The following is a 72089-nucleotide window of genomic DNA, read 5'->3' on the forward strand; positions in this document are numbered from 1 at the left end:
TCATGTGTTAAGGGGCCTTCTATGTTCCAGCCAGATCCCTTCCTCCAGCCCTGTGAATACACAGCAAGGGCGATGATGACACTGACTCATTTGGAATGTGAGGCGTAGGGGAGGCCCGTCAGGGGCCGAGGGCCAGCGACGGATGAGGAGGAGACACCTGCCCCAGCTGTTGCTCGTTCTCTTTGCTTCCCACCACTCCTGCCCTGGAGCTGGTCTGTCCCAACCTTCATCTTGCCCTCTCTGGCCAAGACCGATGGTCCCTTTCACCTTTCCTTTCACCTCTGCAAGGCTCGGGTGAGAGTCACTTTTCGCCTCTTTTCCATGCAGCCAAGTCCCTGAGGCCTTAGTCAGCCTGCGTGGGTGTTGTTTATCCCCTCATCCATCTCCCGATTCAGGACACAGTCTATTAAGTGAAACACAGTGGCGTAGAGACGGCGCTGCGGATGGTGTGTTTTCTTTCCTTCACACCTCTCTCCTCTTAACCTCTGGTCTCTTTGGCCTTTTCCTCCAGATTTCTTGCCACAGACCTCTCATCATGTGTCTTTCTTTCCCTGGACGCTCCTGGAGAGTTCCGAGCTGGGAATATGTCTCCAGGGCAATGACCGTGCATCCCGTCCTTTTGTTATGACTGACCGCTGAGGGGCATGACCCTCTTTCTCCTCCTGAGCTATGTGTCCCCAGAGATTCCTAAACATTTCTGAGCCTCGGCGTACTAATTCATAAAATGGGATCACAAGGCTGTCTTTAGAGCAGGCTGGCTGTGAGTGTAGAGAAACACAGTGTAGAGAAAGTAGACTGAAAGGTCTTAGTAACTGTACTTCAGGCTGAGAAGAAAGAGCAGATATTTTCACTATTTGCAGGTCCTGGAGAGAAGAGGCAAGCTTGTTTTCTTCCACTCACCACTATAGATGCTACTTTCATCTCTTCTTCCTTCTCTCCTTCTGTTCCCTTTCCATTTCTAGCCATCCTCCAGGTGGTCTTTGAGGTTGACCACTGCACGCTCTGCAGAGGGTGCTTTGTGCTCTCCTCCTCTCTTCTGCAAGCCAGGCTACCAGCAGTGATGGGTGAGATCCAGAGACCAGGAGTAGCCACCCACTCCACCCCAACTCCCACACACCGCAGTGACCCTGAGGGCTAATGTCCCTCCAGGGAAGTCCCTGGAGGCTTCCCTCTAGAGAAGCCAATGAGAGGCAGCGGAGCAAACTGCTGGCCTCAAAGTTCTTCTAGCTGCAATGATTTAATCACTGCATCTGTTTTCCTAAACAATTCTCTGATCCTTCCTTTTCTCCCTTCCTTGGGTGCTTGACAGGGCAGAGTCCTGACCTATATGCCCAACAGGACAGGACCCTGTTTCCCACCCAGTAGTGCCCCCTGGGCTCCTGGGCTTTGTCCAACACAGGACAAAGTGGACTTCCGGGCTCCAGGACAGAGTGGACTTAGAAAACTCGTCTGAATGGCAGACTCTGTGACCCACGGACCATCAGGGGAAAGTGATATGCATGGATGACAGAGTTGGGGGTAAGTGGAAGGGCGACACATCTCTACTCTGAGCCAAGCTTGCTGTTGGTCATGCTGTTTCTCTTTCCCAGCGTGGCTCTTGCTTTCTGGAGCACCAGGACTCCATGTTACCCAGAGAGGCCACGTCCTTGGGAACCTCATCCAGCATTGTGCTGCAAGGGCATTCCAAGGAGAACAAAGCTTTGCCTACATCATCCCTGTCCTGACTTTCCCACCAGTAAAACGGTGACCTACAAATGAAAATATATCCAGAATTTTCCGAAGCCAAGTACCAGAGCATACGTTTTCTGTGGTCCCTAAAATCCAAGCCCTCAGCCATCTCAGGCTGAAAGACGGTGGGGGTGGGGAAGAAGCACTTGTGGGCAGGGAAGTCTCTGGCTCGTAGCCCCTAAAATTCCAACAGTATGCCTTCATGATGGACTCTTTTTTCCTGTTTGGCACATTGCCAATTCCTCCAGGTATTTTCTTTAAATAAATTATGAGAAAAATTCACTGAGCAAATTTTAACAACTAGATATTGAATCCTTAGTGTGTTTGAAAGCAAGTGTTTTAAATCAAGGCTTTGAGTGGATAATGGTTTATAGACTCACCTTTTCCCCACTTGCCTTTCGATTTCCTATGAAAAGCTGGGAAAGTAAACATCAGCATATTCATTTAATTTCCCTTTGGCTCACCAAGCCTTGTTTCTAGAAATATCTTAGATTTCCTCTGACAACTCTGCTATCTTTCTATTTCGCTAACCTGACATCATCCCTGATTGTCCCCGCTTAGCCATCTCGGTTTACATAATTACATTTTCAATTTGTCTCTACCAGTATCTGAACTCCTCTTGGGGTAGTTTTTTTGATTGTTTGTATAAGATGAGGATGATGATGGTGATAGTGTGGGGGATGAAGAAGCGGGGGAATTTTGTCCTTTTTAAATTCTGCTTTCAACCCAGGAGCACCTGTGGACCTGTTCATTTGCTTGGCATGCTCACTCACTACTACATAAATTTACATGACTTATAAGTAAATCTATGAGTTGCTGTATGTTGGGTATTCACGCAGCCTCCAGATTCTTCCTCAGGATCCTCCTTCTCCACCTCCGTTTATCTTTTCAGAAAGTAGAAGTCTCTCGCATTCCTGGTTCAAGCAGTTCTGTCTTCTAGAAGAAGTGCCACTTCTGGGAGCCAAGTTTTCCCTCACACATCCTCATCTGTAGTCAAACGGTGGGATAGGATGGTATCTGAGGCCCTTGTATAAACCAGTGAAAGATTAATTGAGATTGTAACACCCGGACTGAGCTGATGTCAGGGAGGGCCAAGAAACAACCAAGATCTAACAGACTCTGCTCTAGAGTCACAAGTGGCTTGGGTGGAAAACCACTAGAGAACAGAGAAAGAGGATTAGAATTTAAGCGAAGCATTAAAATACCGCCTCAAGACTTCATCTCTCTGTTTCTCAATGCTCTAGATTGTGTCCTTGGAATCTAGAGTGGTGTGGCCTGTGTTCACTGATGTAAATTGTACAGTGTGAATGACTATAGCACCATATTGGGGGGGCATCACATATCCTGACAACAGCCCTTGTTGCTGTTCATGTGATATTTCTATAGAATTTTGTGTCCATGGCTTTTGAGGATCTGGCCTTTCAGTGAAAGGTAGAGAATTAATCAATAAATGGCAGGGTACCCATTTTGCAATGTGGGCAAATGTCCACCTGGAGGTAGGGAAAACACACACACACACACACACACACACACACACATACACACAGACACACTCCCTTCTGCTAATAGGAAAAAACACGTTCTCCTCTACTTTCCAGGTGGCACAGTGGTAAAGAATCTGTTTGTCAATGCAGGAGATGCAGGAGACGCAGTTTCAGTCCCTGGTTGGGAAGATCCCCTGGAGTAGGAAATGACACTCCCACTCCAGTATCTTGCCTGGAAAATTCCATGGACAGAGGATCCTGGTGGGCTACAATCTATGGGGTTGCAAAGAGTCAGACATGACTGAGCCGCTGAGCGCGTGCACACACACACACTGCTAACAACATCCTGCCTTCACTCAAGCAATGTTTGCATTGAAGAGCTGCAAAGCTAGTCTCTAGACACCCTAAGCCCGTCGTCAGCCTTACCCATTGGTCTGGAATCCTCCTTGTTCATGTTTCATCTGCTGTAGATGTGTGGAGAAAGAGGAAAACACTGATCTTTTGTATACCAGGTCATAGCCGAGGGTGGCCTATGGACGGAATAGCTACTTCAGCCTGTGGTGTTTGGTACATTTGTACCCTAGACATCAGCCAACCAAAATCTTCTATCATCTCTGAGTCTGAAAATTGAAAATATTTGTTTAGAGTATGGCAAATACAGGACCATACTTAAATCATTTCTGTACCCTGACAGTGACCAGCACAGAACTCTGCAGGAAATCATGTTAGTTTTGATGATCATGGTAAAGCTAAACAATGCAAAATAGTAAAATGTTTTTCAAAACGGATTCTATAAATAGGAAGTCTTATGAAGCTAACTATTTTGCTTTATTTGTATCTTACAATCACGTTAGAGGAATAAAGAATTTCAATGCTATAGTATGGAAAGCGGAGACTATGTTTTATTCGTCTCTGCATTTCCAGGCTTTATCATAGGCCCTGGCAAGAAATATACAATTTCTGTGATGATTGTACATTCACTTTGTGCACAGAAAGATTTATTAAGCATTGATTGCAAAGCAGCAAGGCTGACACTTGTAGAACCAAAAAGACTGCACTGTATTAATACAGGATAAGGAGCTGCTTTTAACATTTAATACAATGTGAGCAGCATCCCCTGAGTGGGTGTTTAACTATATCTTGCTGTCCTTGAGAAGCAGTAAGAAGTCAAGTTTCTACTCTCTTGCAACTTGCAGTTTTAAAAAGAAAGACAAAAGATAAACTCATTAACAAATAAGTGAATTCTATAAATTCGTGTAATGAAAAGTTTTCCGAAAATAGGATGTTAGCATTAATAGCAATGGATGCTGAGGGAGAGGCTATTTAGCTACTAGAGTCTGAAAAGGTCTTTCTTGAGGAGGAGAATTTAGAGTTGAGACTCAGATGATTAGAAAGAGGTAAGCATACATTCCCTGGAGGAGGAAATGGCAAACCACTCCAGTATTCTTGCCTGGGAAATCCCATGGAGAGAGAAGCCTGGCAGTCTATAGTCCATGGCGTCTCAAAGAATTGGAAATGACTGAGTGACTGAGCACACTAGGCTACATTGGCTTGTTTCATCTCACATCAACCCTATTAAGTAATATTAACCCCATTTGGGGGGAGAGTGAAATAAATTGGGATATTGGGATTGACATATATACACTAAAGATATCATGTGAACAAGAGACAACTAATGAGAATCTACCTGTATAGCACAGAAAATTCATTTCAATGTTCATGCATGCTTATGTGAGTATTCAGTCACATCTGACTCTTTGCGACCCCATAGGGGTCATCTGTTCATAGGATTTTCCAGGCAAGAATCCTGGAGTGAGTTGTCATGCTCTTCTCCAAGGGATCTTCATGACCCAGGGATTGAACCCACATCTCCTGCATTCTAGGCAGATTCTTTACCTCTGAGCAACCAAGGAAGCCCTTTCAATGTTCTCTAGAGACCTAAATGAGAAGGAAATCCAAAAAAGAGGGGAGATGTGTAAGCACGGCATCACTGACTCAATGGACATGAGTTTGAGCAAGCTTTGGGAGTTGGTGATGGACAGCAAAGCCTGATGTGCTGCAGTCCATGGGGTTGCAAAGAGTCAGACATGACAGAGCAACTGAACTGAACTGATAGAAACATAGAGCTGATTCACTTTGTTGTACAGCAGAAACTAACACTACATTGCAAAGCATCTATACACCAATAAAATTAATCCAAAAGATACTAGCCCCATTTTACACAAGAAGAGATCAAGATCCAGAGAGAAGTTCATTTAAGGTCACACAGCTAGTCAGTGACCCAACAAGAATTTGTTCCAACTTCAAAATCTTTATATGGACACATATGACACCATCTCTTTCAGAGAAGAAAGTGAATGGGGCAAGAATCTTATGCATCCGTAGTCAGTTTCATAAACATATGTCTGGATGTGGTTACCAGCTACATACAGGCTAGTTGGATACCATTTTGTGAGATGTCTAGGATGAAATTCTTAACAGTTTTGACACATGTCACAAAATCATCTTAGGCAATTAAGCCCAAATAAGATGACCATTTGAAGCATAATGCACAGATTGATTTGAAGAGGACTCAGAAAAGCTGGTCCCAGAGTGGACTCTGCCAACAGGTATCTACAGGACCTGGGACAAATCACTTTTCCCATCTGAACTTCAGTTTCTGTATATGAAGATAAATATGATAATTACCCAGCTTATTTCTGGATTCTAAAGTAATAACAAATGTGATATTTTGGAAAAAATGTAAATATAAGTAATTTTGAGTGTCTTATTTTGGCAATTATTAAGGAAATACAGAATATCAGACTTCATATTCATTTTCTTGCCAAAGTCAACACTTTTATGGAGTAAAAGTTGAAAAATATCAGACACATATCAGTCTATTTTCCAAAACCATGCAAAGTAACTTTTCAATTTAATTATTATTCATGCCCAAGAAACACTTGCCTTAATTATCCAAGTTGTGATCTGGCTGTAATCAGCGGAATTTTTCTCCATAGAGTTGCCATTTATTGGCCTAGGATAGGTCTGTTATGGGTCTCGACTTGGAGATAAATATGTTACCTCCATCAAGATATTTACCCTAGAAGAGAGTTTTGCTTCTCTATTCTTCTTCTCAGCAAGGGTCTATTGCTGAGACCTTGGCACTTTCTTTTTGTTCACTTCTCCTGCATAGCTTCTTGCTGCAAGAGTCACTCCATTTCTTCATGTTCTTTGGCAAATTTTATTAACAGGGCAAATCACAGAAATTCTACTTTGCCAAAGTAATTTTTCAGTATAAGAACTGCCTTTCCACAGCTCTTTTTTTTTTATTTTCACCACAAATCAATGGTTTTCGATCTGATCCTTTCTAAAGATAACAAAAAGCTGCTCAGAGAGGTTAAGAAGTGGTTATAGTGGCACAGCTAGGCTGGGTGGGGCATGGCCTCAGACCCAAGACTCTCCTCTTCTCCAAGTCCTGCATCTTACCCCGGCAGCACATGCTGATGTTGAAAGAGCTTGGCCCTCGCTGGATTTTAAACAGGCATTATTACATTAATATCTTTAAGTACCTTAATTAGGTCTTACAGGAAGGAAAAGAATTATTTGGTCACCAAAACAGCCTGAGGATTCCAACTTGAAAGAGTGAGTCTGTTTCAGATCACTAGATAGGGTGGTGGCTCTGTTTGGCCAGAAAACTTCAATATAAACGATGAGCCATGTGGAGCAGGGGATGTTCGCCCAAAGCCCCTGGCCCGGGAGGAAATGGGACCGTATGTGGTATGTGGACCCAACACCTACTGCAAACACTCCCACGGCCACCAGTGTTGGATTCAATTAAACATTAAATTCATCATCTTTAGCAAGGAAAGAGAACAGCAAACAGTTGCTCTCTCATGGCTAAACACCCCTTGGATTTGCTGGCCTTTGATTTATTGGAAGAAACCTGCTGGGAAGAACATACTGTGTAGCTGATTAATGTCAGCTTCTGTCATCAGTTTCCACTTAGATTCTTGGCCAGCCCTGACATCTCCTCCCTGAAGGATCCAGAAGAATTTGAGGGCTGATCCAAGAGCTTTACTGGCATGGGATTTGCAGAATGTGGTGTTTGCAAAATAAGGAAGATGAATGGAAGTGGAATCCCATGTTCTCCACTGGACTTGTTGCTTTAATTCATTTCTCCAGAGGCCCCGCTCCATGCCAGGACCACACCAGCAAGGGGACCGGGGAAAGTGTGTTCCCAGGCTCCAGTACAGATGTCTTGCATTTCCTGTACCGCTTTATGTGCTGCTTCCTCGGAGCTTGTCAAACTGGGAAGTGGTCCGAGGAGGAATGCGGTTCACATTTACCGTCGGAACCTCCCTGGGAACCCTGGGACAAAGCCTGTGGGAGAGTGGGCACGTGAGAAGGAGGTGTCTCCAGCTGCCCAGCCGAGTCCAGGACCTGCACATACATGACAGGTTTCGCAGGGTCCTACAGCATCGTTTTTGTTTTTTTTTTTCTTTTCTCTTTTTTCTCAATGATAAGCCATGATTCAATGACATTATACTTAGAGCAAGCAGCATTTTCTGTTTTTCTTCTGTTGGGGTAAAAACCCACTCTTTGAATTCTTACAGGTAAGAATCAGTGTGCCAACGCTCTAGAAAGAGGTGGTAGTTTTAATAAGACTCTAAGCCTTCTCCTTTCTGAACTCATTCCTGTGTACAGAAAAAAAAGAGAGAGTAAAGAAAGATTCCGATTGAGAAATAAAAATCTGTTCTGGTTATCTCTTCGTGTTTAACAAATCATCACGAAACCTAGTAGCATAAAATAACAACACCCATTTTATTATATCTCACAGTTTTCAAAGGTCAGGAATTTGGGGAGAGATGGGTTAGACAGTCCTGGCAAGGGGAAGTTAGAGGCAGGAGCTGGGAAAGCAGGAGCTGGTCCAAAGCCAGTGGGGGCTTACTAGAGCATCTCTGTCGCTCTGTCTCTGTCTCTCTCTCTCACTTTCTCTCTCCATCCCTCACTCCCTCCTTTCTTCCCGCCTCCTCCTCTCTCCATATAGTCTCAGGGCCTTTCAGTATGGCCTTTCCACCTGTATAGGCTCTGTAAAGTCAAAGTGCTTACATGGTGACCCAAGGCTTCAAGAGGAAGTATATTATTGGGTCCAATTGTGCTCTTTTTCATAAGCTGATATTTGAAGAGGTACAAAGGATTTTAAGATATTTTGAAAAACTTAATCTTGCTTTGTTATCTTTTTACCAGTCAGTCATGAAGTTCAGGTGAAAGATGGGATCAAATTACTTCCAAGTTCTTTCATCTATTCATCTATTTCATCTATTCATCTATAATTCTGTGAGAAATTACTTCGAGGTGTCTCAACCCTAAAAGTAAGAATAATAATAACTTTGTTGATGTTTACTGAAGTGTCAGGGGCTGTTCTATATACTTGTCATGTGTTAAATAATTCAATTATTGCAAATATGGTTACAGGTAGGTACTACTTTTTCCCCTTTAGAGATGAGAAAGCAAAGATACAAGAAGGCTGAGCAACTTGCCAAAAAGTAGACAGCTGGTAGGTGATGAAGCCAGGATTTTGACCAGGCAGTCTGATTCAAGAGGTCACCCTCTTAAGCATTGTACTAACCTATGTATATATGCTCAATTGCTCAGTTGTGCCTGACTCTTTTTGACCCCATGACCTAGAGCCTGCCAGGCTTCTCTGTTCATGGGATTATCCTGGCAAGAATACTAGAGTGGGTTGCCATTTCCTTCTCCAGAGGATCTTCCTGACCCCGGGTTTGAAACCGTATCTCCTGCGTTGCAAGCAGTCTCCTGAATTGTAAGTGGATTCTTTACCAACTGAGCCACCAGGGTAGTACTGTACTAACCTGCCTCCCCCTAAAGAAAGTACAGTCTAGTGGCTTCCCACTGAAGTCACAGAGAATTTTCTGCATATTTGTTCTTTTCATGTGTTGTAAAGGTTTCCCTAGTGGCTCAGTGATAAAGAATCCGCCTGCCAATGCAGGAGACACGGGTTCAATCCCTGGATCAGGAAGATCCCCTGGAGAAGGAAATGGCAGCCCACTCCAGTTTTCTTGCCTGGAAAATCCCATGGACAGAGGAGCCTGATGGGCTACAGTCCAGGGGAGTCATAAAAGAGTCGGACACAACTTAGCGACTAAACAGCAATAACGTTTTGTAAGGGACAAGACCTGAGAGAAGCATCTGGCAGTGTTACTGCAAAAAGAAGCAGAATGCGGCAGATCTCAGTGAAGGCTGCAAGTAAAAGCTAGGAGTGAGCTTGGTGTTAGGAAAAACCTCCTGTTGGAGGCAGGAGCATAAACAGACTCTTAGAACAGAAGTTAGACCATCAGAGAGACAAAGTTGACATTCTGGTTGGTAGGAGGAACTTGCTTTGCCCCATGGCTAATAGCATTGCCAGTTCCAGCCCTTAAAGAAGAGGTTCCTCTTAGAATGACTGCATTGGCTTTTTCTGGGTCCTGACCATTTGAGCATCAGCTTGGATGAGAACAGAAGACAGATCTTCTCCTTAAGGAGCCACATGGCTTACAGATGAGTCAGGGAGGAGGGGGTCTCTGGTAACATGGGGAAAACAGATTTTTCTCATTCCAAATTCCCCTGATGCCACATAGAACGCCCTAGAACTTGCCAGATCCAGCTTTCCAAGGAAGAGAGGTCACAGCAGCAGTGCCTCAGAGGAAAAAATTAAAGGCAATTAGCCACCATGCTACTCATCTCGTGTGCTCATCCACACTTGCAGGGACAGAAGAGCCTATTAGCCCAGTTCAGAGCCCAGTCCTGGTTTGGAGACCAGAGCAGAGCCACAGATTAAGTATAAAAACAAAGAATGCAAAAGGATCCCCACTGCCCTCGGATCCACAGCATCCTCTAGCTCCTGCCTGGTGCGCCCTAAAGTCCAGGAGGTGGGAGAGTAAGCCTGCCTTATTCACTAATGTGTCCCCAGCAAGTGACATGCAATCCCTGCTCAGTAAATCTTTGTTAAACAAGTGAATAAGTTGAATTTGTACTGGTGATTTTGGAGACCAACCACGGGATCCTAGAACGCTGAGGATGGAATGAGGTGGTCCTTCCCGCCTACTTGAAAGGCAGAGAGTCTGAGTTAGAAAGTGTTCTGTGTCCAGAGAACCTGGCTTTTTTCTGGGTGGTAAAATCCATACTCCCTTGCAGAGGCATTGAATAAGTTGTGTTGGGCCATTTAAAAGACCAACCCAGGTAAAACTGAATACACTTTATTTTTCAACTTCTTTTCCCAGCTACTCAGAACTCATGTGAATCTATTTTGTGGTAAACCGAACTTGAGAATTATAATAGCCATACAGCCACCAATGCTTATATTTGAAGCATTCTTATGTCAACTGAATGTAGATGTTATCTTTGCCAGCAGCTGGCTTAATTTGAATGACCCAGTAAGTAGAAAACCCATTTCCTTGTGATAAATTGCTCCTTTGTTGTATCATAGTGTTTACTGGAAGAAAAGATTTTCCCTAAAGGAGGCAAGCTACGATCTCCTGTTAAAAAAGTAGGAACAAACTTTAGCCACCACCTTGAAATAACTTTTCAAAGTACATTAAGATCCAGGATAAGAAATGAGGGGTTTCCCTAATGATCCAGTGCCTAAGACTTTGCACTTCCAATGCAGGGCGTACCAGTTCGATCCCTAATCAGGTAACTAAGATCCCACAAGCCATGGGGCATGGCCAAAAAAATGTTGAGAAGAAAAATAAAAAGGAATGAGTTTGCCCCAACCATCCGTAAATGTTATATATTTTGGTGAGTTAAGGAAAGTAGAAAGTGTGGATGTTAGGTTTATTGAAAGTTTAGTGAAACAAAAAAAAAGTAATTGCCAGAAAAATGAACAAGCAAAAAAAAAAAAAAAAAAAAAACAGAATATATAATACATACAGCAGGATCTTGTTTTTATAAATAATATAGTTAACATAATATTAAAGACTAATTAGAAGTAAATATACCTGATAATATGTTGCATATATATAATAGAATACATAATATCAGGGTATCTATATATATGAGTGAAGTCACTCAGTCCTGTCCGACTCTTTGCAACCCCATGGACAGTAGCCCACCAGGCTCCTCCATCTATGGAATTTTCTAGGCAAGAGTACTGGAGTGGGTTGCCATTTCCTTCTCCAGGGGATCTTTCTGACCAGGGGATCGAACCCGGGTCTCCCACATTGCAGGCAGATGCTTTACCGTCTGAGCCACCAGGGAATCCCATATCTATCTATATCTATTATAAAATATTAATATATTATGTTATATACATATTAAAAACATTATTGTTGATGATGCATTCAAATCCCCATCTGTCACCTACTGACAGTGAGCTAACTGGAATTTCATAACCTCTCTGATCTCAGTTTCCTCGTCTACAGAATAGCTATGGTGGTAAAAATATAATGACTCTATTTGTTTGTTTTACCTGCTTACTGAATGGGGAGCCTGTCCATCTGTACACAATTTCATGCCCCCAGGATGCAGTAAAGTCTCCTTAAGCTTTTACTGTGCCAGCAATTGCTGCAATCCACTCTATACCTCCAGGCAGAAAACACCTTATTTGTTTTTTTCTGGAATTTCCTGAAATTCTCCAGGCCAGAATACTGGAGTGGGTAGCCTTTCCCTTCTCTAGGGTAGCTTCCCAACCAAGGAATCGGAACCCACAAGGCTCCGAGACCTGCAAGGTCTCCCACATTGCAGGCTAAGTCCTTATCAGCTGAGCCACAAGAGAAGCCCAAGAATACTTGGGTAGGAGTGGGTAGCCTATCCATTCTCCAGGGAATCTCCCAGACCCAGAAATTGAACCTGGGTCTCCTGCATTGCAGGCGGATTCTTTAACAACTGTGTTATCAGGGAAGCCCTTTCAATCAAGGCCCATGAAGCCTTCCTAAATCCTCTTGGTTAGCCCCTGCACTGTTCCTGTGATTCTTTGTCAAGGTTCTTCCTGCCCATTTTTCACTCTGGTGGCGCTACTGGTATAGGATCTGTTTGCCAGTGCAGGAGATGTAAGAGATATGAGTTCAGTCCCTGGGTTGGGAAGATCCCCCTGGAGAAGGAAATGACAATCCAGGCCAGTGTTCTTGCCTTGGGAATCCCATAGAGGAGCCTGGATGGCCACAGTGCATGGGACTGCAAAGAGTCAGACTGAGTGACTGAACACACAGTAGGTTGCTTTCAGAATTGTGGTGTGGCCAGGAGAAAGCAGTGAGAATCAGGATAGCCAGGTTGAAAGCCCAAACTGTGCTTCTGCTTCACTGTGGGATTCTAGGGAAGTTATACAGTCTCCACACCCTTTAAATATTCCAGATCATGAATAATAATAATACCGTTTGACCCAGTTTATGAAGTTGTTGCAATCACAAAATGTTTTCATATGGTAATGTATCACGTATGAGAAATGATCATTGCAAACTGTTGAGTGACATCTGAAACTGTATTCACAGACTTAATTGGGTGACCTTGAACCAGTCACCCTCCTTCTTCACCTCTGTTTCTGACTTAGAACCCAGGTTTTAAGCCTGGGATCCTCACATATGCTTAAGAGCCCAGATGCCCCTGATGTTGTAAGCAGAATGGTGCCTGTTGGTGCATTTTTCTGGGTTGAGCCTTCACAGTTTTCATCAGATTCTCAAACAAATCTGAGTCCCAAAGGGAAGCTGCGAAACCTGGGCCAAATGCTAATGAAGATTTTTTTTTCTGGGCTTAACAGCTTGTGTCTCTAAGAACTTTAGTCCAACATGTTCTTGTAAAAGGTACAGAAGTACATTTTGCAAGACCAGAAAGGGACTATCACAGATGAGGAAACTGCATCCTAGAAGGGTGAGGTCAGGTGCCAGATGTGAGAAGCTGGCAGGTGACTGACTCTGGAAGGCTACCAGGGACCCAGTGAGATGGGTAATCACAGAGTCACAGATCATTTCCTCCTAAGATTATAAAATCAGGGTGGAGTGGTCAATAGCAAACCCTGAGAAATGGTCTGCCTTGTAAATAGAAGGCATTTCGTTTTTTAAAAAATAATCTTCATTTGGATCATGATTTTGTAATTTTCTATTGTGCTAGAAGCCAAGGACTCGGAGATACATATGTCTTTGAAGAGTCTCCGCACTAATGGAGAGACAACCTTGCCATCAACTGACTACAAAATCAGTGAGAATTTAAGAGGACCCAGAGTCAGCTTTGGCTTTGGCTGGATATTCCTTGATTATTAAGTGTTGGACTGAATGGGTTGAATGAAGGCCATCGATGACTTTGGACTATCATCAAATGTAGTGTCCATGAGAACAGGCTCCCTGCTGAATAGTTTGCATACATGATCTGATTTAATTCTTACAATGTTCTTACAAAGTAGGTTATAATCCCTACTTCAAGTTGAGGAATTGGTGGCTCGGAGGAGTAGAGAATCTGTTTTTGGTTACATAGAGAGAAACATTTCCACATGGCTTCACTTCTACAGCTCTGGCACTCCAGGTCCTCTTTGTCTGCCCTCACAGCATTCAGAACTTGCCCCACCGGGGATCAAACCCACGCATGCTGTGTTGGAAGCTCAGAGTCTTGACAACTGGACTATCAGGAAATCCCACGTCCTCTTCTCTTGTCCTTCCCAGTTCACTGCCTATTTCCTAACAAGACTTCCCAGTAATTCTTTCCAGGTCAGTCAACACCTCCTACAATATGATTTCAACCCAAGTTTGCACTCCCTCACCTATTCCTCCTGTCTGCATACCCAGGGCTGTACCTGCCCGAACTGCCAGTGTTTTCACCCAACGGAGCTCCATCGCCACTCTTTGCTGCCTCTATTTTGTCAAATACTACTTAGCATCCAACTGAAAGCATGCCTTTTAGAAAGAATGCCAGAGCCCCACAGAGAGCCTCATTGGGCAGTCCTCCTACCCCAGGCCCTCCTGAGATGACTGGGCCACACATCTGTGTGCCTGTGCTGCCCTCAGAACAAACTGGGTGTGCAAGTTAAGGGAGATCAGGGGCCTCCAACAGAAGCTCTTTGAACCATGAGGCAATCATCAGCTGCTGCAAAGGTGTCCAAGTCCGTGGCAGAGGTGGGAATGGAGCCCAGAGGTCCCAGGGTGCTGACTCCCAGTGTGGGTCTCTGTACCCTCCCTTGGAAACCTCTGACCACCCCAGGGGAAGTGAGAATGAACCATGTGCTTCTTACCTGGGGCATTCTCTGGGATATGATCAGTTTTTGTTGTTAAGCACTGATCTTGCCCACTGGCACTGGGAGAAGATCTATCCAGGTTTACTCCACTTGCTGTTAAAAGCATGTGGAATGCCTTAAATGTTCTTTGCGTCCTCGGGTAGAAGTGATGACGGGCTTCTAAGGGGGCTCAGTGGTAAAGAATCTGCCTGTCATTGCAGGAGACAAGGGTTTGATCCCTGGGTGGGAAAGATGCCCTAGAGGAGGAAATGGCAACCCATTCCAGTGTTCTTGCCTGGAGAATTCCATGGACAGAAGAGACAGGTGGTTGCAACCATGGGGTTGCAAAGAGTTGGACACAACTGACTGAGCACACACACGCAGTAGTGATGCTAGGCACACCCAAAACTGGAGCAGTGCCTCCCTAGCTCTCTGTTGAGCTTGTCTCGAAGCAGCAGACCAGGGAGTAGGGAGACTCTCAAAGGGCCCAGTTGAGAAGGGTTCCCGGCTCTCTAGTGACCCTACAAGCTAACCCTTTGTTCTGCTGTTTGTGAATAAGTAACTTCAGTTTCCGTAAATCTCCAAACTGGGGTACAGAATTCAATTAGACGTATTGTAAATCCCACAACATTCTTCTAACATGGGATGAAGGCTCTGAGAAATAATGAGTTGGTTCTTCTGGCATCAGCCTCCAAACGGCCAGTTTTCTCATTAAAACCAGATGATGGACAATTTTAAAGAGATTATTTTCCCTACATATAGTAATCTTCAATTTTATATTATAATATCATTCCTTGAAGCCAGTGGTTAACACAGCTGCTCACAGAAGTTAATTTCCTTCAGTGAGCTGTGATCAGGAACTCACTGGCCAGAATGTTATTATTTTTTAAGACATACATTATGCGTAGAGGTATTGCCTAGAAACTCAAGTACCTTGTAAGTGGTAGTGTTTAACCGTGGACCATGTTGAAGAGGAATGATTTAGTGTAGTTGGATTTCTATTGTGTTGCAGAAACACATGGAAATTGATCAGAGGTGAGGCTAAGACACAGTAAAATGCATATTGCATTTTAGGTCAAATATTAGTGTGGTCACTTCTTCAGCCTACTCTGTTTTATTAATTCCAGAAAGTAATAGACATGAGCATTAGAGTCCCTTCGAGAGTCTACAGACTAATAATTACTCCAAGAGAAGCTTCCTGTTGTTAATTTCAATGAGGCAAAGTATCTCAGTCTTGGTACTTTTTTTTTCCTTCATGAATCAAAGTTTTGATTCTTCTTGATTGACATCAAAAGACATAAATTGTTATGTTAGAATAAATGCAACTAATACAAAAGGGGCAAGCTTTATTTTAAACATATATTTATTTTTCTAATTTAATTTTTTATTGAAGTATACTTCATTGATTTACAATGTTTTGTGCAGCAAAATGAATGGGTATGTACATATATATATACGCACACATACATACTAGGCTTCCCTGGTGGCTCAGATGGTAAATAATCTGCCCGCAATGTGGAAGACCTGGGTTCAGTCCCAGGTTGGGTTGGGATTATCTCCTGGAGAAGGGAATGGTGACCCACTCCACTAGTCTTGTCTGGAAAATCCCATGGACAGAGGTGCCTGGCAGGCTACAGTCCATAGGGTTGCAAAAAGCTGAACATGACTGAACAAATAATGCTTTCACTTCTCATATATATATATACATTCTTTTTCAGCTTCTTTCCATTATAAGTTATTGCAAGATATTGAATATAATTCCCTGTGCTATACAATAGGTCCTTGTTGTTTATTTTGTATATAGTGATATATATGTTAATCTCAATTCTCCCCTCTTTGCCCTTTGGTAACCATAAGTTTTTTTTTTTTTAATGTCTGAGTTTATTTCTGTTTTATAAAGAATTCATTTGTATAATTTTCTTAGATTCCACATATAAGGGATATCATATGATATTTGTCCTTCTCCAGAGTTTGACTTTACTAGTTTGAAATTCTCTACATTCATCCATATTGCTGCAAATGGCATTATTGCATTCTTTATTATGGCTAAGTGATATTCCATTATATATAATATATATATATATATATATATATATATATAAACCACATTTTCTTTTTCCTTTCATTGTTGATGGAAGTGTAGGTTACTTTCATATCTTGGCTATTGTAAATAGTGCTGCTATAGGATGCATACATCCTTGGCACTCTTGATATTTGGAGCCAGATAATTCTTTATTGTAGAGACTGTCCTTTGTCAAATGTATGGCAGCATCCTTGAACCCACCTACCAGATATCAGTAACACACTTCAACTGTGCCGACTAAAAACGTCTTCAGACTTTTCTTGCCAAGTATTCCCTGGAGCTTAGTGGGTAGGAAAAATAAGCCCCTTGTTGCAGGAAGGGAGAACTGAATCTGTTTAATGGGATGTCTTTCTGGAGGCAGGAGATGGACCTCATGGCCTTCTTATGTCGTAGATGGACCTATGTTCCAGCACTAACATCCCAAAGCTAATCTAAAGTAAACGTACTTCGTTGTTTATCCATTTTAGTTCCAAGCTACTTTCCAAATGAAAAACTGCTCCATGTCTTTCCCTTTTTTGCAATTTACAACCACCACCTCATGCAAAGAGCTGACTCATTGGAAAAGACTTTGATGCTGGGAGGGATTGGGGGCAGGAGGAGAAGGGGACGACGGAGGATGAGATGGCTGGATGGCATCACTGACTTGATGGACATGAGTCTGGGTGAACTCTGGGAGTTGGTGATGGACAGGGAGGCTTGGCATGCTGCGATTCATGGGGTCACAAAGAGTCAGACACGACTGAGCAACTGAACTGAACTGAACTGAATGAACAATTTTAAAAATTTCTTGTAAGTTATGGAACAGGAAAATATACTAAGTTTCATTTCTACAAGGTGACTTTACCAATGGATTCTTTACCAACTGAACTATGAGGGAAGCCCTCAAGGTGACTGCTGTTGCTGCTAAATCACTTCAGTCGTGTCCGACTCTGTGTGACCCCATAGATGGCAGTCCACCAGGCTCCCCCATCCCTGGGATTCTCCAGGCAAGAACACTGGAGTGGGTTGCCATTTCCTTCTCCAATGCATGAAAGTGAAAAGTGAAAGTGAAGTCGCTCAGTTGTGTCCAACTCTTAGCCACCCCATGGACTGCAGCCCACCAGGCTCCTCCCTCCATGGGATTCTCCAGGCAAGAGTACTGGAGTAGGTGCCATTGCCTTCTCCACTGCAAGGTGACTACTTATCTTTAATAAGACAATGTTTTTTTAAAAAAAAAAAAGACAATGTTTTAACAAATATGCCTAAAAGTGTGTTGTAAACCAATAGATAGCAGGACACAATTACCTTTGATGTGACTATAAATGTTTTAGCCATTTTCCCTGGATATGCACATCCTGATATTTAAATTTTCCATCTCTTCCAACTCCAACCCAGCCTTACTAAACCTAAAAAGTTATGTTCAAATGAAAACCATTCTCTCAGCCGCAGTCCTAGGTCTTTGCTCACCAGGACCCTTATCACAATTCTGTGTTGTCTCTCACTCAGCTCCAAATGAGTAGGATGACTATGAGCTTCACATTTAGAGAGACCTGGTTTTTAATGATGCCTTGATCATTCACAAATTATGTCCCCTCCAGCAAGACATGTAGCCCTCCCACATCTGGTTTGTGGTGAATGATGGCTCAGTAGGCTATGGCCAAGGCCTTCCCTGTGTGAGGATGTTGAAATGATATTCACTTCTAGAGTTCATGACCACCTGCCTTAGTATCTGTCTAGATTCTAAAGCAACTCCTAAAGAGGCTTCTTAGATGCCCTGCTGCTGCTGCTAAGTCACGTCAGTCATGTCCGACTCTGTGCGACCCCATAGACGGCAGCCCACCAGGCTCCCCCGTCCCTGGGATTCTCCAGGCAAGAACACTGGAGTGGGTTGCCATTTCCTTCTCCAGTGCATGAAAGTGAACAGTGAAAGTGAAGTCGCTCAGTCGTGTCTGACTCCTAGCAACCCCATGGACTGCAGCCTGCCAGGCTCCTCTGTCCATGGGATTTTCCAGGCAAGAGTACTGGAGTGGGGTGCCATTGCCTTCTCTCCTTAGATGCCCTAGAAGATGACAAAGCATTGGGAAGAACTGAGCCCTCCAAGTAAGTGAGACTGGACATTACTCACAAACTTGAACTTAAGTAATAACATACATGTCACATTGAAATTAAAACTCTAGAAATTCTAATATGAGCTCGGAGATTATGTTTAGTGTGACTCTTCTGGGAATCATAATTCTTCTGGGAATTCCCCCTAGCCAAAGAGTTGGAGGAACTAGGACTTGTCTGTTTTGGATCTTCCTTACTTACCCTGGGTTCAACTCCTGTCTTCAATGTGACTTCATTATTTCCTTTTAACTGTTAGCAAAAAAAATCTTAAGGTTTTAGTCATGGAGTCAAACCAGTTTTTTCCCCTTAATAACTGCCTTTTTGATTGATTTCCATAGCAATTTGTTTCCTTTAAACAATTCCACACAAGGCCACTGTTCCCTTTTATGGGTTAGCCTCAGAATAGCCATTTTATTTACTAGTTCTGCAACTTTGAAACCTGACTGCTTTGGTCTATAACTAGGTTCTCCTTCTCTCTCTTTCACTCTCTGTCACTCTCCATTTTCCATTCCTCACTTATATTCTCTCTCTTTTTAATTAGGTAAACGAATTATTTTTCTAAGATACAGAAAACTATATGAAAATCATCCATGGACTCAGGATCAATCAATGTTAGTTTTAGATTATGTTTTTTTTTAATAAGAAAAAAATCACCAAGTAACATGAACACTTAAATTTATACCTTTCTAAGAAATCCTAAAATCAGTACCTTATTCTCCTTCAAAATAAGATGAGAACCTTAGAAGCTTTAGTTTTCCTCTCACTTTCCTTCTCTAACCCTGTGTCTTGTAATTACATCTCACTCCAATTTTAACTTCCCTCAGTACTACTGATATTTGTGGTTGATAAGACCTTGACACATTTCCATATTTTTGCCATCATCTTTCCTTCTTTTCTCATGTGACTTCTTGTTTGAGCCCAGGCGTTCCTTCTGGATTTATTTTTCTTCTTGCTTCAAGTACATGATTTAGTATTTCTTTCAGAGAGAATTGGTGAGTTGTAAACTTGGTCTTTATTTCAGGGGTTCCTTTTTAACCATTTAATTCTTTCCCACATTCATGCAGGAAGGGCTTCCCTCATGGCTCAGACAGTAAAGAATCTGCCTGCAATGTAGGAGGCCCAAGCTTGATCCCTGGTTTGGGAAGACTTTCCTGGAGGAAGGAATGGCTATCCACCCCAGTATTCTTGCCTGGAGAATTCCATGGACAGAGGGAACTGATGGGCTACAATCCATGGTGTCACAAAGAGTCAGACATGACTGAGGGACTAATACTGCTCTCACGTTCATGTGAGTGAGGTCACCTCATCCATAGTCTTCTTTCATGAGTCCCAAGATTTAAAGAATGTTCTCTGCAGATGTGATGATGAACTAGCCCCATGCCTGTTTCCCCCATATCATCTTAAGGATGCATGGGCTGGTTGGAATTAGATCTCTTTAGATTCTGTTAGCATTGTAGGCATGTTTAAAACGGAATAGTCATATCACATGACAGAAAGAGTCCTACTAAGTGGAGACATATCTCAGCAAGTTTCCCAGATCTCTCTTGTGTCCCTGCCCCCACAGGGCTGGAACAGAACATTCTGCTTTCCCAGCAGCCTCCACCACCCTCCTCACTCTCTCCTGTTATTGCTTTGCTTCTAGACTACTCCCTGTCCCAAGGGAGGCTGATCGTTTGAGTTAGTTTGTCTCTTCCTTCTGCTGTCCTTGGAAAGCCTCTTCCCTCTGCTAGCAGTTTCAGGGATCAATTGTTCTTTGGCAAAGAAGGAGACTTGATGACAATGAAGAGTTTCCATTTCTTCTTCCTGCAGCTGCTGACCCAAGAGTGCAAGCCAGACTGTGCACCTCCTTGCAGGAGAGGAAGCAGCGTGAGCCCCAGAGGTTAAACAAATTAACTCCCTCCATCACCTGAGCAAAAGAGGACAGAGGCCAGGGATGCCTTCTTTCTAGTGGGCCCATCTGATGAAAACAGGCAAACTTATTTCCTTGCATGTACAGATATCATGCTGCACAATTCTCTGTGTCTGGGTACACGTATGAAAGGTTATCCCTTTACTGATGGACCAGTTGGTCTATACGTTTCTATGGAAGAGCTAATGACAGACATCCTTTTGGTTTACAGGATGATAAACTTAAAAGAAAGAGAATACAAGCTCTTCATGGAAGTTATGGCCAATATTTTCCCCCTATTTAAGCCGAAATGGAAGAGTTTTGCAACATCTCTTTTTTTTCCAGGTATTTTGTTGATTGCTTTTTCTTTCAAACAGTAACCTCAGTACCAGCTGAATGAAAACCAAATATTTTTTCTGGTTCCCAAGTACTTCATCTGCCTCTCTTCTTCTCACTGTGTCTTTTCCAGAACATCCTGGATGAAAGGTACGGGAGGGAATGTGACCCAGTGTACTGCCAACTAAGTGCTGAGGTACGAGCAATTAGGTGGGCCTACAGCAGCTCTTTCTCTGGGGTGCCTTTTTCCCTTGGGGGAAAATGCTTAAGACTAAACTTGAAACTGAAAAGAAAAGGAAATCCTAACATAAATATCACTTCTTCATTACAACTCATTTTCCTTTCCCTGCTTCTCTCTAGTAAACACATGCATATTCACTTAAAGCAGCCCTGTGTTCCAGAAGTGAAGACATGCTTAGGAAAGTTTGAAAATTCAACATCCTGTGACCTCTGCCCTCATTGCTGTGTAATTGTTGGTGAGTCATGGTTCTTTAAAAATGGGGTAAGTATCTCAATGATTAATAAAGGCTTTCTTGACTGGCAGGGGACCTTACCCAGATGCTAATAAAAATTTCCACCTACGTCTTCATTTTAGAATGAAAATAGTAGAGAAAGGAAAAAATATGCAAGTGCATGCAGATTTTTTAATGCTTTTGGACACATTAAGGATTTCTGTAATCATGCTGATTGCCATTATTCACTTGACTGTTTTTCAATGACTAAATCAAACTTTTTCTTTTGAACTTGGATTTGATCTCTTTGATACTCACAAATGGGGTTGCAAAGTATATATTGTATTTTTCAGAGTGTCTTTAAGTTATATTTTCAAAGAGTGCTTTGTTGAGTACCAGTCTCTCACTGGTAAGTTATGAACTACCACCATCCCTGAGAGTACCCTGGTTCTGAAACTAATGTCCTATCTCATGAGTCCCAGCATGGTAAAGTTTGCTTAAATGGCCATTACAACTTTGATTTCTCATGTTATTGCACAAAAGACACTAAATTATAGGGTTCTCTTAGAGGAAGAAAAGAGTTGCCTTCAGAGCTTCATGGTGATCATAAAACCCCTAGAGACTGCTCACCTCCCAGCTGACCATCAGAGGTGGCAAAGCTGGTCTTTCCCACCATCTCACTTTCTCTTTTAGTCACCAACTCCTGTCTACCACACTCACCCTAACCCCTGAACACATTTTCCTATTTCTTATTTTCCTGGAAATGTTTCTTATTTTCCACTCCAATTTTCTTGCCTGGGAAATCCCATGGAGAGAGGAACCTGGAAGGCTGCAGTCAATGGGGTCACAAGAGTCAGACATGACTGAGCGACTGAACTACCACCACCATTTCCTTGGAGAAACCAGTGATTATACATAAGTCAGTTGATTTTCTTTCACCTTTAATAGAACTTTGCTTATTGTGGTGGATGCCATTAACTGTACATCCGTATCTCGTCTATTTTCCTGAGCTCAGAACTAGACTGCATTTACCAGACTCTCTTGCATTCTTTGTGACCTGTGATTGAGCTCTAATCAATGAAATTATGAGATTTCCTCTCATTTGTGCTTTCTAAGTGCTTTTAATCTTTAAGGGTGACTGGAGTTGGGAACTCCATGGTAACTGTAAGCACCAGGTTTACAATTGTAGAGCTTTTCTCATTCTGGATTCCTTGAATGACCTCATGAAGCAGAGTCTCACTCCTTACTATTCACAGACCTGAAATAATCCTGGGACATTAAATGATTTAGAAATAAACTAAGTGTTACTATGTAGAGAGTGTTTCCTTTGTGGCTCACTGGTAAAGATCCACCTGCAATGAAGGAGACTTGGGTTTGGTCACTGGGTCAGGAAGATTCCCTGGAGAAGGAAATGGGAACCCACTTCAGTATTCTTGACTGGAGAATCCCATGGACAGAGGAGTCTGGCGGACTACATTCCAAAGGGTGGCAAAGAGTTGGATACGACTGAAGTGACTATGAACAAAGCTAGTGGAGGTGATGGAATTCCAGCTGAGCTACTTCAAATCCTAAAAGATGATGCTGTGAAAGTGCTGCACTCAATATACCAGCAAATTTGGAAAACTCAGCAGTGGCCACAGGACTGGAAAAGGTCAGTTTTCATTCCAATCCCTAAGAAAGGTAATGCCAAAGAAAGCTCAAACTACTGCACAATTGCGCTCATCTTACATGCTAGTAAAGTAATGCTCAAAATTCTCCAAGCCAGCCTTCAGCAATATGTGAACCGCGAACTTCCAGATGTTCAAGTTGCTTTTAGAAAAGGCAGAGGAACCAGAGATCAAATTACCTACATCCACTGGATCATAGAAAAAGCGAGAGAGTTCCAGAAAAAACATTACTTCTGTTTTTTTGACTATGCCAAAGCCTTTGACTGTGTGGATCACAACAAACTGGAAAATTCTTGAAGAGATGGGAATACCAGACCATCTGACCTGCCTCTTGAGAAATCTGTATGCAGGTCAAAAAGCAACAGTTAGAACTGGACAAGGAACAACAGACTGGTTCCAAATCGGGAAAGGAGTATGTTAAGGCTGTGTATTGTCACCCTGCTTATTTAACTTATATGCAGAGTACATCATGAGAAACACTGGGCTGGATGAAGCACAAGCTGGAATCAAGATTGCCGGGAGAAATCTCAATAACCTCAGACATGCAGATGACACCACCCTTACGCAGAAAGCCAGAAAGTGAAGAGGAACTGAAGAGCCTCTTGATGAATGTGAAAGAGGAGAGTGAAAAAGTTGGCTTAAAACTCAACATTCAGAAAAGTAAGATCACAGCATTCAGTCCAATCATATCATGGCAAATAGATGGGGAAACAATGGAAACAGTGAAAGACTTTATTTTTGGGGGCTCCAAAACCACTGCTGATGGTGACTGCAGCATGAAATTAAAAGACACTTACTCCTTGAAAGAAAAGCTATGACCTCCCTAGACAGCATATTAAAAAGCAGAGACTTTACTTTGTCGACAAAGTCCATCTAGTCAACGCTATGGTTTTTCTAGTAGTCATGTATGGATGTGAGAGATGGACTATAAAGAAAACTGAGTGCCAAAGAATTGATGCTTTTGAACTGTGATGTTGGAGAAGACTCTTGACTTGGACTGCAAGGAGATCAAACCAGTCAACTCCAAAGGAAATCAGTCCTGAATATTCATTGGAAGGACTGATGCTGGAGCTGAAACTCCAATACTTTGGCCACCTAAGGCGAAGAGCTGACTCATTTGAAAAGACCCTGATGCTGGGAAAGATTGAAGGCAGGAAGAGAATGGGATGACAGAGGATGAGATGGTTGGATGGCATCATTGACTTGATGGACATGAGTTTGAGTAAGCTCTGGGAGTTGGTGATGGACAGGGAGGCCTGGCGTGCTGCAGTCCATGGGGTCACAAAGAGTCAGACATGACTGAGAGACTGAACTGAACTGAAGTAATTTAGCATGCACTCATGTTATGTGGAGTGCTTCATAGTTGGGCTTTTTGTTACCTCAGCCTAGTCTGCACACCAAAATGTATGTTTTAGTGCCCCCTTCAGCTGAATTTGTATTTTATTATTGGGCCATCTGAAAGCCATCAAGGCCCAATAAAACTACCTGTCCAAGGTGGGCCCCTGATGATGGTGAGGGAGGTTCTCGGCTTGAAGGTTTGTGCTCAGCAATGAGCAACCATAAATAAAATACCAAGTACAAGTATAGCATATCTGTTATCCTGTTCACAGCAAATTTTTTAACCTCCTTTCATAGATGAATCAGGTGAAAATTAGGGAAGTTGAATAATTTTCTCTCTTGCTGGCTTCAGGTGTGTCTTGATGTAGGAATGAACCGGCAGCATTTCATAGGTCTTGCCTGTTTGAGGGGCTTGGTTTGAAGCATTATTTTCTGATTCCCTTTCCAAGAGGCAGGTGTCTGGGAACCTGGGCTTGGCACCAGGGTGCACCCCTGATGCCCAGGGAGAGGCATGAGCACCTGGGCTATTATCAAGAGTAGTTGTCCAGGGCTGTAACATCACATTCAAATTGGGACAGTGAAAAGGGATACCAACATGGCTGTGTAAATGGGCAAAGGGGTAAGGAATTGAGAGGACTGGCTGATGAGGATGCCCAGAGTGGGAGGTGGGAAGGTGAGCCAAGAACGATGAGGCATCTGATGATGCAAAGTCAGGTCCTGGGCAATTCCTTCCTTTCCTCCTTCCTTCCTTCCTTCTCACTTTCCTTTCTTCCTATTTCCTTCTTTCTTTCATCCTTTGTTATTCACTAGGCACATTCTACATACTAGATATTACATGCCAGCACTGTTATTAAAAGAATAAATAAGACTCATTTCCCTCTCCCTAAGGGGTTCACAGTTTCATGGGGGAAAGTGACATGAAAATGGACAATAACTCAGTATGGTAAGTTGCAAGGAACAAGAGATAAGGAAGCAAAGAGGAAAGACCTTTAACCCTGCCCTTAGGCTGCTCTTTCTAAATCTTTGACATGTGTCTCTCTATTTCAGACATCAGCCTTCTTCTTGCTCTTTGTGTTCTGTAACTCTCACACAGACTAGATTCTTGAAATGTACAGACCCTCACGGAAACCTCAACTGTAAGAAAACTTAAAAAAATCCAGCATCTAAAGTGTTTTGCCCTGGAAACTCTCCTCAGCCCCCTGGAAGAGGACTGCCCTCCCGCTCAGAATGATGTCCTATTTGAGTTTGGTAATACAGAGCCAAGGTCAGTCTGGTGTTTCTCACTTGACAAATTTTCATCTGTCAAGAGATGCTAAAGGCACCACTCACAATCAAATGGATCCCAAGGCCATCAACTTTTAAAAATCGGCCATTGTTTACCACATTCTGTCAACCAGAATTGGCTATTTCTTGCATTTGTTTGTTTGAGGAAGAAGTTATTTTGCTCTCTCTAACCACCGCCCTGCAAAAAAAGGAGAAAGTGTTTAAACAAACAAAGTTCACAAAAGAGTCTTCCTCCTTTAGTTGAGGGAGGGCAGTCGTTCTATGCTATGGTACATGAAATTGACTTGGTCAAAACAATGAATATAAAGAAACACAGATAGCAGCTTTGACTGAACACATATGCTTTCAAACCCTTTTTGCAAATGCTCTGTGAGGACCTTAATCTGTTTTAAGGGGTGCTTTGTAAACTACAAAATCATTTTTAAGATATTTTATTGTATTTCATTCTTATCACAACCTGGTGAGATGGGTAAAATTATTTGCATTTTATGGATGCTAATTGAGATCAGAGAGGTTCCATGTCATGGAAGGCCCTAAACTGCCATTTTTCAGCTCTCTGTGCAGTATAACAACTTTAAAAGAAAAAGTGTTAAAACCCCAACAGGTTATTTTAGTTTGGGGTTTCCCAATCTCAGCACTATTGAATGGAGAGAGTGGATAATTCTTTGCAGTGGGGGCTGCCTGTGCATGTGGGAGGATCCTTGGCCTTGGCTTCTACCCACTAGACTTCAGTAGCACCCCCAGCTGTGACAACCAAGAACGTCTCCAGACATTACCAAATGTCCCCCTGTGTACAAAATCACCCCTTGTGGAGAACCACTGCTTTAATGATTGTCAAGAGAGGACACTTCGCTTTCTTGTTCCTTTTAATGGTCTGGAAGACATTAAAAATATCACATACTTTAGCCTTTTTCAGGAAACAGATTTTGGATTCTTTGTAGCTTTCATATGATTCCCGCCCTTTGGTTGGACAATTAATCAATAGTCAGATTCTTTCATTGTTAGAGGATGTCAAGCTTGTTTTTATTTGCAGATCTTGAGAAAATATACTATGGCCATAGACTATGGAGCTGACATATGTGAATGTGAGTCCTCAGATTACCATTTTTCAATCATGTGACCTTGAAGTTAATCTCTCTGGATACACATTACCATATCTAACCCTTTGAAGAGTTATTTTAAGAATTCAGTGAAGCAATACAAAAAACTGTCACATATAGGTTTGCTAGATTTAGCAAACAGAAGTATAGGATATTCAGTTCAATTGTACTTTAAGAATAAACAACCTTTTTTTTTTTAAAGTATAGATATATTCCATGCAATCTTTAATAGCCTGTGTTCAATGATAGCTATTATTACTGGGGACTTAGAAGTAGACAGAGTCAGCTGAAAAAATCAAGCACAGCTCCTATCTTTAAAGAAAATAGATATTAAAACCAACCAGGGCAAAGAGACATCTGGAATCTTCCTAAAGTGTCACATATGAACATCTCAAACAGTTCACAGCTTCTTATTTTTTGATTTCTTCCTCATTATTCAGAAGTTCTACTAGTCAAGTGACATAGTTTCAACTTCATTTTGCTCCTTTGTTATTGCTTACAGTAAGGATGTATGGATAAAAAAAAATCAGGAAACAACCGTCCAAATATTTTGAGGATATGAGTAAAATCAAAGTTCAGGTAGGAAATCAGAAAGGGCTGCATTCAGATCCCCATCTGTCATTTACCAACAGAGTGAGCTAACTGGAATTTCGTAACCTCTCTGATCTCAGTTTCCTCATCTACAGAACAGCATTTCCTACTCAACAGGGTTGATGCCAGGGTAAAATGAGGACATTCATTTGAAAAGAACTTTGCAAATAATGCTTGCAAGAGTTAGTTTCTTTTCCTTCTTTGCTTTCCATTCCTTCTTGTCTCTCTAACCTAGATGAAATAATTTTGATTTTTTAACCCCTCTGGAAAGAAATAGCTGACTACAACTAAAGAATGGAATTAATGGAAAATCATGACTCAGTAGTTTAAAAAAGATAATTAGAGAGACTTGACAGGCTTGTTAATCAATTTTCAGATAAAAGAACATAAGCTTGGAGTCATTCAGAACTGTTTTGAATCTTGTTGCATCACCTTACTGGCTGGTTAGCCTTGGGCAATACTGAGCTTTCCTGAGCTCATTTCATTCTTTGATAATGACCACAAAATATTTACTTCTCTTCATTGCTGTGAGATGCAAATCGTTGCCATATATGATGATTTTTTTGTAAGCCATAAATCAGTATGGAAATGTTGGCCAGAAATACTACTACTACTACTACTACTTTTTGTAAAAATAAAAGAAATTGCATCTCTGAGTTCACAGCCTCAATCAAGTCAATCAGTTAAGCTGATTGTGAATTGTGAAGCACAATGTAGAAGAGACTTAGTTACTGTGTAATAGTCATTCTCCCTCTCTGTTTTACAAGCAAACACCCAACTTTATGGGCTTCCCTGGTGGCTTCCCTGGTGGTAAAGAATCTGCCTCGAATGCAGGAGACATGAGTTCCATCCCTGGGTTGGGAAGATGCCCTGGAGAAGGGAACGGTTACCCACTCCAGTATTCTTGCCTGGGAAATACCATGGAGAGAGGACCCTGGTGGGCTATAGTCAATGGGGCTGTAAAAGAGTCAGGCATGACTTAGTAACTAAAAAACAACAACCCAACTTTATTCAGGGCAAAAATACACACAGCTAAAGGATTTGTTTTCACAGCCTAGTCTACAGCTCTAAGTGGCCAGCAAGATATAAATCCAGGCAAGTCAAGCCATTGGTGATGGGGTGGGGGTGGTATTGTCCAAGAAGGCTCTGAGGCTGACTCAGCTGAGACCTGTGAGAATCTGAGCTTCTTTTTCTCCATGACTGGAATGTGGATGGGATGGTTAGAAACTGCAGCTGATATCTTATGAAGTGAACATAAGGATAAAAGCTATATCCTGAAGAAAATGGAAAATGAAAAGTTTCAGATTAAGTTTCTGATTACCTTGGAGCTATCATACCAACCCCAAACTACTTTTCTAGGTAATACATAAACAAACAAACAAAACTCGCCTCTTGCTAAATCTTCCAGAATTTGTTATTGTTGTAATATTCAACCAAACTGCTTCTTAGACAACACACAAAGGCAAGTAAAGTGCTATTATATGCAATCCCTTAGTTTCAAGCAAAGTTTACCCAAAGGAGTTGAAAACATATTCCTGAGCTAAAACATGTATAGGATTTTTATAGCAGCTTTATTCATAATCACCTATATCTGGAAGCGAGCAAGATCTCCTCTAGTAGGTAAATGGATAAACAGTGGTACATCCAGACAATGGGATTGTCATTCAGCTCACTATCAAGACATGAAAAGACTAGAAGCGATCTTAAATCTGTATTGCTAGATGAAAGAAGTCAATCTGAAAAGGCTACATAGTGTGTTTCCAATTATACGACATTCTGGAAAAAGCAAAACTGTGGAGACAGCAAAAAGATCCATGGTGGCCAGTGGCTGGGGTGAGGGACTGATGAATATGCACAGCACAGAGGATTTTCAGGGCAACGAGATTACTCTGTGTGATGCTATAACAATCAATACATGTCATTATACATATGTGTCCACACCCATAAAATGAACAATATCAAAAATTACCACTAATGTAAACCTTGGCCTTCAGTTGATTACAATGTGTCAATGTAGGTTCATCTCTTGTAACAAATATACCCTCTGGGGAAGGTATAATAGGGAATGGGTGGGGGAGATACTAGAAATCTCTCTACTTTCCCCTCAATTTTGCTATGAACCTAAAACTGCTATTAAAAATAAATCTTAATTTTAAACTATTTAAAGCAAAGGTCTTAGAAAAATACTTTACTCTTCAATGCAGATGGTATAAACCAAAGGATATACCTGAATCTATGTGGGTCGTATGACAGCTGTATTTCCATCTCTTCTTTCATACATCTCAGCAACAAGGGTTCCTCTGCATGTAAGCGCCCGATACATAACTGAAACTTTTGTTTGCATTCTAACTAATGCAAGGATTAGAGGACAAGTTCTCCCTCCTGGGCCATGTGTGACATGCCACTTGGAAAATATAATTCCGGGTGTGTGGCAATACTTTCTGATTCTACTAGGGACTTCCTGGTAGACTTTGGTTCCCTCTGGTTTCTGGGAACATCTGTGTAGGTGTTTAAAGAGTCCTTCTTCAACTCTGGGTGGTTTATCCAAAGTTGATCATCATGAATTTTTGTCTACTAAATTTCTTGTATTTTGTGTGGGTAGAATATTATCTTGTATATTCAAAGTTTGAACTTGTCTCACAGTTCTGTAGAAAATTATTTTTATAGTTGTATTTACTGTCATAAAATACCTCATTTCCTATTTCTGGCTTATTATTAAGCATTTGTTAATCCAAAACTGTGCTTTCTACGTTTTTGTATGATCACAATAGCACTTAGCAGTCAGCCTTACACAATTTAAAAAAATTAGGAACTAGCCAAAAATTAGACTAAATTACTTATGAGAAATCTGTCTCCTTTTTTGGTTTGGTTTTTCTAGCTATTTCAGGAGTTTAACATCCTATCCTCAGATAAGCAAAGAATCATGAATTAACTATGGCATGAAACACTTTAATCATACTATTACAATAAAACGGCAACATTCATTGAATATCTAACTACAGAGCAGTCACTGTGCTAAATACTTTGCCGATGGAAGCTCAGTTAATGGTCCTCAGCACAACTCTATTGATTAATACAAATCCCCTCCATTTTACAAAAGAAACTAAATCTTATAGATTTGAATAGCTTTCCCAGAATTACAAAGCAAGCCAGTTGTACACGCTTAGGGGATTGAGCATGGAACAGGGTCAGAGTCAGAAAGCAAAAGGAGTATTTGGCCTCAGCTTCTTGCCCACAAAATCCTAGTCATACTTTTTGTTCTTGTAGGAAGATGCTTAAAGGAAACTACAAATAAATGACTTCAGACACAGGAACACGACGTGGTTTTTCTTAGGAGACAGTGTGACCCAGGAGAAACAGTTGTGTTAGGAGTCAGAATCTCTTTGGACAATGAGGAATCTCACTCTGTTAACTTGGACAAACCACTTCTTTTTTTTTTTTTTAAACAAAGCTTTGTTTCCTCTTCAGGAAATAGTCACAGGTTGGACTCAGTGATTTCTTCTATTTCTAAAATCCATTCCATTCACACTCAAGACATGAGGGAAAGTTCAAGATAAAGCCATATGAAGAGGAGAGGTAACCTCTAGGGGTAGAGTGCTTTTCATGCTTTTCATTCTGTTGGAAATGGCCCTTTCTTTTCCAGATAACTCTTTGGACAATGTTGCAGGAATAAAGAATTCTGAATGTGAGGCAAATAATATTTCTCTTGTTTTTATAATGCCAACAATTAGCAGGTGCCATGTACATTTTCCTTACTATAGCTACGATAGTGATAGCATCAGAGTTCTGCCTCTGCAGAGGAGAAATTAATCCTCCAAGGGACTGCCCGCCTTCTCAGAGTGACAGAACCAGTTCCTGGATTTAAACCTTGTCATGTTTTTGATACAGGTCTCCTTTACCATGACATTAACCTCCATTTCTGTAATTGGAGATCAAGAAATGAAAACTTGCTCCTACTATTTAAACCATAAATTCATTATGATACTCAGGGTAGGTATTTGTGAACTTCAGTTCATGATAACAATTTGTGCAATGTAGAGGTGCAAACATCATTACTATTTTTTTAGAATACTGTTCTTATGGGATCTTGACCATATTATACATATCATAGGCTGTAGGCACTGGACAAAGTATGCCTAGGGGATAAGGCACATCTGTGTCAGCTGCTGATGGTCGCAAGGGTGATTCATGACAATCAGTGTTGACCAAGATGAGTTTCTCTTTCACCCCAGTAGCCCAGCCTCACTGGAGAGAGAATAGATTTGGGAAATGTTGGTTGTGTTGACACAGACATTAGGTTACATCCTTCACTGCTGTTTTCACTTGTCCTGATTTTTCCTAATGTCCTCTTTTGCTCTGAGATTTTCCAGGATTTTTCACACCACTTAGGAGACTTGGAGATGGAAATTTTGACTAAAATGTATTCACTTGTTTTCATGTTGTGCAAGAGTGAAAACAAAAAAAACCCCTCAAACTCAATTTAGGGTGAAGTGGGATGGGGTGGAGTGTTGCCCATGCATGAAAAAACTCCAAACTGCTAAATTGCAAAAAGTGAAACTTGCCTTGAGTTTGTGTAGGAGATTCTCTGAAGGGATTTTGGAAAAAATGATAGAACTGTAAGCTCATTTCTCATTTCTCAAATGAAAAACACCATTGATACACATTTCTGCTGACATGGCTTTAAATGATGTACCCATTTCTGCATTTAAGTTGACAAGCGAAAGAAGTTATTGGGACTGGAAGTTACAACTGGTGGTTTCCTAGGGTAGCAAGCAGTTGTTTTGGGAATTATATCTCCAAGTTTTCCACTCCCACCACCCATCGTCTTTAATACCCTGTAAGTTATACAACTGTATCTCTATTTTACATTTTTTATTTTTTAAGATGGTTTTCTTTTTTATTAGGCTTTTTTAAAATTTTGGAGCACAGTTGATTAACATGAGAGCCTGGGTGCGGCATTCCATGGAGTTGCAAAGAATCAGGCACGAGTGAGCAGTTGAACAACAGCAAAATTGATTAACAATGCTGTGTTAGTTCAGGTGTCCAGCTAAGTGATTCAGTTATACATAGATACATGTAACTATTCTTTTTCAAATTCTTTTCCCATTTAGGTCATTACAGAATATTAAACACAGTTCCTTGTGCTAAACAGTAGGTCCTTTTTGGTTACCTATTTTAAATACAGCAGTGTGTACATTTCAATGTTCCAAATAATATTTCAGACTCAGTTAAACCTCTGCGACACAATTTGAAAAGTTTCCATTTGAAGGAAAAGAATCTTGAATGTTCACCCCACAGAGGACAGTTCAGAATGGCCTTGGGACCACTGCTAAGGGTGTATGTATAAATTAGACACAGCTTGCGCTAAATGGGAATTTTCCCCATCCCACCTATTTTCCTTCACATCTCCTGATGGATTCCTAGAAATTATTTTGTGCTTTCAGTCATGGCCCTTTCATATCTGATATTGTTCATTCACATGTACATCCTTGCTGCTGTCGTTCAGTCACTAAGTCGTGTCCAATTCTGCGACCTCATGTAGGTCCAATTTCTCATCGAATGTCTGCTGCTTCTCTGTTTTTTTGCCCATTTCTGAGTTAAGAATGAGAAGAGACAAAAGCTGGAAATGTGACTGTATGGTCTCTTAGTCTGGGGAATTGTATAAATATCCATGTTTTCATGGTAAAGCAGTAAGAGGTGTGAAACAAAGTTAATGAAGAGTTCAAGGGAGTCTTGGTGTGGATAATGATAACTTTATTTTCAGAGAGCAGAGAGCCCTATGGGTCAGCATGGCCAGAGAAGTCTCCTGGAGCTGAGACAAGGAAGAAACCCTGTTCTTGAAGGAGCAGCAGGCTTTGCACCATAATCTCAATTCAGTTCTGTTCTTTGAGCTTCAGTTTCTTCATCTGCAAAGAGAGAATACATCTATGGAGAACCACTGAAGATTAAATTGAATAGAGCATATCAAGCAATTAGTACAGTGTCTGACATATAGTGTGGGCTTAATAATTAGTGGGATTATTATTATCATCATTATTTTCACTTTAGCTGGAGCAAATTCTAAGGATGAAATGCATCTAAGGCAATGGCACCCCACTCCAGCACTCTTGCCTGGAAAATCCCATGCACGGAGGAGCCTGGTGGGCTGCAGTCCATGGGGTCGCTAAGAGTCGGACATGACTGAGTGACTTCACTTTCACTTTTCACTTCCATGCATTGTGCATTGGAGAAGGAAATGGCAACCCACTCCAGTGTTCTTGCCTGAAGAATCCCAGGGATGGCAGAGCCTGGTGCCGTCTATGGGGTCGCATAGAGTCGAACATGACTGAATCGACTTAGCAGCAGCAGCATGTATACATTAGAATATTCTTAATTATTTTGATATGATTTGTGTTAGGGACCTGGACACTTACCCACTCAATCCACTGATATAGTCAGTTGAGAACCGGCTATAAGTGTATCGTCCACTAATTGCCATCTCTCAATGCTGGAAGCTCCAGCAAAACAAAAAACCTCACATTCGTGTAATATCAGTTCATTTCCAAATCATGTTTGTGAGAAAGCGGGTGCTATTAAAGTTAGGTTAAAGTGTGTATAGAATTATTTCAATTCTCTGGGGATCCACTTAAAACTAAATCCCCACATGACTTGAAATCCTGCAAGACAATGGTATTTTCTCCCTTGACAGTAAAAAAGGGACAGAAAGCAGTAAAAATGGCTGTGACACTTCGTATCTGAAATGTGTTGTCTCACTGAACATTATCACAAAGTCTTACAACCAAAATGAGTCAACCTTTAGATGAACAACCAGGTCCTACTATATAGCACGGGGACTGTATCCCAAATCCTGTAACAAACCATCATAGGAAGTGTTAGTCACTCAATCATGTCCAGCTCTTTGCGATCCCATGGACTGTAGGCTGTCAGGCTCCCGTGTCCGTGGGTTTTTCCAGGCAAGAATACTGGAATGGGTTGCCATTTCCCTCTCCAATACTGGAGTGGGCCACCATGCCCTCCTCCAGGGGATCTTCCCAACCCACTGATCGAACCCAGGTCTTCCACACTACAGGCGGATTCTTTATTGTCTGAGCCACCAGGGAAGTCCAATCTCCTGTAACAAACCATCATAGGAAAGAATACGAAAAATAATACATAAATGTATATATGTACAACTGGATCACTTTGCCGTACACCTGAAACAAACCCAACGTTGTAAATCAACTATATTTCAATAAAAATCTTTTTCACAGAAACAACACTCACTTTGACCACAAAACAATGATTCAGGGTCCAGCCATAGAAAGAAAGGAGAGAGGAGAGGAGGAGAGGGAGAGAGAGGTGAGTGAATATGTTCTTAATTAGCAACTTCAGCAGGGAAAAGATCATAACTTCTAGAACTGGACATTCTGAGACTTGGTCAGGGGAAACAAATCGGGTTTCCTCTTTGCCTGAGGGCAAAACATTGGCAGTTCCTCACAGAAGCATAATGCAGGCTGAGAGTCTTGAAATCCAAGGCAGCCCTGGCTCGCAGTTTTATCTAGATCAGAGGTGAGAGGTTGAAGTCAGTGTGGAGGCTGGCATTTGAAATTTTCATCATTATTGGCAGTTTGGATTGATGGTTCCTCCAGTATTCCAGAGGAAGGTATCCAGAATAATTATGACATATCCAATTATCCAAACAATAAGCAAATCCTGACAGCTTGGATAATAGCTCCAGGGGAGGTTGGGCTCTGACATTTACATCTGTTCAGTCTGTCTGGCTCCCTTCCTCTCTTTATTCCTCCCTCTCTGTCTTTCCCTCTCCCCCTTCTCTCCGTGTTCATACATTTTCATACTGTAAGATACACATTTAAAAGTGCATAAGATATATATGCAAAGTTTAATGAATGATTACAAAGGCAAACTCTTGTGAAAACAGTCCTCAGGTCAAGAAATAGAGCGTTTATAGAAACTCAAACGCCTATGTCTGTCTCTCCCCAGGTGTTATCTTCTTCTCACTGACTAGGGGTAGCCACTGATTGCAAAGAGCTAATTCATTGGAAAAGACTCTGATGCTTGCAGAGATTGAAGGCGAAAGGAGGAGGCAGCAGAGGATGAGATAGATAGTATCATTGACTCAAGACATGAATTTGAGCAAACTCTGGGATATAGAGGAAGATACTGGAGCCTAGCTTGCTGCAGTCCACAGGCTTGCAAAGTTGCAAACGACTTAGTGACTGAACAACAACCATTTTGTTAACTATAGTCACAATCATTTCTTTGTTTTCCTGAGAAGCTTTAAGACCTCTTTACTTTTCATTACAATTGGATATTCACTTTCTGTATAGAATCCCCTGCTATGAGTACATCCCAATGAACCATTCTACCATTGGTAGACAGTGTGTGGTTTTAGTTTCCATTATTGTGGATATGCTTATACATGCCCTGTGGTGTCCTTGCACATGCGTTTCTCTAATACACACAGCTCTAGGAGTAGGAGTAGAAAGGCTGGCTCACAGGGTTCATGAATCTTCAACTTTGGGAGATAATGTCAAACATTTTTCCCCAAGTGATTGTACTAGTTTACATTCTGCTGCTGCTACTGCTGCTGCTAAGTCGCTTCAGTCATGTCCGACTCTGTGTGACCCCATAGACGGCAGCCCACCAGGCTCCCCCGTCCCTGGGATTCTCCAGGCAAGAACACTGGAGTGGGTTGCCATTTCCTTCTCCAATGCATGAAAGTGAAAAGTGAAAGTGAAGTCGCTCAGTCGTGTCCGACTCTTCGTGACCCCATGGACTGCAGCCCACCATGCTCCTCTGCCCATAGGATTTTCCAGGCAAGAGTACTGGAGTGGGGTTCCATTGCCTTCTCCGAGTTTACATTCTAACCAACAGTAAATGAGAGCTGTCACTGACTCACATCTCACCAAAGTTGATATTGCTCAACTCAAAAAATTTTTGACATTCTGATTCATATCATGGTTTCAATATTCACTTTTCTGATTACCACCGAGATTTAGCACCTTTTCATAAGCTTTATTGCCAGTTTTGAAGGATGTGTTCATATCTTTTGATCATTTTTGTGTTGTCTGTCATTTTCTTGAGGATTCATGCAATTCTTTACATATTTTGCTTGACAGTTGTATATGCTTTTTCTATTCTATAGTTAGAAGTTTCATTGTTTTTATGTTACCTTTTAAAGTATTATCTTTGATACATAGAAGTTCTTATTTTTAATATAGTTCAATTATCAGTCTCTTCTTTCATTGCTAGTTTCTTTATTCTAAGACACTGAAGATATTCTCTTATAATCTAAAAAAATTCATATAGCCTTGTTTCTCTTACATTGATCCTTAAACAGCATGAAACTTTTTTGTTTATAAAGTGAAGTGGAGATACAAATTCTTTTTTTTTTTCATATTGTTAATCAATTACTTCAGCATAATTGTTTTAAAAAACCATATTGCCTAAATGAGATAAAATTATATTTCTATATTCAATAGTTTATGTGTTCATGATTTTGTTTCTGAGTTCTTTTGTTTGTTGACTTATTGGTTCATTCTGCATCAATTATGATTATGGTTTCACAAAAATACTTATTACTTTTAAAGCAAATACTCTCAATCTAGAATGTCTGTATCACTTTTTTAAAAAAATTAAATTATTTAGTTTTTAATTGAAGGATGATTGCTTTACAGATTTTTGTTTTTTTCTGTCAAACATCAACATGAATCAGTCATAGATATACATATGTCCCCTCTCTCTTGAACCCCCTTCCATCTCCCTTCCCATCCGATCTCTCTAGGTTGATACAGAGCCCTTGTTTGAGCTTACTCTTATTCCTTTGCTTTTTCACATATACTTTTGAAAGTTTGTCAACTGACACACAATAACAAACACTCATACATTCTTCTTTTAGAATTTTGTTTGACATTGCATTAAATCTATAAACCAAATTGCAAAAAATCGACATCTTTAAAAGATTAAGTCTTCTGAATATCATAAACAAAGCCTAACCTTCCAATTACTTGGGCCTTCTGCAATAACTCTTCCTAAGTTTAATAATTTTTTCCATAAAATCTTGCACAACTTTTGCAAGATTTATTTCCTGATAGTTCATGTTTTCTTATGTTATTACAAATTACATGATTTAAAACTTTCATTTTCTAATGGGTTATTGTGGGTATATACATAAGCATTTTTATATAATACATATGTCATAAAAATCATACAATGGTTTACAAGTAAACATCTACATTTGATTCGAGTGGCTTCTATTTGTTATAATTTATCTGAAGATTCTTTTGGATTTTCAAGTATATAATTATTTCATCACAAGACGATGAGAGTTTTGCCTCTTATCTAATGTTTACCATTCGAATGTCTTTCTATTGCTTTATCATGCTATTTATGACATTCAGTACAATGTTGAAAAATCGTAGTGATAGGAGCCATCCATGTCTTGGTGAGAAACTCAGAGATGCTTAATGTTAAGAAGGTCAACTATTAATTATAGTTGTAGCAGGGTTTTTATTAATATAAACCCTCTTTAAAATGAATGCTACCTGCTCCAATTTCTATTGATAACGAAAGTGAAAGTGAAGTCGCTCAGTTGTGTCTGACTCTTTGCGACCCCATGGACTATAGCCTAGCACGCTCCTCCGTCCATGGAATTTTTCAGGCAAGAGTCCTGGAGTGGGTTGCCATTTCCTTCTCCAGAGGATCTTCCTGACCCAGGGATCGAACCTGGGTATTTTTAAATAATTAATTGTTTTTGTTAAATTGTATCCAATGTTTGTTTGCTTTGTTTGTGTGTGTGCTTGTTGTTAGTTTTTTTTTTTTTTTGATGTGGCAAAGGGTTTATCAAGTTACATTATTGAAAATTTACAATTTAGAATTGTTATATTTTCTTAGCAAGTGAAAAATTTTTCATAATGAAGTGACCCTATTTATATTTTATATATACAGTTTTTATAGTTTGCTTTGTCAAATATGAGCATAGAAACACTAGCTTCTTTGATCAGTATTTCTTTTCCATCTTTTTTCTTTAAGTCATTTGTATCCTTATAGTTTAGATATGTCTCATAAACACTTTCACCTTTATACTTCAATACTGTCCAATAAGCTTATTTTTAAAATTAGAATATTAGAAATATTAGAGCATTTATTCATTCATATATATTACATATTTGGATTTATATATTTTATCTATTTTTGACCTTTTTATTTGTCCTTCTGTCTTAATCATTATAGGCAGATATGAGTATTTTTAGAATAATTTTTTTTAAACTTCTATAAATATACACTCCATCCTACAATTTTGGGAATTACCAACAACATTAATGCATAAATACTGAACTTAAAAAGTCTAAAATTTATCAGCATTTTAACCCTTCTTCTGCACAATGCATGGACCTTAAATCACACTGACTCCAGTACCTGCTTCATAAATTATGTTTATTTATGCTTTGTAAATTCCACAGACATTATTATAATTTTATACAGGCAGTATTTGTTTAAATATTTCCACACACTTCTGGTTTTTCTGTCTTCATTCCATCTTAAAGTCAGATCTTCAACCTGGCGTCAGTTTCTTCCTAAAACAACATTTTTTTGTTTTTCAGAATTTCCTTTAAGTAACAGTCACCGGATTTGAAATCTGTTTTAATTTGTCTGAAAATATCTTTATTTTCCCCTCATTCCAGAGAGGTGTGCCACACACCCAATGCCCAACGAAAATGCCGTTCTTGGTTCCTACTGTTGCTGTTCTAAGGTCAGCTGGTTTGCTACTGTTTAAACATAATGTTTTTCCCCCTCTAGCTTTGTATTTCTTTGATTGTGGAGTTTGGCAGTTTTTCTATGTGTCAGCGTCTTTTGTCAGCTCTGGAAATCTCTAAGCTGTTATACCTTCTGATATTTCCTTTCGTGTATTCTAGGCATCCTCTCTTTCTGGGAGTCTGATTGGAAATAGGTAAGAAGGTTTCATGTAAGCCTCTTATGTCTCATAACTCCTCCATCACACTTTCTCTTTGTCATTCTATGTTATGTCTGGATATATTCTTCTGAACCCATCTTATAGCTTCCTAAACTTTCCAGCAGTTTCAAGTCTGGAGTTAAACATAAGCACTGAGTTTTAATTTCAAATATTGTCTTTTATTTCCAGAAGTTTTACTTTTTGTTATTTCTGCCATGTCTTAACTTCCTATTCTGTATTTTTTAAGATTTTCTTTTAATTTATTTAAACAAAGTAGGGGTAACTATTTTGGCATCCTATATCTTTGTGAAACTGTTTCTATTACTTTTTTTTTTTTTCCGGTTTCTACTTATGGGTCATCATCTCTTTTTTTTATTTATGTTTTTAAATTTAAGTATAATTGATTTATAGTGTTTTAAGCATACAGCAAAATGTACAGCAAAATACATATGTATGTATATAATCTTTTCAGTTTCTTTTCCATTATAGTTTATTATCAATTATTGAATGTAGTTCCCTCTGCTGTGCAGTAGGTCCTCGTTGTTTCCTTGTTATTTTTGACCATGAGCTGCTCTGTTTACTTGGGAAATTATCTGTGGGCCTTCCCTGAGGTTAGGATGAAGGTGTATTTCTCTGGAAAGTATTTACATGGGTTTCTACTGCTTTAACCTACGTGGTTTGAAGATTTTCTTAACAGAGTAAATGTGAATTTGGGTTGCCAGTATGTTTTAGATATCATGTGTGGTTACAACTTCTTGGAGACTTTCCTTCTGCGGTACCAAGACAGCTTTCTCTACAGCCTCTTCAGGGAAGGAAGGACCCAGATTTGTTTGGGGGATTAGCCAAAGCAGTTTTATCTCTGGTTGGACTCCAGCCTTATGGGCATGAATTGCTTATTAGAGTCCCTTCTTGTAAAGCTTAGGCTATGTTTTCTGTCCTCGGCAAACTGTGTTTTAATCTGGTTTTGCCAACACTCTCAGGCGAAAAGCAGTGTGGGAGTCCTCTTACCTCTTTGGGTGCCTGTATTTAAATTTTGGCCAGATAATGTACACACATCATCAGTTCTTTAGTGTTTACAATACAAAAGTGTATTTCCTATAGCATTTTAGATATTTGCAGGATGGGAATCATATTTCAATAAACTACGTAGTAATCTGACATTTTATTTCTTGAAATCTTAGATGTGTTGGAGTAACTTCAGCATTGGGCTAGTAATACGAGGGCCTGGGAGGAAAGGATGGTTATTTTATGTGAATTCCATAGTTTCTAACAATTATCACCAGAAAGTGATTCATTCTCTTGATTTGCAAGATGTTTTTATAGGGCTTTTGTTTCTGATAATGAAAACAATATGAATTATTTCTGTTAAAAATAAACAAAATGAGAATATTGTTACTCCCAGAGAGATACTGTTTCACCTTTACTATTTTGATATTACATATACACATATGTGCACATGCATATATGTAAATTGTATACATATATGCTTACACATATATGTGTGTGATTATATTTATATTTATAGTATTAGACAACATTAACCATGCTCTCACATCTATATAATGTATCATCAATATACCATGACTTGTTTAACTTTTTTCCTATTTCTATTTTTCTTAAATTTCTCACTAAAATAAATCAATATTTGGTATATGAATCTTTACTCCCATTTATTATCATGTCTCCAGGAAAAAGTTTAGAAGGGGGATTGTTGATAAATTGCCTTTAGATATCTTGGAGGTTCTCAATATATTCTTACATATTAATATTTATTCCAAAGCTAGATGGTAATCTTTTCTAATATGGAAATAAGAATACCTCCATCCCACTAATGAAAGGCTGTAAGAATTAAACGTGACAACCTCATAAAAACTGGGCACTTCCTAGATACGAACTACTGCCCCCATAACATTGCTATTACTCCAATTTCTGCTAACATACTTGTGCAATTGCAATCAAATAAGTCCAGAGTGATGAGATTTCCAAAAGTCTAAATAGTCCTTTTACCTGCCTCACCATTTCCCTCTCCCCTCCATTCATTCATTTCTCACTCTCACTAATCTTTTACAGGACTAGTAAAAATTTTTTTTTCAATCATGATTTTGCAAATTGTTCTTCCTTTCTGGACCTCAGAGTCCTATCTTTAGCTTGAAATTAGACAGCATTATTCGATTTGTTTAGGAGCATCTTAAGTGAAAATCTGCACAGCAGATTCCGAAGGATGGTGAAGTAGCCAGGCCACCTAGCTTCTCAGAGGCAGTACACTCTAACCTGCTGCACACCTCTGGACACATCATTCTGTCGCGTCATCTGTTCTGTGGGAGGATAATCACACCTGTCCTTGTGGCTCCTTGGGGCTGTTATGAGAAGCAGACTCGATCTGGCTGAGAACATGCTCTGAGTGTACACAGACAAGGCACGCACATGGAGGCGCCCTCCATGGGAGCCAGAGTCTAAACTTCTGGGAATACGTTTCTGGGCTGTGTTCCCAGCTGCGTTCCCCTTGGTTTGGTGATTGTGAGCAGAGCCCATGAGGTTTGAGAAGCTGTGTTAGCACATGAGTACAAGAAGATGAGAGAGAAATGATAATATTTCTTTCTCTGTAGGGGACTTCCAGCATCTCTGAGGAAACAGAATTTCTTTTGATCATAGAAGAGCAGGAAAGGATATTTAACCATGGAGTGTCCACTGGTGAGAGGGTTTCTGTGTATCTGAAACCCTCGCAGATGACGAGGAGCCATGATTAAAGAAAACAAGCTGAAAGTAAGGCTGTGCTTTGCACAGGTCACTGGCTGCACTGGTTTGGGGTCCAGCACCAGACCTTCTGTCTTTGTGGACTGCACCATGCCTGCAAACTTCTACCATTCCTCCCAACATCTCCACAGAGGTGAAGGAGAAGAAACAAGTCTGAAAGTTATGAAACAAAGTAGATAGGGACTTCCCTGGTGGTCCAGTGGTTAAGACTTTGCCTTCCGACACAGGGGGCTGTGGGTTCTCTTCCTTGTAGGACAGCAAAGATCCCATATACCTCGTGGCCAAAAACACCAAATATAAGACAGAACTAATATTGAAACAAATTCAATAAAGACTTTAAAAATGGTCTCTATCAAAAAATCTTGAAAGATAATCAGGACCACTGACAAAGTCCAGTGCCTTCAGGACCATGGCAAATAGGAGAACACATATTATTCAATGAAGACTGCCTACCATTCAGCTGCAGCCTCTTGCTGCTGTAGTGGATGGTGAGAATGTGTGTGCATGTGTGTGTGTGCGTGTGTGTTTGTGTATGTGGATGTGATGGAGTTTGGCAGTTGGGATGCATGCTAAGTCGCTTCAGTTGTGTCTGACTCTTTGGGACCCCATGGATTGTAGCCCCCTCCAGGTTCCTCTGTCCACAGGATTCTCCAGGCAAGAATACTGGAGTGGGTTGCCATTCCCTTCTCCAGGGGATCTTCCCAACCCAGGGATTGAACTCACATCTCCAGCATTGGCAGGCAGGCTCTTTACCACCCAGGATACCTGGGAAGCTGGGAAGGGCTTGGACCATCAGTGCATCTACGGCAGTAGGCAAGCAGGAGCAGAAGTAGCGACGATGAATAATCTCACATTCACGTGACTCTGCACTGGATCCCTCCAGGAGATGCCTTGGTTTAAGCAGAGGCACTGCAGAGCCACCAAGAGTTAATATCTTCCCCAGGCCTAACCATGTCTCCCTCTGGGTGTTCAAGGGCAAATTTGTAGAAATAGTAAGTTTCTCAGAGCCAAAGGTATGCCTCTCTTTCAAAGGACCTCCCCAGGCCAATCCTGATGGAGCCAAGCAAAACACCCCCAAGAGTGGGATGTGACTGTGGCTGCCAGTTTGAGTCTTTTTTTAAGGGAAGGGAATCTGTTCCAAATTAGCTCCTAGGACAGTGCTTTACCCTTATTTCAAACAATCTCTTTGCTTCCTTCTTTGCTGTCTGTTGTCATCCTCTTCTCTTTTCTGTTATTTTATTTTTGATTGTTTTGTTTTTTAGTAAACAAGAGCCTGATTTCCTTTCTCATGTCTCTCCTAATCCTGAATTCATAATCACAGACTCAGGGGGAGACAGAAGCTGTCACTCTTTGAGGGGCTGGAGTAGGAAGAAAAGATGAAGCTGGAAATGATTTGCTTTGGGTGACTCTAAGTGTCAACATCTCTTGCATATTTTGATGCTTCGGAGACGATAACCAAACTCTTCTTGAATTTGCTTTTGGACCTTCCACTTTGAAGAGATAGCTGCTGACAACAGGGTCTGGAATCTTGGGACCTCAGAGAACTCCTCAGCCCCTGGACTTTTATCATTTCCTGGAAGAAGGGGAGAGAATCTTTCCCGTGACTTCCCCTACAGAGGTGGCCAAAGATAAACATTGGCCCAACGCAACTGCACCCAAGTGTGTAGATCACAGGTCAGAACGTCATCTGAGACTTCACACCCTGACCATGGAGAAAACGACTCTGGTTAGTGCCAGAGACAGACCCATCTCGCTTTGTGGAAGTAGCACTAGTGAAGCATAAACACACCTCCTTCTCCCAGATGCTCAGGGCTCTGTTTACAGATTAAATCTCAGGATGTATATATTTGATGTTCTTATTCCAGGATATTAATGGCAAAATGAACTTGTCTGGTGATGGCTCCGTCACATTAATGTCTGATGGACGGTTCAGATGTGAAAGGTGCATGGGACGTGCTGAGGGCTCTGCGTGTGCTGGTCGGAGGCTGCAAGGCTGGAATGTGATTTTGTTTAGAGTGAACCCAAATGGAGTCGATTTAACCCTGCAGGAGTGGAGTCATCTGAAATACCACAGTCCCAGAAGGCAGGGTCTTGGTAAATAGAATAAAATGTGCAAAATATTTACCTTGTGATTAGCAATCTGCCTAATGCAGTCTGGCAGCATTTTTAGGAAGCTTTGTGGGTTTTAACCATTAATTCTAAATTTATGGCTGGTTCAGAGTCCAACTAGTGATGGGGCTCTGCAGGTTCGTAAAGCCAGTTTAAATCTTCCAGAGGTACCTGGGTCATCTCCTGCCTGGAGAGATCTGAAGAGCATTCTCTCAGAAGACAAGGGACATGGCCAGGCTAAGGGGCTCTTTCTTGGGTTTATGGCACATTAGTGAACAGAGGTTTGGGTTCTGGGGGTTGGGTACAGTCTGATTGGGAGGTGAGTCTAACCCACCAGGAAACAAATGCAGAACCAGATGGAACTGTTAGACCTAATGTCCAGGAATATGGTAGAGGATCTAGCCAGACTTTGAGGGATCCACTAAGATTTGCCAACATGCTCCTCCAACATAGGGTGAATTGGCAGCTGCAAGAAATGAATTGGGGGCTTCCCTGAAGGTCCAGTGATGAAGGCTTGGTCTTTCAATGCACTGGGGTGGGTTTGATCCCTGGTTGGGAAGCTAAGATCACATATTCCTTGTGGCCAAAACACAAAAACAAAAGGTTCATAAAACAGAGGCAATATTGCAACAAATTCAATAAAGACTTTTAAAAAATGATCCAAAAGATCTTAAAAAGAAAGAGGTATGAATTAGAAGTAACCCAGATTGAGAGCAGAGCAAGCTCCATCTTACAGCATGTAAAAGCATTTGGTGTCTCTTCACATTATCTCGAGTTAGTGTGGTGACAGGAGTGAGAGGAAAAGGAGGCTGAGAGGTACTGGATTCCCTTTTCCCTCCCCACCTGTATCTGCCAGGAAGTGTCCTCTCTTTTCCCCTTCAGCCTTGTCCTGCATTCTACCCACAGCCCTTCACAGACAATGGGAAGCTGCCCGCTAAGAAAAGAATACCAGCCCTGGGCTTGCTATTGCAACCTCTTGCTCCCTGATTCATATTTGTCATTGCTGTTGTTGATTAGTCACTAAGTTGTGTCCGACTCTTTTGAGACCCCGTGGACTCTAGCCCACCAGGTTCCTCTGTCCATGGAATTGCCTTAGCAACTGGTTCACACTTACCCACCAAGAAACCTCATTTTCTGCTACCTTTGTGAGGTCATGGGGAAACCCTCACTGTCTCACAGAGGATCCTGCAGGTCCAAAAGGCAACCAAGCCGGAGCCCTAAAACTGATGGTAAAAAAACAAATCTTATTGAAAGGCTTAAGTTAAAACAATTGTTATAAAAAGCAAGTTTAATTTTTCCTGGATCTTGCTTTGTAATAACTAGTTGAACACCAATCAGAGGCAGCTGAACATTTTAGTTATTTCCAGAATATTTAACTAACTACAGAATTGATTTAAAAGGCATGAACACCATTTTTTCCCCCCCGGTGAGTAAGTTTCTTTGTCTCAGGGACAAAAAAGAAAATAACAGAAAAATATTTCAGCTCTTTGAAAACCCAGTAAAAGCCAGTCAGAACAGAGGCACTTGTTTCCCACCCTTTTTCAAGGCAATCAATCCAGTGACCCCATGTGCCAAACTCCCTGTCAGGTACGGAGGACACGGACGTGACTCAGACGTGGCTGCTGCCCTCTGTAACCACCTTGCTCTTCAAGAGGCTGTGGTTGAGGAGCGCTCTCTATGGGGATCTCCTTTGTGGGACGAAGAGTCTCCCAAGAAACACGATCCGGCATCTTCCATCCTTGCTCGTTCATGACTCATACTAAAAACGTCTAGGCTGAAGTGAGTTTGTGAGAAAAAAAAAAAAAGGAAGAAGAAAAATGAGAAGTAAATACATTTGACAATAAATTTGAGATCATAAACCTTGGGATTCTTTTTATAATACCACGTACTTCAAAATCAGGCAGTATTTTTCATTCGACATGGATTTAAAGGTAGCTCAAAGAAAACACAGGATTAACTGTAAGTAGTGGGATAGTGAGTGTGAGCCAAGCCTCCAAATAAACACATCAGAGGCTCGGTCTAAAAAAAGGCAGAACACAAATAACCTCCTCTTGATGTGCCTACAGTTTCGTTTAACTGTTCCCAGGTCAAGGACTAATTTGCCAAAAAAAAAAAAAAAAAGGTTAACTCCAGTGCAGCAAGGAAGCGGGTGCTTCAGGAAGCAGGCTTTGTGCATGTGGCTTGTGGACGCTGGGCCACTCGAGGCCCTGCTGGTGGAGTGGCTCTCGGATGAGCATGTCTGAAAAGTCTTTGGTGAAAGTGAGTGAACGTCACTGCCGGCAGAAGTTGGAGAGCATGGGCCTTCGCAAACATGACGTTGGCGTATACCCACATCTTGATGTCTCCTTAGCCTACACACATTTATTTGGAGAGCCTGTGGGACCTTGGGCAGCCTACTTCCCTTCCTGGCTTGGTGTCCTCCCTGCGAAACAAGGAACTTGGATGAGCCTCCCTTTCAAACCCCTCCCTCCCCAGGGGCTCCACGCAGGTCGGCTGGCCTCTGACCCCAGGAGCTTTCAATTGAAGGAGAACCGTCAAGTAGCCAAAGTCCTGGGAGCTCAGCTGCAGGGCAATTTCCACTAGCGCTCAACTTTCAGAGCCCTGGGACCAGAGGATGAGCAGAGCGTGATAACATTTGCAGGCAGAGACTGAAGGGCTCCCTTCAGGTCACGTGACTTCTCAATTTTTACACTTCATCATCTGCTGTCCCACCTGACATCACTCAGTGAGTCTCCGGGTTGTCGTGCGTGTCGAAGTTACCTGGAGAGCTGTTAAACGTGCAGCTCTTTGAGCCTTCCTTGCTCCCAAGGATTCACATTCAATAAGGTCTAGGCTGTGGCCAGGAAATGGCACACTTAACAACTACCCCCCTGGATCTGCCTTGTGCTTTGAGCACCACTGTTCTAATTGCTCTGAATTTGGGGTTCATCTCCTGTTCAGGCCAGGACCCCATCTGACCTTGCAGCATAACAGGGAGCAAAGCGAAAAGAACATGCCAGGTATTCAACCAAAATTCAAGGAGGAACTGAATTGATGTGTAAGGAAAGCACGCATCAGAGGAAACGTCATCATCACCCTGAACTACCAAACAAAGCCATGCAAAGCTTTCCAGGCGAAGCTTGAGGAGCCAGCGTGTGGGAAAGGAGTGCAGGGCAGACTCCAAAGGTGGGTCCCCTTCGGGCCACCAGAAACAGTAGGTAGCTGGCAAATGGAGGCTGCTTCTTCGGCAAACACTTCTGTCCAGAGGGAGTCCCTAAGCCCGTGCTGTATTTTAAGCTGCGACCCTCAAAATGTCAAAAGAGAGATTAAAGTGTAAATGATTGTCAATTCGCTTCTGTCCTCCTGGTCCCGGGCTGAGTGTTACAGGCCTTCTGGGGACGCAGGGCAGCAGGGGAGGGGAGGGGCTGGGGACGGTCTTAAAATGTAACTGAATAGAATGAGCTCCACTCCGTCTTGGGGGGATAAAGCAGTTCACAGGCTGCTACTTTTTGTGACATAGCTTTTATGGGGGGAGAGCCAGAATATTAAGCTCATTGCTTCCAGATGGGAAGGTTGGACAAGACAGAGGGGCCTTGGCTCTGAAAGCCTGGATGCTGTGGTGCGATAGGGATGTGACATATTGAAGTAATCGAGATAGAAGATCTGGCTTTAGCCAAGGCTGTCAGATAGATACTTTTTAAAACATTACATTGTTTGTAACAAGGTATTGTGTATCCTCCCAGAAACCCTGCCGCCTGGGTCTCTGGGAAGGCAGTGAGGGAAAAAGTGTGCTTATTTTGCTTGAGTTACTAAAGCTCCTTTTATATATGAGGAATTTGGCATCTCCTGGCTGGGAGCGGCTGAGCCAACAGTCCGATGCACTTGTAATGTAGATCATGCTAGTGACTCGCTAAGTAAGTCCAGGTGCTTGCATAAGAGGCAGGGTCCTAAGCACTCCCTTCTTTGAGCCCTGAAGCAATCATGGCCCAGCGCCTCAAATGAGCCTCAAATCTGTTTAATAAATCATCTGTCTATTTATAGAGTTAATTCCAGGGAGAAATGATTCAGGCTGTCTAGTGGAATCTCTTCCACCAGAGGGCGCCAATGCCCACGTCATTCATTCTGTGCTGCTCTTGTACCAGAAATTTCAGCTCCTATGGAAGCCCATTGTCCGGTTTTTTTCTGCTCATGTAACCTCCGGGTCCTTGGATTCTTGCATATGGACCAACGCTCGGTAGGGATCGGGAATAAAAATCCAGACTTCTTTGGAGGGTCATCTCCAGTGACCACAGCGAAGTTTTGTTCTGAGTTAGGGACAAAGGGGGCTTCCCTAGTGACTCAGATGGTAAAGAATCTGCCTGCAATGAGGGAGCCCTGGGTTCGATCCCTGGGTTGGGAATATCCCCTGGAGGAGGGCATGACAACTCACTCCAGTATTCTTGCCTGGAGAAATCCCCATGGACAAAGGAGCCTGGTGGGCTGCAGGCCATGGGTCGCAAAGAGTCAGACACAACTGAGCGACTATGCACATACACACAGACACACACACACACACACACACACACACACACACACACACACGGGGGCAAGGGAGAGAAAGTCCAGCTGTATTTGGAAATCTCCAGTTTGCAGCGTGCTGCTGGTTTACTTGTAATTCTGTCAGGGACAGCTCCTTTCCTGGTAAACTTCACACCTGAAAACAGGTTGGGACATCCCTATGGACCCCCTGTATCTGCTTCGCATTTCAAAGGCTGGTAACTGTTAGGCTCGTATTTTGATTAAAATTTTGTGTTAACGTCTCCCCCCTTTCAATGTAATTCCAGGATATTTAATTTCAACCAATCGTCTGAGGGGAGGAGGGGGGAGGTCCTTGATGGGAAACAGCACACTGGGAAAGCCAGCCAAGAAAGACAAGAGAGCAGTTTGGGGCTGCAGAGATGTGACAACTGAAATCTCTTTTGTTCTCCCAGGCAGGCTCTGAAACCAAAGCCCCACAAAGACAGGCGATCTACCTCTGAGCTTGGGATCAAGATGACCAATTGTCCAGGCCAGTCTTCCTGCCACCTTGTGGGAAGCTCCTTGAAAGTGTCTTGGCCTCAATCACCTGGTTGGACTTTGGGAAGAGGAACCCCCTACCTTTTGACACTGGCCATGGGAATATGGAGAGAAAAATAGGAAGTCTTCAGAAAAACCAGTCTCTGGAGACTGTGGTGGACAATAGTTTTAATGTACCTCGAAATAACTCAAACTTCAGATTACTGAGATGAATAAAGGAACTTTAGTCAAACATTACATTACCTACAAAGGTCTGCAGGGTCGAGGCAGGTAATGTAAATATAATCATGAAGGCATTCCTGCCACAGAGCAAGTGCCCAATAAATATATGTTGACTCAATGACTGAATGAAGGTGGGTCTGGTAGGAGTCCTTAGGGAAAGGTGTGTGTTTGTGTGTGTGTTAGTCACTCAGTCGTGCCTGACTTTTTGTGACCCCACGGACTGTAGCACACCAGGTTTCTCTGTCCATGGAATTCTCCAAGCAAGAATACTGGAGTGGGTTGCCATTCCCTTCTCCAGAGGATCTTCCTGACCCAGGAATCGAACCTGGGTCTCCTACATTGCAGGCAGATTATTTATTATCTGAGCCAACAGTGATGGTGGGGACCATGTTAAACTGGAAGGCACATGCCCTGTATTTGGGGTTTAAATTACATTTTTTTTAAACATGATTTTAAATATCTTCTGACCCAAGGGCCATGATTTGTAACTCGACATTCACTTTTATATATATTTAGGCCTACTTACCCACTTTGGATTAGGTAAACTCAGTCATTGTGGAGATGTTATGTATGGGTGGTATCATGTAGAATTAAGGATCCTAGCAACTTTCTCTACTGAAGATCTCCATATGGAGGGTGGTCCAATGAGCTTATGATCAATCCCTGCGTCATCTTCCTCCAAGGAAGACCCCATCACCAGAACCACAAGATTCTGATGGCGCCAAAGGGAAGCAAGGCCTGATTCTAGGCCCAGCTCTCCTCAGCTCACAGGACTGTTTGTGAGGATCCATGAGTTAATATCACGAGAAAGGGCTTTGCAAATTGCAGTGTGCTGAGTGAATATATGGCATCACCGACTCTCTGGATGTGAGTTTGAGTAAACTCCAGGAGTTGGTGATGGACAGGGAGGCCTGGTGTGCTGCAGTCCATGGGGTCGCAAAGAGTCAGACACAACTGAGCTGCTGAACTGAACTGAACTGAGTGAATATAAAGAATTCACACTCTCCATTTTGGGGAGAAACTGGAGGAAGAGTTCTCACACCAGCTTGTTGAATTGGATTATTGACATGGTTCTCTATGTCTGAATAACACGCCTCTATTTATGGAGTCAACCTTTGTTTTTTCCCAGACGCTCTTGCTGATTTGAGTCAATGAGTCCATAGCTCAGTTTACCTGTTTCCTCCCACCCTTCCACCCTGAGCTCAGCCCCATCCTTAGAGTGGACCTGGGACGATGAACCACGGGCCGACACTCCACAGGCTGTTCTCTGTGCCCTGCCTCCTCCAAACCCCTGAAGTGGGCCCCACTCTCAGTCACTCGTTTGCATGCCTTTTGTTTCCGTATCTAACTCAAAACACTTAGTTGCATGTTTCCTACTGTATATTTTAGGTAAAAGTGCAGCATGATTTCATCCTGGAGGCGAGGGGCACACCTAGTATTGCCCATAAGCAGGTAAAGTGGACAGGGTGGCCGAGGCCAGCTCTTCCTGCCAGGACCCAGCCCTGCTCCCTGCTCCGGTGAAGGCAGATGCATGGAGTTATGTTTCTAATAAGAGGCATGGATTTGCACTGCCTAATGATCAAAGTCAGCCTCTAAGCCTGGAATTCAAGGCTCTCCAAATCTGGCAATCTCTCTCTTGCCTTATCCTCCCCCACTTCCTTATAAGCTCCTGGGCTTCAGGCACCACGAAGCACACCCCTTCCCTGAGCATGTCCCACGTTTCTCACATTAAGCTTTTATCCGTTCGATTTTTTGTGCCTGAATTTTTTTTTTTTCCTGCAATGTCTGCCTGCTACAGTAACGAACATTTTTTAGATAGAAATGTTTATATGCTCCTCGTATTTTCATAAAGAGGGAGAGGCAATTTGGTGAGTTTCACCATCCTCTTCAGGAGAGGAAAGGCTAGAGAAACTTAATTGCATGTTTCTTACCTTATATTTTAGGTTGCACTTCCAGCACTTCTCTCCATTTCTCACCCCTTCTCCTTAGAGAAGAGGAGTGACTGGGACCAGGGCCTCAGCACACTGGGCTTGGCCCCAACCTCCTCCTCATTTTGTAGGGCTCCTCCTTGATGCTTTTGAACTGTGGTGTTGGAGAAGACTCTTGAGAGTCCCTTGGACAGCAAGGAGATCCAATCAGGAAATCAGTCCTGAATGTTCATTGGAAAGACTGTTGCTGAAGCTGAAACTCCAATACTTTGACCACCGGGTGCGAAGACCTGACTCTTTTGAAAAGACCCTGATGCTGGGAAAGATTGTAGGCGAGAGGAGAAGGGAAAGAAAGAGAATGAGATGGTTGGATGGTATCACTGACTTGATGGACGTAAGTTTGAGTAAACTCCGGGAGCTGGTGATGGACAAGAAGGCCTGGCTGCTATAGTCCATGGAGTCACAAAGAGTTGGACACGACTGAGTGACTGAACTGAACTACTTGCCCCCCCAGGCCAGGGCTCAGAGGCCAGGTCAGATGGCCTGTTTTCAGTGCTTGTTCCCCCACTGGGGCAGGACTGGGCTGAAGCAGCAAAGACCCAGTGGGAAGAAGGTAAATACATGACCCTGCAGACTCAGGCCTGCCCTCAGCAGGCTTCCCAGGCTTTAGGCTGCAAGGTATAATCTCCTTCATTCTGGTTTCTACTTTTTCTTGCTTTAATTGGCTCTGAATGGTGGGGGTGGGGTGAGAGAAGACAAGACATTAGTTATTCCCTCCAACCTCCACATCCAAATATCGCATCTTTACCGAAGTCTCCTCCAGCTCCCCTTATCTGATGTGCTCAGGCCTTCTTCCTTTCTGCGTCACTCCTCAGAACTTCACAATTATACTCCATCTGCTCATCTTTTTGTTCAACACAATCTACAGGGGTTTGAAGAGCTGGGATTCTCCTGACTTTTGATGTGATAAGTCACATTTCAAGTTGCAGTTTCCTCTGAAAAATCCAGTTCTTGGAATCTGTGTGGTATAATGAGAATGTAATGGGACAGAAGGCCTGGATTACGGTCTCAGCTTGAGGTCTGTAAAGTATTGAGAGCCCTTCAGGGGCCAGCACGGGTGCTAGGTGTTTTCTGAGGCATAATCTTGGGAGAATTGAGCAACTAATATTTTTTATGATGGTGATAGCTGTAGCTCAAAGACAAAGCCAACAACAGTACCAGAAACAACAGTAAGGAAACAAACCACGCTCTGCTGAAGTACCCCGTAGTTGGTAGACCCGGAGCAGAGACCCGAGATCCTTGACGTTGAATGCTGTGCTCCTAGGTCTCAACACATATTTCGTCTGTGCTTCTTGCAATCCCTTTGTAGCCATAGAGTAACCTATAAAAAGTATCTGTAGTGACAGAAGGCCATCAGTGATAAATGCCAAAATAAATGCTTCGGGCTGCAAGTGTGCTAAAGACTCCACACAGGACTTATCCCCCGCGGCCTTGTATACTCATGGCAGGGTTAACAGAAGGAGCAGGATTGATTGAAGCCCTGGAAGGAGAATTCTTGAGAAGGGAGAAAGGATCTGGGGTGTGTGGGGGAGGAGTGGGTGGGGGGAAGGGACCTTCTAAGCAGAGGATCCCACAGTAACGCAGGAGTAGAAGCCACACAGCTTGAGGGAAATTCAGAACACAGTGAATTGACCAGCCTCGCCTGACCCAAGCTGGATATCAGGAAGAGATGTGCAGTAGAGCTAGCTAGGCAAGACAATTAGGACAATCTTTACATAATGGAACAGTGGCTTTCATCTTGGGATTAACCATAGTATCACCATCTGAAAACACATATCCCTAGTTGCAAAGGGTCGAACACGGCTTAGTGACTGAGCACGCATACATGCATCCCCAGTCCCTAGACCTACAGAATCAGAATCTCCAGGGATGGGTTGGGATTATTACTATTATTATCTTTTTTATCTTTCACAGATAACTCTGATACTGAGTAAGGCTTGGAAAACACTGAGAGAGGAAGGCCATGATGCAAACACAGAGCCTTGGCTTTAGATTTATGAGTCCTGGATCTGAGTTCTGGTCTTGGCATCAATAATGCTCTGAGTTAGGGAAAACCACTGTCTGGACCTCATTTTATAATTTTCAGGGTAGGAGTGATCATAGAGGTGTCTATCTTGCTCAAAAGGTCATTATGGTGGATGAGCAGAATGTTGCATTTGAAAGCCCCGGTGCAGCAAAAGCGACAGGAAAACAGAAGGAGAGGTGAGCTGACTCTCTGAGTTGGGAGGTGCTACAGGGTGCTTGGTGTTTGGAGCTGGCAGGGCACACAGGGAAGAGTGAACATTGAGGATCAGAGGGTCCTGAGAAGGGTTAATGCAATGATTCAGGTGTGAGTGGATATAGTACAGAGATGGTGAGGCCCTAAGGACATCTGTGTGGCCACAGGCCAAAAGGATTCCAGTTCTCCATGGGTGAAAGGCAAGGCAGTATCCACATCTAAAAATAAAACAAACTTCTCCCAACATTGGTCTGGGTGCCCCGAAATGACTGGAGGGCAGTGAGATGCAATTCTGGCTTACAAAACTTGGCTCTTTTAACACAAACTCACCAGCAGCTATACTGGGGGGAAATATCCACATATTGTGTCTTCCAGACTATTGCCATTGAGAGGACTGTCCAGGCAGGAGGCCCTGGGGGTCTCTGATTTTGGCATCTTCCATCAGGTGTGGGGAAAAACAGGGGACCAAGCCCTTGGAGGTTTAACAAAAACTGAGCTGCCATTCCACACTTTTGATGCTTCCAACTTGATCCCCAGAGCAGTTCACTCTGACCCTGAAAGAGTTACTATACCTCAGGGTGGGGGTGCCTGCTCCCCTTCCACCCCTCCTGGCAGCTTCAGGACCCATTATCTCATGAACTTTCCCCATATCCCTTGGAGATAAGTATTTCCTTATGGTAATGATTGTTATTCTCATTTTACAGCTGAGCACGTGGAGACAGAGAGATGGTCCTGAAAAGAGGGATACATTTTCTTCCTTTTCTCTGGACTCCGTCAAGTTCAAATCATAAAACGGGAAGCACGGGGAAGATCTCCGAGTGTTTCCAAGCCTGAGGTAGCAGGGAGCAGTGCTAGAAGGAATGCTTATTGTGGGTTTTGGTGTGCTGTAAAATTTATGTTCAATTTTTTGGGGGCGGTGGATAGCTCCTTTTTATTTTCCTGTGACCATAAAGGAAAGCGGGGTTTCAGAAATAATCCCACGGGGCCTGCATTTTGCATATGAGGAAATCAAGGCCAAAAGAGGGAAATTGTTCTGCAGGCTCTGAGGGGAAGGGCCGAGCCCCCAGCTCCTAGTTGCATTTCTGTCTCCCTGCCTCTCAGCCTGAACCATTTCACATGCGCTGTGGGCTGACTCTCCAGGCAAAGTCACGTCCAAGGGTAATGCTGCCTTTTCTCAAGGTCGTCGTGAGCGCCTGGCTAGAGGTGGAATTCTCTGCAAAGTTTGAGAAACATATTGGAATTATCAGGGTTTGGAACACTGCCGTCCTTTGCACTGAGCTTTCACCGCCTCACAGAGCAAATCCTAGACTTGAACTGCTCAACGTTTATCCAGTTTTATTTGCCTCATCAGGAGCCCTGCAATCTTAGGCTGGTCCCCCAGGCTTGGGAGGTATGGGAATCATGCTGGCCTCACAGTCCCCCATGGACTGACCAGTCTTGGAGGGATTTTGGAAACCTCCCCAGCCTGAGAACAGCCTGGGCCCTGGACCTGTGTGCAGGGAAGGGCGCAAATAGGGAAGCCAGGATGACTGCTTTCCAGGTGTCTTCCCAGGTGGAAAACAGGCCATCAACATAGAGCTGTGGGCCTGAGTTATAAAAACCAATATGGCAGTCAGTAGAGGGCCACCCCTTTCTATGCAAGTGATCTGTTATTTGAAAGTGAAAGTCCCTCAGTCATGTCCCGAAGTTTTGGGACCCCATGGACTATAGAGTCCACAGAATTCTCTAGGCCAGAATACTGGAGTGGATAGCCTATCCCTTCTCCAGTGGATCTTCCCAACCCAGGAATCGAACTGGGGTCTCCTGCATTGCAGGTGGATTCTTAACCAACTGAACTATCAGGGAGACTTCCCACAATTACAAATGTGAATAATCCAAACTCATTTTCGTATAGCACTTTCCAGGTGGTGCAGTGGTAAAGAATCTGTCTGCAGTGCAGGAGACCCAGGTTCAATCCCTGGATTGGAAAGCTCCCCTGGAGAAGGAAATGGCAGCCTGCACCAGTATTCTTGCCTGGAGACGTCCATGGACAGAGGAGCCTGACGGGCTACAGTCCCTGCGGCCACAGAGTCAGACATGACTAAGCAACTAGCACACACGGTTTTCTTATAAGGATAAAAGCAGAAAGGTTGGGCTTTTGAGACTTACAAATCTATCAGTACTGTAAAAACAACAAAAAAAAAAGAAAAACTAATTTTTTTTTTGCTTTTGAATTTACTTTAAAACATTAAATTCATAAATAAATATTTTTAGAAAACTAAAAGTAGTTTGTTAATTTTTTTCCTTCAGGTCATCTCTGATCCTTTCCTAAATCAAGTCTCAATCAGCTGCTTGAGTTATCCTTGCAGATATTTGATCATCTTCATAGTATTTTATCACATCTAAATCTATTTCATGTTATTCTTCTCAGGAATGTTTGTCAGCCAAAGCGCCATCCTGACCACTTAATGTACATTTGGACAGAGTTGACAAAAGATATAGAAAAAAATACTTACATTATAAGAACACTGAGTAATGAATGCAATGGCAGGAAGGGTGTTCCACCCCACCTGCTTGGATAAACAGCAGAACGGACAGGTGAGGAATTTGCATGTGCTGAGGTACAGAGCATTGACATGGAACAATAGTGAAAACGGTGTTTACAAGTAATTCAGCACTGTTGATCATTATGCTACTCTCAATTTTTATATATTTTAGAGAGTGGAGTAATTTTGAATTTTTATCTTTTTGTGTGCTATCAATTCATTAAACTTTCTACTGTATTGTGAAATATACAAAATAATGTGGAAGTTTAGAGAAAGGAATAGAGGAAAAAGACTAGAATCAGGATTAAAATTCACAACTTCCACTTCTGGACAATTTTATATATGATTTACTCAGCCATGTATCTTCTAAAGATCCACCATTCTTACATTTGATATACCCCATTATCTCTTTGGGGGAAAATCATTTCCAAAAAGTCATCATGTTAGGCACATTTATTTTATTCAGTTCCTGTAACAATACTGTAATGTCAGTTTCCTTATGGTCAAGTTCCCATTGAATACTTGTCATTTCCCTATGTCTCTAGTCTCTCTAGAAACATGGCCCTTTGTGTCCTGGCTGCTTTAGGAGTTCTGAACTTCAATGTTTATCTCCCCAGACTCTTAGCAACTACTCTCTGCCAGGCTTTGCAGACTGTCTTCCTGCCCACCCCCCAAATTGGCAATTGCACCAGATCAAAGCAGAGTTGAAAACTGTGCACACAACTTCGCCCCTTAAGTCTTGGCTTCTATAGTAGTTTTATACTGCCTTTTATTTTATCTACTTGTCTTTTCTCAGCTAGAACAATGGTTTGCTAGTGCTACTGTGTATAACCAGAAGTGGAAGATAACATATGTTTTTGAGATTTGTATATATAGATGTGGGCCATTCTTTTTAGCAGATGAATATAATTTACATATACAGTACACTGTATTTATTTATAGATGGATATTTGAGTGTTTTCCAGTTTTCACTGTTGAAAGCAATGCTGCAATGAATATTCTTGGATGTGTTTTCCTGTGTGTATTTTTCAAAATTCCTCTAGAATATACATCTGGGTGTGGAATTGCAGAGCCAGAAAGGATGCTCATTTGTAATTTCATTCCTTAATGCCAATTTTCTTTCCTCAGTAGAAGACCCCCCTTTACCTTTCCCCCAGTGACTCATAACTGTTTCTGTTTCCCACTACCTTTGATAATTGTGAGACCATTTAATTTCCACTCATCAAATAAAAATGGATTTGTATCTTCTTATTTTATTGGTAGGACTCTCAAATTCATTCCATTTCAGGGTTCTACTTCTGGAAATTCCTGTTCAAATTCCTAGTCAGTTTTTCAAATGAGTTGTCTCTTCCTTATAAATCTATTTTTTTTCCTCCAGTTTTATTGACATGCAATAGACATATAGCATTGTTTAAGTTTAAAGTGTACAGCATAGTTATCTGACTTACAATGGCAACCCACTCCAGTACTCTTGCCTGGAAAATCCCATGGATGGAGGAGCCTGGTAGGCTACAGTCCATGGGGTCACAAAGAATTGGACACGACTGAGTGACTTCACTCACAGCATAAAAGGGTTGCCATGATAACTTTAGTGAACATCTACCAACTTATATACATATGCAACTCCAGAAATAGAACAAAATACTTTTCCTTGTGATGACAGCTCTTAGGATTTACTGTCTTAACAACTTTCATATATAACATACAGCAGTGTTAATGATATTTGTCATGCTGTATACTGCATCTTTAATGCTTACTTATAACTGACACTCTGTATCTTTTGACTGCATTCATCCTACTCCCCGCCACATACCCTCTCCCTCTGGGAACCATAAATCTGATCTCTTTTTGAGTTTGTCTGTTCATTTGTTTTTGAAGTATAATTGAACTCCAACACTGTGCTAAAGATATCACCTCATACCCATCAGAATGGCTATTTTCAAAGAGACAACCAAATAACAAAAGCTGACAAGGACATGGAGAAAAGACAACTCTCATGCTCTGTTGGTGTAAATTAAAACAGGTTTAGTCAATATGTAAAACTGCATGAGAGTTCCTCAAAAAAATATAAATAGAACTACCATATAATCTCTTTCACAATCCCTCTCCTTGATTTTTATCCAAAGAAACTTAAAACACTAACTAAAAAGGATATATGCCCTCCTATGGGTTTCCCTCCTGGCTCAGTGATAAAGAATCTGCCTGCAATGCAAGAGAACCAGGTTCTATCTCTGGGTCAGGAAGATCCCCTGGAGAAGGGAGTGGCTACCCACTCCAGTATTCTTGCCTGGAGAATTCCATGGACAGAGGAGCTTGGTGGGCTACCGTCCACGGGGTCGCAGAGTCGGGACATGACTGAGTGACTAAGCACACACACACCACCTGCATTCCTATATTCATTGCAGCATATTTACAATAGCCAAGATATGGAAGTAATCTAAGTGCCCATCAAACGCTGAATAGATAACAAAGTGATATACATGCAAATATATATATATATACACACATACATATAGGTATATACACAATGAAATATTACTCAGCCACAAAAATAATGAAATCTTACCATTTGCAACATCATGAAAGGACCTAGAGGGTATTATGCTAAGTGAAGTATGACAGACAGAGAAAGACAAAACTGTATGATTTTACTCATATGTGAAATCTACAAAACAAAACAAATAAACATACATAACAAAGCAGAAACAGAATCATAGATACAAAGAACAAATAGGTGTTAACAGTGGGGAGGAAAGAAACAGAAAGAGGTACAAACTTCCAGCTGCAAAATAAATGAGTCATGGGTTGAAATGTGGGGGGAATAGTCAATACTATCTTTATATGGTGACATAGCATAACTAGACTTATGCTGGTGATCATTTTGAAATGTATAGAAATATCAAATCACTATGTTTTGTAGCATGAATGTATTTTTTATACAACCTGGGTACCAATTAATCCTCAGCTTGCTATATATGTGGCAAATTAATCTGAAAGCATCTATGAAGTTCCTTCTACATGAAGTGCTTTGAGACATTGCTTTGCCAACAAATGTCTGTACAGTAAAGCTATGGTTTTCCCAGTAGACATGTAAGATGTGAGAGTTGGACCATAAAGACGGCTGAGTGCTGAAGAATTAATGCTTTTGAACTGTTGTGTTGGAGAAGACTCTTGAGAGTCCCTTGGACTGCAAGATCAAACCAGTCAATCATAAAGGAAATCAACCCTGAATATTCACTGGCAGGACTGATGCTAAAGCTGAAGCTTCAATACTTTGGCCACCTAATGCGAAGAGCTGACTCATTGGAAAAGACCCCGATGCTGGGAAAGATTTAAGGCAGGAGAAGGGGAGGACAGAGGATGAGATAGTTGGATGGCATCATGCCATCACCAACTTGATGGACATGAGTTTGAGCAAGATCTGGGAGATGGTGAAGGACAGGGAAGCCTGGCATGCTGCAGTCCATGGGGTCACAAAGAGGCAGACACAACAGAGCAACTGAACAACAAGATGAAGTTCTAGGGACATGGGGATGAATAAGACAGACTGGGTTTCCTTTTCATGGGTCATATGTTCTGGCAGGGGCATCAGATTATCAACAAAATTAATCAATATTTACCTATTAAGGTAATAAAATAATTTTTGATCAGAAGAAATATTATAAAATAAAACCTGAAAATGAGATGGAGAGTGATGGTGTGGAAAGTTTTCTTCAGAATGGACAGGTCACAGAAAGCCTCAGACTAAGACAGGTTGAAATGAAAGCACTCTGTAAAGCTGAGGGGAGAATGCTCACCCATAGGGATAAAAATTAGTCCCAGGCTCTGAGATAGCCTCACCTGGGCATTTAGTGTTTTCTTTGCTATGCACCCGTCCTCCAAAGGCCGTCACCCTCTGCTCCAACAGGGCCACAAGTATTGCTCATCTGAGTTCAGGTTGCAGCAAGCTCAGTTCAATTCAGTCACTTGGTCATGTCTGGCTCTTTGCGACCCCGTGGACTGCAGCACACCAGGCTTCTCTGTCCATCACCAACTCCTGGAGCTTGCTCAAACTCATGTCCATTGAGTTGGTGATGCCATCCAACTATCTCACCCTCTGTTGTCCCCTTCTCCTCTTGCCTTTGATCTTTCCCAGGATCAGGGTCTTTTCCAGTGAGTCAGTTCTTTGCATGAGGTGGCCAAAGTATTGGAGCTTCAGCTTCAGCATCAGTCTTTCCAATGAATATTCAGGACTGATTTCCTTTAGGAAGGACTGGTTGGATCTTCTTGCAGTCCAAGGGACTCTCAAGAGTCTTGTCCAACACCACAGTTCAAAAGCATCAATTATTCAGTGCTCAGTTTTCTTTATAGTCCAACTCTCACATCCATACACGACTACTGGAAAAGCTATAGCTTTGACTAGATGGACCTTTGTCAGCAAAGTAATGTCTCTGCTTTTTAATATGCTGTCTAGGTTGGTCATAGCAAACTAGAAGTCCAGATTATTCTCTGTTACAGTAAGATGAGTTTGGCTCAAGCCCCCTGGCAGTGATAATAACTGAAGAAGAGGGAAGTTTATCTTTCCTGAAGCACAGGTTGTGACATCTGGACACCATCCTGACCAGTACAACGAGCATCCTGGATTCAGATTGCCCAGCTTCATATCTTCCTTCCATCATCTTAGTTCAGACCTTAAAGGGGATTCTCTAAACACTGTGCTTCACTTTGCCCTCATACGGAATGAGGGTCATTAGTATTAGGCAGGCCTCTCGGATGTCCCCTGTGATCTTTGTCTCCTGGGATCCATGTCCTTGTGTAATTCCTTCTGAAGAATAAGGCTGGATCTAGTGACTCACTTCTAATGACTAGGATAAAGTAATAGGTTTCTTGTTCTGAGATTAGGGTTTTTTTGTTTTGTTTTAAAGATTAGACTTCCACTGAATTAAACTCTGATGTAAATTCGTGACTGATTCATATCCTGCAAAATAAGGATGGCTAAGTTGCATTAGAAGGACTGATAACAAAGGACACACTGAAATGTTATATAAATCAAAAATTTTGCATTATCCAGAGCTGAGTATAACTATTTTCCCCAATATCCAATAGAATTCAAGCCATCATCATAGAAACAATTTATATATTTTTGTAGATTCCACATATAAGCTGTAGCATATGATATATATATATATTTTTCTGGTTTACTTCACTCAGTGTGACAGTCCATCTATTTTGCTGCAAATAGGTTTATTTCAGTCTTTCTTATGGCTGAGTAAGATTCCATTGCGTATCTGTACCACGTCTTCCTTATTCATTCATCTGTCAATGGACATTTAGGTTGCTCCCATGCCCTGGCTATCGTAAAGAGTGCTGCACTGAATGCTGGGGTGTGTGTGTCTTTTCAAATTGTGGTTTTCTCTGGATGTATGACCAGGAATGGGATTGCTGGTCATATGTTACCACTATTTTTAGTTTTCTAAGGAACCTCCATACTGTTCTCCACAATGGCTGTACCAATTTACAATCCCACCGAAAAAGTGGGAGGGTCCCTTTTTCCCTACACCCTCTCCAGAATCTATTATGTGTGGACTTTTTGATGATTTCCATCTGACCAGTGGGCAGTGATATCTCCTTGTAGTTTTGAGCCACATTTCTCTAATAATTAGTGAGGTTGAGGATCTTTTCATGTGCCTTTTGGCCATCGGTATGTGAAATTAGGTTTTCAAGGGCTGTGACTTCCACCTTGCTGACTCTCTCACTCTCTCTTGCTTGCTCTCTTTAGGAGCCAGATGCATGTCAAAGGGCCTAGAAGACAAGGAGTTAAGGATGCCTTCCAGCCAGGAGACACCGAGGAACGAGAGACGGAATCTTACTAACACCCACTGAGCAAGCCTGCACTGAGCCCTGATCAACTGAATGAGATGATGTGCCCATGCCTGAGAACTGATGCCGCCCTGTGAGAAACTCTGAGCTGCAGGACCCAGCTGAGCTGGGCCTTGATTTTTAACCCCCAGACACTGGGAGATAATAAACACATGTTATTTTAAGGCATGAAGATTTGGGGTAATTTGTTACACAGTAACAGATAACAAATGAAACAAATGGCCTTATCAGGTAGTACCTGTGATGATGACATAATTTAACATAAGTAAAGTGCTGTGAACACTGCATAATACTTGATAAGGACTCCTTAAATGTTGGGAGTGTAAGTCCTACTTATTGCCAAGGTTAGGCAACTTCTGCAATATGCAATATTAAGGCTGACAAAGAGTCTTGTCTCACACAAATCCCCCTTAAGCCCATTGGACCACAGTTCAGACCCAAGGAGCAGCCTTGCAGTTACAATGTCAAGGCTCACATTTTTTTTTTCAAACTTTAGACTCTTTATTTTATATCTGGGTATAACTGATTAACAATGTTGAGATAGTTTCAGTTGAACAGTGAAGGAATTCAGCCATACATATATATGTATCCATTCCCCTCCAAAACCCCCTCCCATCCAGAATGGCACATAACATTGAGTAGAGTTCCATGTGCCATACAGTAGGTCTTGTTGGTTATCCATTTTGAATACAGCAGTGTGTACATCTTATAACAGGTCAACTCTCCAGCCAACTCAGTTCTGACTTTCTCCAGAAAGGCTTTAGACACAAACCCCACTCACAAAGCCCTCGCCTTCCTCTGGAAACCTTCCCTCATTATTTTCAGTGTCCAACACACAGTATGGTCTGGAACTGTATTCTGTCTTCTCCTGGCCCTTCCTCCACCCCCAGATCAACTTGCAGCCCACTGAAGCCAAGTCGTGGAATATTACAGAGCTCAGAAACAGATCACATACGTGTGATCTTGGACAAGCCACACAACCTCTCTGTGCCCACTTCTTCATTTGTAAAGTGAGGACAGAAATACAAACCTCGGAGGTTAAGACCTTCACAACTTTAGCAGAATGCCCAACCTAAAATTCACTGAAATGTCTCAGCCATTTCCGTTATTATCATGCCTTTGTATTTCCCTCCAACCCTGCGCAGCACAAGGTACTTGAAGGGGATTCCACATATGCTGTTTTTTCTCCTATCACCGTCTTAGTATGCAACTGATTTCTTAATATTACTGCACTGATATCCTTGCTTAGTGGGATTCAAGCTTCAGTAAAGTGGAATCTTTGCTTGTATTCTTCACAACTTGATTCTAAGGACCTAGCACAGTGCTTAACATACAGTAAGAGTTCAGGAAGTGATGATTGAATTGACGAATGAATGATGATGCTTGCAAGGCACTTAACCTCTGAGTTGGCTTTCTCTGAATAGGAATAATACCACTACTGCAAAGAGCAGTTGCTGCTTTCAAACCCCTGCAGTTTATTCTATTCCACTGGCCAAAAATTTAGTTCAGGTTTTCTGTTAATCAGTGGTCCCCGATCTTCATGGCACAAGGAGCCAACTTTGTGGAAGACAATTTTTCCAGGGACCAGGGTCAGGGGGCATGATTTCAGGATGATTCAAACGCGTGACATTTTTTGGGCACTTTCTTTCTAATATAACGCTGTGGCTGATCTAACAGGAGACACCTGTCTGCAGCCCAGAAGTTTGAGACCTCTACAAGATGATATGGAAAAACCTGACCTATCTTTTTGGCCAACCCAATATGTCTAATAGTACAGCTCACCCTTCCTGTGTGGAAGCTGTTTCATGTGGTTCTGCTGACACTGACCAGAGGGGTGGTACTGTCACCAAGCTGGCCTGGCCAATAGAGAAATATCACTTCTTTGGCTATGGGGATGCACAGATGAGTATATGCTCTAAGCAGTTTCAATCCATAAGATTAGATCAGTGTGTTGTGCCTGAAGGGCAGCGAGGAAGGGCCAGGGATGTCTGGGTGAGCAGCCTCAAGAAGGAGTGGGCCTCATGCTCTTTTGTTCATAAGGATTGGCTGAGAATAAGCTGAGACAAACGAGATTTCAGGAATGGACTTGTGAACTGGTTTGGACAGATGGATGGAAGAGCCAGAAAGAAGCAATTCTCTGTCTGAGATGTCATCCTTCGATTTTTATTTGTCAAACTCCTGCTCATCCTTCAAAATCTCATTTGAGGATGTTTTCCCTCCTCTAACTCTCCTAGATTGAACTGATCATGAAGGAAAAATAAAACGAGTAAGGGAATGGAAGACATTGTCCTGCCCCAGGTCAAGCCAGACATTTCACTTGTCCACAATGGCCATGTGTTTTTTCCCCTCTGCTGGGTCTAGGAGAACTTCCTGAGCTGACCTAAGTCTGCCAGAGGTTACTGGAGTTCCTTCAGTCATATTTCGGGGAAGACGATGTGCCAAGGGGATGCCTGTATTAAAGTGGGTATTAAAATAATTAGATTATTTATCCATTATTAATTATTTTAATTTCTTAGGGTTTTCCTTTTACTCCCTTCCCATATTCAATAAATCTCCCAGAGCTGTCAATTCTTCCAATGTAGCTGTCCCTCAATGAGATCTTGCTTGGACTGGAAAACCAACTTCCCAAATGGCTTGCTTGGCACCACTGTCCCCGCTTTAATGTTAAAGTATTCATTGAAACAGCGGCCTTACGATTGCAATCTATCTGGAATTCAGGACTAATCTTGCCATTCGTCTGCTAAAATCTCTGAAGAAATCTCACTAAAAGAGTAGGTCACCGCTACCCTGACCTTCACATTCTTGCTGGCTGGCATGTCACACATCTGTCCTGTTGTTCTATTCTCTCCACTCTTCCACCATACCAGGATCACATCCCTGAGCCCTAACCTGTGCTCTTCCCATTGCAGAACCTATAGCACTCCCTTCTCCTCCGAGGAACTCAAGACCAACTCAAGACACATGCTCAGTTGAAGCCTTCTACACATCACCATGAGTTGTCCTTTGAGCTCCTCATCATAGACTCATCATGTAGTATTATGGCTATTTGTATGCATGTATTATCTTCATCTGCTAGACTGGGAGTAATTTGATGGTCTTATTAATCAGGGTATCCCCAGCTCCTGATACAGTAACCAGAATATAAGTGAAAGTCGCTGTGTCATGTCCAATTCTTTGTGAATCCATGGCCTGTAGCCCACTAGGCTCCTCTGTTCAACTAATTCTCCAGGCAAGAATACCAGAGTGGGTTGCCATTCCCTTCTCCAGGGAATCTTCCTGACCCAGGAATCGAACCCTGATGTCCTGCATTGTAGGCAGATTCTTAACCATCTGAGCCACCAAGGAATCCCAACTAGAATATAATAGATATGCAAAAAAAGTTAGTAGAGTTTCTATGGATGCCAAATATGTCTCAGGTATAACGCACAATATGGATCTGACCTAGATCCAGTCATGACTCATGGTAGTGTCTGAAAGTCTTGAATGGAGGTGGAGGTGGGAAAGGATTCCTGTAGAGTGTGATCTGGGGCTCATCATATGGGTAGTGACTTTAGGAATGGAGTGCAAAACAATTTCTTGCCCGCAGGGTAAAAACAGGGGGAGAATTCCCAGTAGAAGTAAGTGGCCCAATTTGAGGAAAATTAGAAGCAGCCAAAAAAGCTTCAAGAATATTGAGTGGCTGAAATTAGTGGAGAAGTAAGAATCATTTGCTGAAAGTCTTCATGCTGAAGTGATGGTCCTTGGCTTGCAACACCGGTCACCTGCTTTCATGAACTTCCAGACAGCAGAAGAAAAGGCAAGAGCCCACATATGGGATGACTTAAATTGGTGCAAGGGAATGTGTGTGTCACTCGGATCGGGGGGTGGTACGTGCTGCCTTATTAGGTCCAGGCTGAGGCCACGGTACAGTCATAAATCAAGAAGCGGGTGTTTAAAAAACAGTGGAAGTGCTAAGGAAACGTGAAGTGGCTGACCTGTGGGGCTGGGCTGTTACTCCCGACAAGAATTTCGATGACTAATGATGTGGATACAGAAGTACTTAACTTTCTTATAACCGCACGTGTAATTTATTTAATTCCAGGGGTATCATGCAGTTCTGGAAACCCTTTAAGATGTTGGTGATCTGTTGAAAAAGGTTTCCCATTATTCAGAAGAGGCTGGAAATGTATGCTTCCAAAATCCGTCCCCTGCCCCCTACCGCACTCCTGGTAACTGGGATTCAAGGGCAGAAAGGTGGGATTGACGAGAGGCCACCCACCTTTCTACTTTAATGTATAGTTTGTGAAGTTTTACCAGTAGATAATCATTCACCTGGGTCTATGAGAGCTTTAAAAAGATAAAAATAACTGGGAAGGAGGTAGAGCTGACTTCAAGATTTAGTGCAGTGATCCCCAACCTTTTGGGCACCAGGGACCAGTTTCATGGAAGACAGCTTTTCCTTGGACCAGGGGCAGAGGGATGGTTTCAGGATGTCTCAAACGCATTACATTTATTGTGTACTTTATTTCTAATCTAATGCTGCCCCTGATCTGACAGGAGGTACTGTCTGAGGCCTAGAGGTTGGGACCCCTGATTTAGTAGATCAGGTTCACAGAGACTCATAGCAATCTGCTGAGAAAAAGGCCTAGATGCTTAGGGGCGGTGAAGGATGACAAATCATGGAAGCCTGAGACTGTTCCCCTGCCTGCCTGCCTGTTGTCCTGTGTTCATATATAATATGCTTCTTAGATGTATGTGAAAGTTATATTTAAATTGAACAAGCATCATAAATTTATAGATGCATAATAAGAAAAGGCTGGTCTCAGCTAATTATCAGCTACCACATAATCCTTAATTGGACCTTACTTGTTTGGTGCAATCTTAGAAATAATATTTTTAGTACGCTGTTTGTTTAAAATAGTTTCTTTTTCTTTTCTTTTTTACTTTATAACTGAACACAGGTAATAAGCTTAAGCCAAGTGAATGATACTGTTTATTTGTTTATTTTATGTCTTTTCTACAAGCAGGCCAGTTTTATAAATCTTCTCAAATAATTAGTATCATTGATCCTTTCTATTATATGTTTGCTTTCTATTTCATTAAAATTTGCTGTTATAGATTCCTTATTTGTTTAATTTTTTTACTTTCTTTGAATTAATATCTCTGGTACTCTTTTTAACTTCTGGAAGTGAATGTGTAACTGATTGATTTCCAATTATTCTCTATTTCTAACATAGGCTATTATTTTATTATCATTTTCTAACAATATTTTAAAATTTCTATTTTGATTTCTTATTTGATCCATCATTAACCTGGAAGTATATTTCTTGATTTCTAAGCATATGAGTTTCCCAATTATGTTTAGTTACTGACATTATTTCTCTATTCTGTCAGGTTCAATCTGCAGCCAGATTTACACTCTGAGCTTTTAATTTCAGTTATAACATCCCTGGTGGCTCAGATGGTAAAGAATCTGCCTGCAGTTGGGGGTACTGGGGTTTGATCCATGAGTCTGGAAGATCCTCTGGAGAAGGGAATAACTATGCACTCCAGTATTCTTGCCTGAAAAATTCCATGGATAGAGAAACCTGGTGGGTTACAGTCCATGGAGTCACAGAGTTGGACACAACTAATGGACTAACACTTTCATTTTTCACATAGTAACTTTCATTTCTAGAAGTCAAAGTTCCATATCATTCTATATTTTTGTGTTTCCTGCTGAAATTTTCAAACCCATCTTTATTTCTTTAATAGGCAGTAAGTATAGTGGTTTTTATCATCTAAGTCTGATAATTCCCATATATGAAATCTTGGGGTCGGTGCTGCAACTCCAGTTCATGGTATCTGCACTTGCAAGCTTAGTGCTAATCATTGTCCTTATACAAATTATTTATGGAGGTTGTCCAAGCCCTTTCATGAAGGTACATTCTTCTAAAGAGGATTTAAAGTCCTTTTTTCATGCTGGTCATCTAAGGCATTGTGTGTGTGTTGTATTTACTTGTCCCTAACTTAGGATGCGGACAAGGCAATGGCATCCCACTCCAGTACTCTTGCCTGGAAAATCCCATGGAGGGAGAAGCCTGATAGGCTGCAGTCCATGGGGTCACTAAGAGTCAGACACGACTGAGTGACTTCACTTTCGCTTTTCACTTTCATGCATTGGAGAAGGAAATGGCAACCCACTCCAGTATTCTTGCCTGGAGAATCCCAGTGATGGGGGAGCCTAGTGGGCTGCCGTCTATGGGGTCGCACAGAGTCGGACACGACTGAAGCGACTTAGCAGCAGCAGCAGCAGCAACATAGGATGCATGCATAACAACTTTAGACCAATCCAATGATTTGAGCTTTTTTTTGTATTGTCCCGGTGAAATCAGTTTTAACTCATTCATGGGGGCCAGGCATTTGTTAAAGCCTTGAAGGGTAGGTTTTCTCTTGTTTTATATGTTCCTTATTCTTCTCAGTGTTAAGACAACTCCCGTGTTCCATCCAACAGTTGGAAGTATAATATAAGGTAAACCCTCGCTCACCCTTACTTTGAGTGTGTAGTAGATAATAATCTCAGATAATTGTGAATTTGTGTGGATGACCATCAATCCCAGATTTTGTTCAGGCTTTCACATCTATCCATCTTCAGCTTATTGGTTTCTAGATAGTCAAAAAATCTTCACACTCATTATTTCTTCCAGGGAGACAAATGTTCTTTGTGTCAAAGTAATTTTGCCTTCTTGCTTAACTTATAGGATTCTTACCTTCAGGTTTGATGATGTGGATCACTGATAGTCTTTACTGAATTTTTTTACAATATTGCTTCTGATTTGTGTTTTGGTTTTTTGGCCACGAGGCAGGTGGGATCTTCGCTCCCTGACCAGGGATCAAACCTATACCTCCTGCATTGGAAGGCAAAGTCTCAACTACTGGACCATCAGAGAAGTCCTAAGTCTGTACAATTTTGAACAAGAATTTCCACTAATTTGTCAGCATTTTGATGCTTTTAAGAAAATTTATTTTTTCCTATTTCATAAGAATTGTTCAGTTCAGTTCATTTCAGTCACTCAGTCGTGTCCGACTCTTTGCGACCCCATGAATCGCAGCACGCTAGACCTCCCTGTCCATCACCAACTCCCGGAGTTCACTCAGACTCACGTCCATCGAGTCAGTGATGCCATCCAGCCATCTCATCCTCTGTTGTCCCCTTCTCCTCTTGCCCCTAATCCCTCCCAGCATCAGAGTCTTTTCCAATGAGTCAACTCTTCACATGAGGTGGCCAAAGTACTGGAGTTTCAGCTTTAGCATCATTCCTTCCAAAGAAATCCCAGGGCTGATCTCCTTCAGAATGGACTGGTTGGATCTCCTTGCAGTCCAAGGGACTTTCAAGAGTCTTCTCCAACACCACAGTTCAAAAGCATCAATTCTTTGGCGCTCAGCTTTCTTCACAGTCCATCTCTCACATCCATACATGACCACTGGAAAAACCATAGCCTTGACTAGACTTACCTTTGTTGGCAAAGTAATGTCTCTGCTTTTGAATATGCTATCTAGGTTGGTCATAACTTTTCTTCCAAGGCATAAGCGTCTTTGTTAGAATTGTTAGATGTCCTTAAATAAGAATTGGTCCAAATAGCTTAGCCTGCTGTTTCTGGGAGCCAATATTTGCTTTTATTTGTAAAAAGAAGCACACAAAAGATCTTTTCTCCATCACTTGTTATTTTATTTAGAAAATTTTACAGAAAACAATATTGTTGTATTAATGGTTACATAATGGAAAAGCTATCCTAAGTATTGGGAATCTTTAATTAGTGGCTTTTTACTAATAGGATATGAATAATCTCTCTGAATTCTCAACAGATGTTGGAGAGTTAAAACTGTTGTATTTCAAAGGAAGTGGATGCATTTACTATAAAGTACAGTAATATGGTCCTTTTGATCATTGTATTATGATTTAAGTCAGATATCTTCATTGTTTGTGCAATTTCTCCAAAGCCATGAAAGATGATATATTTCCCTCTGGCAGAAAACCAACACTCTGGATTGGGCACTGGGTTATTTAACCATCTCAATAAATAATTTACACTTGAGGATATTATGCAGAAACCTTTTCAATTAACTGGTGTTGACAGGGAAACTAAATATAGTAGTCAATGAAAATTTTTTCAACACATTCTTGACCTAACAGGCAGAAAAAATCTTATTTAAAAAATTATCTACTCTAGAAAACCAAGGCACTAAAGGGAAAAATTGTGAATAATAATGGTTATAAATATGAGAATTAAATATCTACATTTTTATTTTAGAGAAAAATTTTAAGTTTAAATATGTACATTATTTTAGTTCACTAAAAGAAGTGTCTACTGGAATAGTGGAAGGAGGCTCTAAAGTCTGAAAAATTTTGGTTCAAATTCTGAACCCATCAGGCTTCAGGCAAGTCACTAGGCTTAGGAATAGAAATACCTTCCAGTGTTGTTACAAGGATCAGAGATAATATATGTAAAATATCTCATATAAAGAGCAGTTTTTATTATTCTAGAAAAGGGCTTTCTCTTAATTTGTCCTATGAATTGATGATGCAAATCTTAGGGATTAGCAAAAATGTGACATTATTTTAAAAAGAAAATAAGCTCTTTAATTTTTTTTTTTTTATTGTTTTTGTTTAGTCATATCTGACTCTTTTCAATCCCATGGACTGTAGCCCACCAGGCTCCTCTGTCCATGGGATTTCCTAGGCAAGAATACTGGAGTAGCTTGTCATTTCTTTCTCCAGGGGATCTTCCCAACCCAGGAATCAAACCCATGTCTCCTGCTTGGCAGGCAGATTCTTTACTGCTGAGCCATCAGGGAAGCTTTTTTTTTTTTTTTTTTTTTTTAATACAGATGCACTTATTTGAAAATTAATTACAGGGCAGAGTAAATACCTACTGGTTATGGCAAAATTAATTGTGTTGGCTTTGGAAAATCATATCTAATCAACTGAAGGCAGGCTGCTTACTAGAATACACAGGACTCAGCAGACAAAAAATGGACAGCAGTACTATATAGAAGCGGTAAACTATAGAAGCTTCCAGGGCAATTTGTGACAAGATTAACTCTTTTTAGCCTATGAGCCTTCTTTGTTGATATTCTAGCTCCCCTCCTATTAATTTCAAATTACTACTGACTACAGTTGTCAAAAAGGTGACACACTTACTAGAGTTTTCATTCTTGTCATGAGTTTTGCATAAGATTATGTAGGAAAATCCAGCATTACTTTCACAAGTCAGAAAGGCCTTCTTTTCCCTATGAAGATTGAAGTCACTCTCTAAGGAAAACTAAGACACCATCTTCCAAGCCAGTTAAGTCAGCTCCATATACCCTGGCTATCAGCAGGGTGGTAGACTGCTTAGTTTTAGATCATTAATTAATGAATTAAATAACCATCCTAATATCTTGTGAGTAATATGTATATTACAGCTCTGTACCAGATGTTAATAGGAAATAAGAATGTTCAAACATGTCCCTTCTTTCTGGTTCTTGAAAACTGACATCTAGACTTCAAATCTTCTCTCACTTTTATTTCTCTGATTTGATTTGCAACAAATAAATAGAAATATTTAGTCCTAGGGTAGCCCAGGTTTCAGTTATGTCTTTTTAATCTGTTCACACTACCCCAAACACTTATGTAGGATTATCCATTATAAGTCTTTCTACAATCTTAATCAAATTGCCTGCTAAAGGAAGCCTGATATTTATTACATTTTTTCTTAAATGGAAAACAGCTGTGATAAATTAATTCACTCACCAGAAATCTCATATTAGAAATGATTCTCAGATATTTTCTTAACTGCCAGTCTTTCCAACTATGAATAATATATTCCTCCACCCCTGTGTCTTTGAGCATGGCTAATTCACTTGGCCCCTTTTCTACCTCTCTGTGAGGTATACTAGAGGCAAAATGTCTCCTGTGCCAGACTAATAATATTTAGATGATAAACGGATATTTAAAAGAAGGAAAGAAAAAAAAAAGAATCACTCAGAAGGCAGCATAGTCAGCCACAACAGAACGCAGGATTACAAGGTCCACGTAAGATCCAGATCCATCCAGAGCATCAACCCCCCTCCCCTACTTACGCAGGTATCACTGCTAATGTCATCAAACACGCCACCTCAGAATTAACTTCCTCTGGCTCTATAATAACAAATCAAGATTCTGATTTCATTCCCCAAGTGAATTTCTTTACTTGGGTAAAAATGCTACCCAAAGGA

The 72089-nt window shown here is 41.6% G+C and overlaps 1 long non-coding RNA gene across 2 annotated transcripts; it reads left to right on the forward strand.

Moving 5' to 3' along the window:
• The first annotated feature begins 735 nt into the window (after positions 1-735).
• LOC147362768 (uncharacterized) lies at positions 736-29372 on the forward strand. 2 transcript variants are annotated; one of them, XR_015135810.1, is made up of 4 exons: positions 736-1518; positions 20677-20789; positions 20914-20976; positions 21141-29372. It is a non-coding gene; the product is annotated as an uncharacterized LOC147362768 (long non-coding RNA). The 2 variants fall into 2 exon arrangements; XR_015135811.1 differs by lacking the exon at positions 20677-20789 and having other exon boundaries at positions 740-1518.
• The last annotated feature ends 42717 nt before the right edge of the window (positions 29373-72089 follow it).

Source organism: Bos grunniens, chromosome 11, assembly GCF_055505025.1.
Source record: "Bos grunniens cultivar Pamir isolate PY7600 chromosome 11, Bosgru_T2T1.0, whole genome shotgun sequence".
NCBI classification, from domain to species: domain Eukaryota; kingdom Metazoa; phylum Chordata; class Mammalia; order Artiodactyla; family Bovidae; genus Bos; species Bos grunniens.